The sequence below is a fragment of the Hydractinia symbiolongicarpus genome, chromosome 12 (assembly GCF_029227915.1).
Source record: "Hydractinia symbiolongicarpus strain clone_291-10 chromosome 12, HSymV2.1, whole genome shotgun sequence".
Taxonomy (NCBI): Eukaryota; Metazoa; Cnidaria; class Hydrozoa; order Anthoathecata; family Hydractiniidae; genus Hydractinia; species Hydractinia symbiolongicarpus.
This window is the reverse complement of record NC_079886.1, coordinates 15,156,517-15,215,340: the sequence shown is the minus strand read 5'-3', so window position 1 is coordinate 15,215,340 and position 58,824 is coordinate 15,156,517. Positions and strand designations below refer to the sequence as shown.

Here is a 58,824-nt window from a genome sequence, read left to right as displayed (position 1 = left end):
ATACATATATGATGACTACGTGATGCATGAATGATATATATGGTTGTGCCAATGATATGTTTGATATGGAATGATATAGTAGTACAGTATATATGATATATACACAAGCTAATACAACCTCATATATATCAACAGTTCATTCTGATGTATACCCACACTTGCTTTGCTGCTTTTAAAATATGGTCAATGGAATAATAACATATTATCAACGAAATTGTCAAATCATTTAAGCGAATCTGGTCTTTGTTTTACAGGCATTCCCCCCAAAGTTAACTGCTTCAGAACACGCACACACCTAGTCAGGAATCCCGACACTAAATGTTTTCGACATCGATATCTGGGAAATAAATATCCCTCTGCAAATATTGATTATAAATGTCAGACTAAAATTGTGAGTCTATGAAGAAAGAAAAAGAGAGGTAGACCTGCCAAAGGCACACACTGCTGGTATTTTAGAGCCTTCATTTTTTTGCCGTATCCTTTTTGTAAAAAAATTTTGAATACAGAGTGTGTAGTTGTACAGGATAACTGTATTGCTCTTTTTTTAGTTGTTCACTGCCTTTTCTACGAAATATACTCTTAGTGAGGGCTTTATGATTCCGTGCGATTGCTCTGTTAAAAGCACTTTCATAATTATTAGTATATAAAAATGCAAAGAAACCATGTTTGCATTTTTTGGAATCATGTAGCTGTATTTTACAGACCAAATCGCAAAATATATATTTTTTACATATTTTATTTAAAAAATGCCTTACTTATTGACATTTAACTCGTATAAAGCTGTTATTGATACTTGATGGTATATTAAGGATGGATAAATAATAATTAAGTCCAATATTCGGACTAAAATTTCACCATTTTTTCGAATAGAAGTTTAAATAAAGGTCTTACAAACTGTCTTTGGTAAATGTTAACATCTCGGAAAAGAATATGGAACGTCTTAACTGCCATAAGTGATTGGTTACCAAACATAAGCAGTTTTCTTATTATACGAGGCTCTTCTGTTGATATACGCGGTCCATATGATGTTATACTCGGTTTATCACATTATACGTGGTGTTATCGCAGAAAAGAGAGACAGGAATAACCACCGTAGGAATGCAACTGCTACTTTCTGATTGGCTAATTTTTGCAGGGTAGTTGCGCAACAATTTTGTTGACCCGTGGCCGTATGAACTAAACTAATCAAGGAAGCCACACCCTTATAATTATATTTTCGTGAGGCTGAAGTTCAATATTATGCATTTAATTTATTTTATTGAACATGGCGACTGTTTCGGATGTTATAAAATTCATCCCGAACATTTTAGTTCAACTTTCATTTTCGATTAAACCTAAACAATTACAAGATGTGGCAAATATTATAAATGGAGTCGATACCTTGTGTATTAAAAGTTTAATCTACCAACATCTACCACGTGTGTATTTGGAGTTATGTGTACATGTGCGCTCCATGTGGTTTCTGAAATTTAGCGCACAAACTTTAATGGTATTAGGCTACTCACTCGCGGTGCTAAAACCACAGATGTGTATGATAACCGATGAGTGTCAAACAAAAAAAACAGAAAAACAAAACAAATATATAACAAGAAGCCCTGCGGCTTAAAGATTTCCCCAATTAGCAATAATCTGAAAAAGATAAAAATTGTCACGATTTGATAGCTATAATACATTATCTTTCACCAAAAATATTCAGCCTCAACAGTTCCACTTTAAATTAAAATTCATGAATAATTAATTAGTTCTGCTGAATATAGCTTTAGTTTACGTGCTTGCAAAATTGTACAGAGGGAAATGACGTAATTATTAAAAGGAAACGTTAATAACAACAAAGATGCGCATTATAAGACGATCTTCATTATGCTACACTTTAGATAGCATATAAACTTTAAAAAAGTATTGTTCATTGGATAATAAAACAATTTGTTGCACTGTTAGGATTCTTATTGGCTTAAAACTCATTTTAGCCTCCTTCTCAGAAAAAAATCTGGGGCTCTGAACTGTCTCTATCTACCTATCCGTCTCTCTATCTCCCCAGGCGATTTTAAAGATTCCGCCTTCGCCGGCGGAAATCAATAACCGATCACTTCTGGCAGTCAAGGCGTTCCCATTAATAAATACAAAATATGCAGTACATTCAATAATATTTTTATTTTCAGGCTTCATAAATATCATCATCAGTACCACTGTCAATATCGGTGTTAAAATCACTGTCATTATCACAGTAGATCGCTATCTACGTCATCACTACCATCGTTTAAACATTCCCGCGATATGGGTGTAGCTACAACTTGAAGCAATTAATAACCAAGTTTGGCCATGCAATCGGGTAGTAATCTCACTTCAACAAAGTGACCACAGCAAACTGTCTTGCTTTCCCGGGGTCGCATTTTCTTTTTTGTGGTGAAATCATTTTTAAAGTTGTTACATTATTTGACGTCGGCGTTATTTCGCAACATCTCTTACGTCAGTTGGTCTATAGGTGACGTCAAATTATGCCTACGATATCAACCATTTTTCACTTACAAGGGTGAAAATGGAGTTCCTTCCTGAGAGATTGTATTTCATTTTGGAGTCCAATTACGATGATATGAAACAACCTGACGATACAGTTCTAAATTTAGACGATTTTTATCAACATGTGCGTGTTCGCAAGCATTTCGGACCTCCATCATTAAAAGTGATATGGAAGCATTGTGACGAAGTTGATTCAAGATTAAAACATTGTAGCCGACTAGTTGTTATTACAAATGAGCAGTAAGTGAAAGACAATCTTGTCTAGCTCTATTTCTTTTCCGAGTCCGTCGTGACACAATTAAAAATGTCCTGGGAAAAAAGTAGTTCTAGTATATATTATAAGTTTTTACTATGTTAGGCGTTTATAAAAAAAAATTTTGGGCAAGATTAAAGAGTGCAAATTTATCCTTGTTTAAAATTTAGCTTTATTGAAGTAGTGAAAGTATGTAAGTCTGTAACGCGGCGTAAAGGTTGTTAACTTCGGATGGTATGTTGATTAATGTTGATTTTGAATCTGATAAGGGATAAATTTAAGTACTAAGAAACGTTATTAATAATAATAATAATAATAATAATAATAATAATAATAAATATTTAAAGTGGCTAGCCCAGAAAATCACAAAAACCTATGGTTAGTGGATTCTTTCCACTGGGGGCCACTAGAACAAAAAAGAAACAAAAAATGATAAACCTTAGACTGCCTCAGCTCAATCAAACATAGTAACATTTATAATCTGTGAAAATTAAAAAGAAAAAGAATAAAAAACAAAAATTAAAAAGTTAAAAAGTGATCTCCATTAGAATTTGCCAAATACATTAGAGATGGAAGTCTTAAACGAAAGCAGACTTCCATCACAGTTCACTTGGCTGGAAGATTATTCCACACTTTTGCAGCTCTAAATGGGAAGGCTTTTTTGCCAAATTCCGTGTTGACCAAGGGAAGTGTGAACCTGTTTTTTGAAGCTCCTCTTGTTTGATGATTATGACAGTTTTTTGTCAAAAGGAATTTTGAGCGCATGTTATCAGGAGCAATGTGATTCATGGCTTTGAAAACTAATATGGCATCGTTTTTGATGAGTAAATTATTCATTGAATATTCCCTCTCCTTCCCAAGAAAGGTACGGACACATTTTAATCGTTTTTCTAGTTTTCCCAATCTACCTTGGGTGGCACAAGCCCATGCCGAGGAGCAGTAGTTGAAATATGGCATGACAAGTGCATTAATTAAAAGGTTTTTTGTGTGAGGTGTTAAACAGGATGCAATGGTTCTAATTTTAGAATATTTAATTAGTATTTTTCTATTTATGTCATTAATGTGCTTTTCCCATTGCATTTTTTGATCAAATGTTACCCCAAGGTATATAACTTTTTCGCTCCTCTTCAAAGGAATACCCATATAGTTGATAGTTTTGTTCTCAACTTTTTTTAACTGGCTGTGGTTGCCGAAAAAGATTGCTTCAGTTTTGTCCGTATTAATAGTCATTTTGTTATTATTCAGCCAGAGGTCGACTTGCGAAAGTTCTAACTCGACCTGGGAGACAAGGGTATCCAAGTTTTTATGAGACGAAATAATTATTGTATCATCTGCATATAGATGGTGGTAGTTTGAATTGATGACAGATTTTAAGTCATCAATATACAAAAGAAAGAGCAGGGGCCCCAACACAGATCCCTGCGTCACCCCAAAAGCGTCTTCATGAAGCAGATCTGATCCTGTGTCGTTTACAAGAGTCAGCTGCATTCGGCCCGTTAACCCTATTCGGTCCGGGGGGGGCGGATTCCGCCTCCCCCCCTGACGGTTTTTTTTTAATAACTCCTGATTGCTTTGTTATATGGCTATGATACTTACTGAGTTTCAACATTTATCTATTAGACACCTGCATGCTAATTTTTTAGGTCCCATACCTTTCAGAGGCTTTGATATTGGCCATTACTCAAAACTACCCCTAAAAATCTCTATGAAATCCTTATAATGGGGAAAATATAATAACTCCTGTTACGATTATCCTTAGAACTTGAAACTTGCAACACAACTTTGTTTCATCAAGAAGAATCATTTTGAATAATTTGAACACGTGACTAATCCGATTTCCCGATTTTGTCGGATTGTACCCGAAAATCGGAAAAAAAACGGATTTTCGGGCAATTTTTGGCAATTTTTCATCCGATCCATGTAAAAACCGGAAGATATGTTAAATAACTTTTATTTAGCTTTCAGAAACTTCAAACAGAATGTAAAAATTCGCTCTAGAACAAAAGTAATTATATTTTAAGCAGATAGTGGCATTTTTAACAATTTTCAAGCTTTTGATGACGTCACAGAAAATGTGCTGAGGCAAGCAAATTTTTTTTGGCGCCATTTTGTTCCTTTTATGACGTACTATAAGTGTGCCAAGTTTGATTCAATTTGAACAACCCTATGAAAAGTTATTGAGGGGGGGCGGAATCCGCCCCCCCCCCCCCCCCCCGGTCATAGTATGTTCGAAAAACCCCGGACCGAATAGGGTTAAGTAGGACTCGAACCAGTCAAAGGCAGCATCTCTGATGCCAAAACACCATAGTTTTTTTAACAAAATTTTATGATCAACAGTGTCAAAAGCTTTTTTAAGGTCAATGAGCACAGCACAAACAAACTTATGTTGGTCGAGCTCAGTAAGAATAAAATCAGAGACATCGACTACTGCAGTTTCTGTGGAAAAGAGTTTTCGAAATCCGAACTGTCTGTCATTCAGGAAGTTGTGCTCAGAAATAAAATGAGACATTTACTCATGCACTAACTTTTCAAAAATTTTCATAGGAATTGGCAAAATGGAGATAGGCCGATAATTAGTAGGATCTGTTTTATTGCCACTTTTAAAAATAAACCAATTCCGTCCAAGCCTGTAGCTTTTTTAAATTTTAGTGAACTAATTACTTTTTCGACACTTTTGGTCTCAATACGAGCCCACCGAAAATCGTGTCCGCTAACAGGTGGATTAACATTAGTAGTGTCAGAAGAAAATTTAGAGGCTAGTTTGGCACCAACACTGACAAAAAATGAATTGAATGTGTTGGAAATTTCTTTTGGGTGAGAAGTTTCTGTACCATCGTTTTGGACTACTCGTTTTATCGAGATAGTATTGCCTGACTTATCAGGAACCAGTTTTTTTAGGGTTTTCCAAAGTTGTTTTGGCCGTTTTTGAAAGTCCTGCAAAACGTCATTATAGTATTGGATTGGAGACAGGCGTTAAATAGAGACATCATTTTCGATAACTTGATGCTTGGTTTACAATAAAATCCGAAATTGTTGTGCAGCAGTGCAACTAAAACTGTTGTAGAGATAGGAAAAGTTTTCTATAGCACTGTCTTTATAGGCTTGGTTTCCAAAAAAGTCTTTCATCTGTGTACAATATTTGCAATGCGACTATTGCTAAGCAATTCTTATTTTATTGGATACTAAGCAACCTGGAGCCCAGGGCCTGAAGCGTTTTTTGATATGAAGATGAAACGCGTACGAGGCCTTGGTACAACAGACTTATTTTCGCCCAAAATTAAGCATGCAGAGAAAAGTAATGTATGCGTGAAGTTTTCGATGTGTTTTACTGGATTTTTGTATACTAGCTAGCTAACTAGAAGCTACCTATAGCTAGCTAGACCTTTAAATGCCAAATATCGTTGGAGTGCTCCCTAAAGAATATGGAAAATCATTACATTGTCTACTATTAGCTAGCTAGCTAGATAGCTAGCTAACCAGATGTCATCAGAAACAAAAAAGACGAAAAATGTTTGATACACGAGTTTACAGTTTCAGTAACCAGTGTTGAAATAAATCTCTCTTTTGCTACAACGCTCTTAATGAGAAGTAAAAAATAGAAGTAAACTGTTATAAATTAAGAAGACTCTGACATCATGAACAGAAGTGAAATAATTTTTTGGTGGAATATTTTTCATAGAAAAGTTACTTAACATATGTTTTAAGTAGGGTTGCTGGCAATAACATACTAAATTTTCACGCCGTGAGACTAATTATTCTTTATAGAAAATGAGAAATATTCATAAAGGTCAAACCCTTATTAAATTCACTCTGTTTACTTCCTTTTTTCAATCCAGGAAATAAGCGACAACTTAAACTGCAAAGAGGTGTACATTTTACGTAATTAAAAATTTGACGAGAATGCTGTACAGATGTTGTTTGAGGATCTCTGTTTAACCAATAAAATACAAGATATCTTGCCATTATTTGATTGGATGGTCATTGTGACTTCAAATTTTTCCATCCAGAGGCAATTTTGAGTGAGAGAGAAAGAAATTAAATGAAAATGGAAATCAAAAAATGTCAAGGCTTGTGTTATTAATTAGACTTCATCACCTGGTTTGTACTTTATTGATATAGCTAAATGACCAATACTTTGAAAAGTAAAATATTATTTATGTATGTATATATAAGAATAATTCTCTGATAATGTAATGTTAACTTTTTCCAAGTAACCTGGTAAATTTGATGAAATATTTGCTTTGTTCACAATTACAGTGTCTTTTATTGACGTTTTGTTCAGGTTGAATTATTTTTTTATTGTAGGAATTTAAAATGATGCGTTGTTGGGCATGCAACTATAACTCACTTTGACATTGTTTGGGTTGAATAGTTTTCTGCACTTATTGTTTTGAGGAAAATGTTTAAAAATCAAATTTAGAACTGACTTTGCTATTTTTGAATAACATACGTCAGGTTGAACCAGATGATTTCGTTGATAAACAAACTCATGATTATATCTTGATTTTGCCAAAGCTTGTTTAGAAGATAGGTTTGAAAGTCTTTGATTCAATTGATAGAGGTAATTGCTTGATAATGTTATGCAGGTCATTGGACTCTTTGTTTATATATATAGAGGATTTCATCATCAGGTTTACAATACAGTCAGTATGTCGAATCATTAAGGTTTAAAGTAACGTCTAAATAATTTACTATTTTGATATTACACTGTATGACAATTTCTAAACCATGTTTTTTAAATATACTTTGTATGTGTTTCTTGATTTTTAGATTGTGGTCCACTTTTATTTCTAAAAACAGCCAAACCGACATCCATAAAAATTCCAATATCATTATTGTTATATTATTGTGAAATCTGGTAGAGTAAAAAAACAATGCTCTTCACACTTGTATTTTTTGTAAGTTGTTTTGAGGTTCCAACAATTTCGAAAAGTTGACTAAACGGTTTTAAGTTGTTTCAGCATACATTCTACATGCTTTAACACACCCACGATAAACTTTATGTTGTGTGATATTTTCTTTCTCATTGCCTCAAAACAAAAATATATTTAGTTGTGATTTTTTGTATATATATATTTTTATTTATACAGTTAGCTATACTTTATTTCCTAATTTATTTCCATTTATTTTATTTATTCTAGCTAGTATTTTTGTCCCAAAAGTTTGTTAAAAGGTAACACGTGTCGATTTTTAAAAAAATTACTAGTCTTTGTTGTAATTGTTTGTGCAACTTCAATCGACGGCATCTAGCCATCAGTTAGTCAGCATACATACAGTTGCTTATGTACCAAGTCAAATATAACGTGAATTAATAAATCTGCGTAATGCTCATTGCCATATTTGTTGTTAATAAAAAAATGCTGTGCTTGCAAAAAATACTTCTGCATTTATTATCGTACACGCATTCTCATTGGTTGAGTACGGAAGCCCATTAGTGCCATTTAATTTGCTTCAAAAATGTGACCATAAGTGGAGCAAAGAAATATTTAAAATTTGACATACCCCACTTATGAAGACATAACACAAGCAGCGAAAATTTTAAATTGCTGACCCAGTTATGAAGTCATAACACAGTCAGCAAGTAAACCAACGTCTACCAAATACAAACGGTTGTTTGTAAGACCACACATCTTTAAAAAAACATTTTCTTGGTCTCAGTACAAGTTAACTGAAGTGAAAAAAACTTCTAAACAATTTGCTTACGAACACTAGCCACTACGTTCAAAATACTTTCCCCTCGTATGGATTAATTTCAATTTTCATAGGCATTATTAGTCTTACTTGTTGAAAACAAAACTGTTTGGACCATCTTGTTGCTTACATTTAACTTAACCAGCTTTTGACGGAAATGCCACAAAATAACCGTACAAAGTATTTCAAATTTTTAGTCCTTATCTTTTGTGTGTCCTTTGACATTACTATAGCATGTCACAAATGTAACTGTGACAATGGTTTACACATTTTGTAGATCGGATAGAGTAGAAGTGTGCACAAAGTAATGGTTTAAAAGATTTGTGGCCATAAAAATAGCCGTTTTTGTTGAGCAATGACAACGTTTAACCTCTGAATTCGTAAAGAGTTCTTCTTTTACGTTTCAAGGCATAAACAACATTTATTGCGGTAACGGTCTTGCGTTTAGCGTGCTCTGTGTATTTACATCAAATCTGGTTCATCTTTTAATTAACAGTCATGAAAAACTACATGTGGCTTTTACAACAATAATGGTAGCAATGCTGCAGTCTAAGTGGGACAGCGAAAATGCGTTTTTGCGATGCTTCTGTTATGATTTCAAAAGTGAAGCATGCGTTAAAATTTTCGCTGCTTCTGTTATGATTTCATAAGTGAAGCATGCGTTAAAATTTTCGCTGCTCCTGTTATGAATTTATAAGTAAAGCATGGGTTGAAATTTTTCTGCTCTTGTTAGGTATTATTAAGTAAGGCACAGAAACATTTTTATTTCATTGCTCGTGTTATGTTCTAGGTGAGGCATAAAAAAAAATTTTTAAATATTTCTCTGCTCCATTTAGGGTGACATATGTGAAGCAACATTAATGGCACTACTGGGCTTCTTTTGAGTAAGTCTGCTGTACCAGGGCCTCGTACGCGTTCATCTTCATATAAAAAGAACGCTACAGGTCCTGGGTTCGAGGTTGGATACCAAGCTTCACAGCCAACAGAACGTGGCCTGTCCAAATTATTAAAAACACACCTAAGGTATAGATAACTATACACTATAAACCAGCTAATGTTTTTATGTATTTTTTGTTTAGAAATGATAATCTCCATATTGAGCAGCGTACCCTCTCCTGCTTCTTGATGGCTGCATATGCTGTGCTAAGATTAAACTGGGGTGTACAAAAGACCAACAGCGCCCTTCTTGAAAACATATTTGCTCGTTTGGCGTTTTTTCGTGATTACCATGGTGATAGCTCGTATAAATTGAACATTTTGGATTGCTTGAGAGGTCTGGAAACCGGCTGCAAAATAAATAATTGGTTTACGTCATACGCTGCCACTAAGTTTCCACAAGCAACAAATTCGCGTTTGGACATGGATTGGATTGTGCCTCGTCAATTTTTAGCTTTAAAGGATCCAACTATTAAACGAGAGAGGGAAAGCAGAGGAGTGTCAAGATCTTTTTTAAAAGAACTTCGACGGTGTGGAATTAAAGTGATTGTTCGTCTTAACGGGAATGATCATATGACTAATATGGAATATTACGGGCATTCCTACAACGCTATTGATATTAAACAGGCGCATTTCTACCATTACGATATTCCTTTTAAGGATGTTAGCATACCAACCAATGTTCAAGCCAATCAATTTGTTACCCTGTGTGAAAGATTTGGCGGGAAAATTGCAGTGCATTGTCATGCAGGATTGGGCCGTACAGCGACAATGATTGGCTGTTATTTAATAAAGCACCATGGCTTTAATTCTCGATCTGTTTGTGGATGGTTAAAAATTTGTCGTCGCGGTTCTGTTATGGGTCCGCAACATTTTTACTTAGATAAATATGAGAAATATCTCCATAATGTCAGCAGGTCTTATGAAGAAACAAAGTCCATATTTTCAAAGGTAGATAGCTCTACAAATACGGCACAAACCTTGTTGAAGCCGCAAATTTGTCGAGCACCGAAAAAAAACAATACCATCCACATCGTGCCGTCTAAGCCACGTGTAGCACGCACGAAGGAGTGCAATCCCATGTCGAAAAATAAAGCTGAATCTTGCAACAACTCAGAACTTTACAAAACAGCTGTTTTATCAAAACTAAAAGCTTCAATACAGTCGACATTGAAGAACGCGGACATAAAACACGCCTCTCAAAATAGATCGATGACACATCCCACAGTTGTTATAACGCGTCCAAAGTCAAACCATACCCAATCAAACGTTTCAAGGAAAGTATCACCCAGAGCGAAAAAGTCACGCAAACGAATTATAAAGTCATGTCCCATTCGACCATGTTACATCAATTTAACAGATATAAACCCAATCAAATCAACAGGTCGTGCGAAGAATCATCCAATGAATAAACGAATCACAATGTCACATGAAACAATTCGACCAACCGTGTGTTCCATCGAAGCCGGACAAGTATTGGAATCTCGTAGTTGGGGAGACTGGGGAGGAAAAATGATAGATTCGCTTTTTTTACAAAGTAAAACAAAAATATATGGATTAATAAACAATATATATTTAAAGCAAGACAATTCATGTTAGAAATGTAGTTTGGTTTTGAAATCTTGTCCGTTAACATTACTGTGCCACGCGCATGCGGTTTTTATGTTTCTATTTTGTAACCTCTGGAGCTAATTAGTATCTTATATACAAAAGAGCGGAAAAAACTTCATGGTTTTTTTAAATTACTAGTTACAAAATTATATGATACGACTCAGCAATCTTCCATCCAGATGTTTTATTTTTGAAATCTAACCACGAAATAAACATACCCTGCGTTGAAGGGTCGTGTTGGAATAGCCTAACAATCTCCTTCGCGGTGAGGTATTTGTCGTACATAAAAAATTGTGAAATCTTTCCTTTGTACATCCGAATGTCACGCGGAGGGACTACAACATCTACATATCGCCCTAAGTAGAACTTCCCTTTGGTTTTTAGCATACCTTCTGTGAAGTGATGATCCATGAGTCGTTCCTGCTTATATATATGTCCGTTGACATACAATTCAATTTGGCCATTCGACTTCCAATTAGTGCAAAAATGCATATAGTAATGTTCCGGGATGATTTCAATTTTGATAGGAATAGCTTTGTCGAATCTCTGCAATTCTAATTTCTGTTCGTCGTTGTTAACAGACAACATTAAACTGTCTTTACGGTTATCAGCAATGTAGGAGAAGATGGGTAGCCATTTCGAACCGCCGTGCGACATTTCCAACCACATGCAAAAACCAAACGTGTTTGTTTTCGGAAAATTGACGTCGATCGTTGGACAGGATGTTGCATTTTCGCGAAATTCGATAGCGAATGAGATATCTAAAGGGTAGATGCTTAAAATACATGGATGCATGCTGAACAAACGGGGAAATCTTTGTCTAAAGCTAAGGCGGCACGAGAGACATTTTCATGCGCGTGCTATGTAACATTGCTGCGTTGCACGCGCATGACAAAAATTGCTCGTGTCCCATACCTTCCTTTATACTGCAATGGAGCAAAAAAATACTGCATGGAGCAAAAATTTTGCTCCACAACTTCGAGGACAAAATAGATCTGAATCTATTTTGTGCCTGTGCTCCGGGGACAAAATTTGATGAATATTTTGTTGCATCGCTAATGTTTCTCGTGTCGCCACCTTCTGCAACATGTCCCGGGACAAAATTATTGTTGTGGCACATTTGTGCCTCGTCTCTCCATATCACGCAATAAATATCTTGCAAAACCATTTGAGGCATAGGGTAATTAACCAATAAAAATGCAAGAAACTGTAAACATAGCTTTTCTTGAGAAATCAAACATCAACAAGTGGAGAAAGAAAATAGGAGAAAACGCAAAAATGTCGGACGAAAAGAAAACGCTATCTGATAAGGAAAAGACAATTTCAATCGACTTTTATAAAACAGATTCTGCGTTATGGGATAGTAGTGATGTATATTACAAAAATAAAAGCAAAAAAGAAGTCATAAAGCAAGATCTGGTTAGTAAATTCAACGGTGCATACAGCTCTGATAACTTCTAAAAAACTTTCCACTCCCTCCTCATCCATGCTCCGGGAAGTAGGAACATTTAAATCAAAGTTTTTCATATGACCATTCTGCAAATGAGAAGTGGCGTCACAAGAAACATTTTCATGCGCATTCTGTGGAACATTTTTGCATAGCGCGCGTCTAAAAATGTCCCTCGTGTCCCCTTACCTTAAATGTTTAGGTTTTTTACAATATAAAACTTTTTTACTTTAACAAAAACATGACTTGAAAGTATTAAAGTAAATGAAATTTGGCCAGCTTAAAAAATTTAAAATGACAGGTAAATTAAACTCTACGAAGCCAACCACACTTCCTAGGCATTTTAGGCTTTTTATATTTGAACGGATCCATTTAAATATCAAGACTAACAAGCCCTGAGGACGAGGTTGCCAAGAGACATAAAATAAGTGAGACAGGAAGAACTCCTTGTATGAAATCATGTTAACACTTTAATAAAAACACATACACAAATCTATATCAAAATTGTTACCTTCGCAGTGACTGACACCATCACCTATATATCCATGACGACAGTAACATTGATACGTAGTGCTAAACATGTTGCTGCAGTAACTGTGCTCATGACAATTGTTGCAGATGCCATATTTTTCAGAGAGGTAATCTAGAAAATTGATTCTTATCTCATAAAAGTCTTACATAAAATGAATCAGTGGAATTTTGTATTTTAATCACTTTAGGCATTATTACTCTAGATTAATTCTATCAATGTATCCAGAAGTCCTCAATACCAGTACATTGTGCTATTTTTACAGACGAGTAGAAGTTACGCGAGCCGCGATTTTTGCCTCTTTTCGCGAATTTTTATGCTTTAGAACATTCCAAATCAAAAATGGCTTTTTTACTCGCGAAAATATCGATATTCTATTTCGATAATTTATAAAAAAACATGGTCTCGCGAAAGTTTATGCCCAAAATTTTGCGTTTTGTTTCCTCTCTAAACTTTTTCTTGCGAAAGTTTTTGCCCTAAAAATCTTGCTATTAAAAATAAAACCTTGTGTATTTATAAATAGTGCCCTTAAATATGGTTGGTTTTTTGTAGCAAAATTCAGGTAAAAAATCGGGATTCAGGTTCAGCTATCCCTATTCAGGTTTAGTCTTTTTTATTAGGGAAGGTTTTATATTCAGGTTCAGGGTTTTTATATTCAGGTTCAGGGTTTTTATATTCAGGTTCAGGGTTTTTATATTCAGGTTCAGGGTTTATATATTCAGGTTCAGGGTTTTTATATTCAGGTTCAGGGTTTTTATATTCAGGTTCAGGGTTTTTATATTCAGGTTCAGGGTTTTTATATTCAGGTTCAGGGTTTTTATATTCAGATTCAGTATTTCTTTATTCACCCATATGGAATGCTGTTCAAGTTCGGTAGTCAGTCCTGCATGGCGCGGAAAGGCAGTCAGCAAATTTAGATGCTGGTCTGCAATATGTACGGTGTTTGTGCAAACGCAGAAGGGAATAGACCAATAAACATGGAGTCGATGTGTTGTAAAGTGTAAAGTAAATGTCGTGTCTGTTTCAAACTGCATTTTTTATTCTTGTTGCATAAGTTTGTTAAAAAGTGAAAGTTCGTTTTAATTTTACTTTTGGTCAAAGCATCAGATGCTGTAGCTAAGAGTATGGGTTGTGCAGCCTAATTGGATTTGTTTTGGCTAGGGCATTACCGCGATTATCACCTCGTACTTCTTCCATGAACTGCCATACAAGTATGTTTTCCCCATATCAATCCTAACCCGTTCAGTGGCAACATCAAAAATCTTCCGCACGGTGATAACTCTATTATTATTTGCACATCGTAATAATACTTTCAATCGCGCGAAAATCCATCGATACCGACATGCATGACAAAGCCCCACTGAACCAAACTGTGGTGTTCATCCATATGCCAGAGACTGTTGGGAGAAGCTACCGAATAATTAAGACGGGATAAAACCATTGCCCATCGTAGTCTGAAATTTTCTGGATGGATGTCGGATTTGAATTTTTCGAATAAGGCGTTGTTGGACTTCACGACTAAGCAACGTTTAATGGCCGAAAATTATAGAGAATCTAAAAAAATTACCATGATCCAATAAAAATTTAATATGATATCACGCAATTCATCATCCGAAATATCAGAAATCTACCTATTTCCTCTAAGTCATATTCTTTCATCCTTCTGTAAATTTTTCCTGTAGAAACTAGGAGCATATTTGCAATTGCTGACCAGGTATGTCCGATATTGGGGAGGTTGGTCGACATAAACCAAGCTATATCAAACTTTGATCCACCAAGAGAACAAGTAGAAAGTGCAGGGTTTTTTTTGTTAACAAGGCAACTGTGAATGGAGAAATATAATCAGATCAGATCATGGTGAATGTATGCTGAACCTGAAAAGTAATGGCTGGACCAGAACCCAAATTTTTGACCTGGATATAGCTACAAAAAAAACAACCATACTTAGAAGGAGTAGACTAAGATTGTTTGCGAATCAACGAAAATGTCAGGAAGTTTGTTTTGCTCATCCAATGATAAATATGACCAACTACTTGTCAAAATAAAACAAAACAGTATCACATACTCGTAAACAATCAATCAAAAAGGAAAATAGAAAAAAAAAATTTTCTGAAAGCAAACATACACAAAACCCATATTCGTTTTTGTTCGTTAATACATGATCCTCCTGTCTCCCCTCAGAGCGTACGTACTTTTACAAATCTCCCGAAATGGGTTTTTAATAATACTTTCGTCCAATTTGTCGCAAATTTAGCTAACATTCGCGAAAATTAAACACACTAATGTCCACCTTATTTTCTCACCTCTTCGGTCGGCTATTTCTTTGTAACTTGCGAAACACTGGCTGTAAAGAAAAGCAAAAATGACACATAACGCCATAAACAAAGCAAATAAAGTGGCAAAGATGGATTTTTTATAATCCATAAACCTTTCTCTTCCAAGTTCATCGACCAAATCTTCTCGCTTGCACTGTCGAAAATGCATTTTAATGGCTGTGATGATGATGTGAAGGTGAAAATTTTTTACGTGGGTTTTTAGTACATATGTAATAAGTTCTATTGAAATTATAAATATTTCATAGGTCTCTATTCTCTTTTAAATTCTTCACATAAAACCATATGCTTCGACATATTCCTGCAGTGAATTTGTCAATAAAATAATTTTGTTGAAGTGAAAATCATTATTTATTCTCCGTCTGTACTACATTTTATGTTTACATAAATTGAACCTACTTAAAATTCACACAAAAAATTCACACCTTATTTCATATCACTGTTGGTAGACTTTAGCTTAAATGTCAGGAAATATATAAATGTTTCTCAAAAAGGTTGTAGTGATGTCAGACCTTTCTAGAACATGTTTTAATATTTGTGACGTTTTAGTGTGAGGAAACTATTTTCCCCCTTGAATAGATTTTTCCCGGACAATGTTCTCATATCATTCCCGCCCGTAACCTTCAATTCTCAAAAGTTCACTAGATTGTAATTTTTAAACCTCCTTGGACAAACCGTATTATGGTGTGTTTTAGACTTTTTTGTAATTCCATCATCAACTAACTCCATTTTTCATGTTAGCCTAAGTTGCTAAGGTCTAAATTTCGATTACAACCTAAAAGTTGCTAGAAGGTGTCAACCTTGTGTCGTCAGGGCTCTTCTACGCCTATGATATTCTGACGAAAAGGCTCCGTAATAGCCCTGGCTCAGGCTGATAAAAATCACCCTTATTTTGGGTGATTTTCAATCATATCCCAAGAAATTTTGATCAAAGAGGGAAATTAAGACTCAAAGCAAAAAGATTATGTTACTCTCGCAGTTCATTCAGCCATCTTTAGAACTTTCGAACGCGTCGTGTTGACATTCAAATGTTTTGTTGACAGTCGTTGTAAATGGTACGCGAGACGCATGCATTTATACATCAAATCAAAGATGGCGAAAAAAAGCAGGAGCCACTTCAGTCTCCAAGAAATTGAAGATTACGTGCGCAATAAAAAGTATCCTGACAGCATAGAGATAGAGAAAGTTTTTAATAAAAAATTTCTCATCTTTTCAAAAATAACAATCTCGTGATAAAATATCGTTCTCGACAACTTGAAAGCGTACGTGATGTCCACCAAGGTATCGGAGATTCAGAACGTGCGAAAGCATCATCGTACAATAGAGGCAAGAATTCAGCGTATGAGAAAATATCGGTAAAAGTTCTTTTGGTACAACATCACAGCCGATGTCACAGATTTTATCCGAACATGCGAACAATGCCAAAAACAAGGTGATTTATAATCTCCTAAAGCAGAGCTCAAACCCACAACAGTGCCATCTGAAGTAATGAAAGAAAGTAAGGCGGCGATATTTGCAACTTACCCGACGTCGATGGGTATCACCACGTCATTGTTTTAATCGATTATTTCTCGAAGTGATCGGAGGTTAAGACCATATCAAGGATCGAAAAGCTGCAACTGCTGCTCAATTCTTATACGAAGTGATGTTTCGCCATAGTTGCTGCCAAGTGCAAATCAATGATCAGGGTAGAGAATCCGTAAATGGCGTTTCTTTAGAGCTTCATAGGTTGACGGGTGAGGAGCAAATATCATCTCAGTCTATGACTAATCAAGCTAATGGCTTAGTGGAGCGTCAAAATCGAGCAATCAAAAACGCTATGGTGAAAGTCTTAGAAGATAACGTTAATATGTGTCCCAGCATTATCAAAGGTGTTCTTTTCGCTCATCGTGTTAGTCGACACTCCTTGACGAACTATTCACCGTTCATGTTGCTTTACAACCGCGAGCCAATTTTGCCAATTGATGTAAAACACAACCTTGTGAAGGAAAATGAAAATGGACTGGACGAATAATTTGACACTGAAGTTTTTGATGCTCTTCTAAGGTCAGTAGCAGATACACGAAGTTCGATAGCTGACGACGCTTCCAAAAACATTAAAAGTGCACAAAAGAAGCAAAAACGTGACTACGATAATATACATACATCAAAAACAGAAATTTTGGTGGACGACTTAGTTCTTTTGAGAATTAAAAAGCGAAACGATAGAAAGGGTGGGAAATTCACACAGAAATGGATTGGTCCCTATACAGTTATGAACATCTCAGAAAAAGGAGCTGTAACCTTAAGAAATGCATCAAGAACCATCCTAAAAAGACAAAGTACAATATTAGTCAACTCAAAAGTTATTATAACTCGGAGAAAGCAGAGAAAGAGATGACATTGTCAACAAGCAAAGTTTTTGAGAAATTGCGCCAGATGAGATTGTGGAGATGATTTTGGTTATGGCTATAAAGCAATCTCCTTATTCGTTTCCAGGCCATTAATGCAAAACAATTGCCAATACCAGACAAACTTTTCGAGGGTTGACTCGTATTCTTGAATCAAAAGAAACACAAAAAGCCCTTCCAAGAATAGCAATGATATTTACCGGACAGAGAATTACTAGAATCATCCGATGGTCTCCTCAAAGATCAACTTATGGACGCTGATCAAAACTTTATCTGCAATGCACTTGGAAATCTTGAAGCATATCAAAGTGTTTTAAATTGTCAAAAACAGGAGCAAGCACCGTACTTTCCAGTGTCAGTAGATCACATTCAGTTGCTACACGATGGTGGCTGTCACTGGCTCTTGGCATTCAGTTTTGGCAGTCTCTTAGATCCTAATTTACCGGGAAATTAAAACCCGAAAAGTTTTTATTTCACGGGAAATTATAACTTAAAAGTCTTAATTTCACGGGTCTAAATCTTCCGCGGCACCGGTGTGAATTTTGGTGTTGGCGGCAAAAAACATATTTTCGTTCAAGTTATTTTGGATTGGCTTATAATGAAATAGACCTAAAAATAATTTAATTTGTAATTGTAGTTCCTGATTTCCTGAGTTTCTGAATTTTGTTTTCTTTGAAGACGCTGATAAGCTATTTTTGAGAGCATGTCAATTTTGACAAAGTTACATATGAGTAGAAAACATAAAAAGCAATTCTCATGCTTAAAGTACATCAGATAGGTCTAATTGAAACTTGTTTTAGGTTTGGGATGGAATACTTTATCCAGTTCAGAGAAATTGCACATACATTAATTATGCCAGTAAAAACAGTGTTAAATATGCTCCGAGGGACTTATTCAGTCATTTACAGTAACCGAAAGATGTCGTAATATTCGAGAGATTTTAATGACCAACAACGCAATTTTATTGAATAATATATTTCGAGTTTTGGTAACTCATCATCAGATTTATTCTCTATAAAACAAATAAATAACAGTTTAAAAACAGTTTAATTAAAAAATATATTATGCACAGCTTAAAAACAAATACTAACGAATATAAAAGTCATACATTAGTTATTAAAATATAATGATGAACGACGTCTTCAGGGATGTTGGCAATTGTTTATTATAATTATTGTTTAAAATCTGATTTAGATGTGTTATAACATTGCCTATAGAGACATAATATCTTATCAATTGCAACAGATACTAAAAATAGACCAATTTCAGTAAAAGCTATGTAGCAATTTTGCATTGGTATAAAACGTTATAAAGGTGGTAAATATAAACTAAAAAAAATAAAACATTCGTTTTAGATGTTTCAAAGGCTACAGACATGAAGAACTTTATTACATTGCCTGGTCACATTTTAAAATTCCTGTTAAAACAACAACATTTCTTGGTGGTTATCAAGGTGAAGCAGTTGAAAATTTGGTGTAAATGTTGAACATTTTGCAACAAAAGCTAAAGAAAAAGAAGTCATCCCAACTTTACCTGTACTATCCAAAAAGATATTCGTACCTTCTGTTTTCAAATCTTTCTTGAGGAGATTATATTGATAAATGAAAATGACTGATTCTTTGACGAGGACAGAAACATTTTGATGCAAATTCAGAAGGAAATTACACTGAACACATTCCTCTTAGTAGCCTGTCACAGAGATTAGCTTGTATGGATGTAATCATACTTATGAAAAACGCTCCTTTTTATTAAACTTTATGTCTTATTTACATTTGCAATGCAAATCCTCCTGTCTCCCCTCAGAGCGTACGTACTTTTACAAATCTCCCGAAATGGGTTTTTAATAATACTTTCGTCCAATTTGTCGCAAATTTAGCTAACATTCGCGAAAATTAAACACACTAATGTCCACCTTATTTTCTCACCTCTTCGGTCGGCTATTTCTTTGTAACTTGCGAAACACTGGCTGTAAAGAAAAGCAAAAATGACACATAACGCCATAAACAAAGCAAATAAAGTGGCAAAGATGGATTTTTTATAATCCATAAACCTTTCTCTTCCAAGTTCATCGACCAAATCTTCTCGCTTGCACTGTCGAAAATGCATTTTAATGGCTGTGATGATGATGTGAAGGTGAAAATTTTTTACGTGGGTTTTTAGTACATATGTAATAAGTTCTATTGAAATTATAAATATTTCATAGGTCTCTATTCTCTTTTAAATTCTTCACATAAAACCATATGCTTCGACATATTCCTGCAGTGAATTTGTCAATAAAATAATTTTGTTGAAGTGAAAATCATTATTTATTCTCCGTCTGTACTACATTTTATGTTTACATAAATTGAACCTACTTAAAATTCACACAAAAAATTCACACCTTATTTCATATCACTGTTGGTAGACTTTAGCTTAAATGTCAGGAAATATATAAATGTTTCTCAAAAAGGTTGTAGTGATGTCAGACCTTTCTAGAACATGTTTTAATATTTGTGACGTTTTAGTGTGAGGAAACTATTTTCCCCCTTGAATAGATTTTTCCCGGACAATGTTCTCATATCATTCCCGCCCGTAACCTTCAATTCTCAAAAGTTCACTAGATTGTAATTTTTAAACCTCCTTGGACAAACCGTATTATGGTGTGTTTTAGACTTTTTTGTAATTCCATCATCAACTAACTCCATTTTTCATGTTAGCCTAAGTTGCTAAGGTCTAAATTTCGATTACAACCTAAAAGTTGCTAGAAGGTGTCAACCTTGTGTCGTCAGGGCTCTTCTACGCCTATGATATTCTGACGAAAAGGCTCCGTAATAGCCCTGGCTCAGGCTGATAAAAATCACCCTTATTTTGGGTGATTTTCAATCATATCCCAAGAAATTTTGATCAAAGAGGGAAATTAAGACTCAAAGCAAAAAGATTATGTTACTCTCGCAGTTCATTCAGCCATCTTTAGAACTTTCGAACGCGTCGTGTTGACATTCAAATGTTTTGTTGACAGTCGTTGTAAATGGTACGCGAGACGCATGCATTTATACATCAAATCAAAGATGGCGAAAAAAAGCAGGAGCCACTTCAGTCTCCAAGAAATTGAAGATTACGTGCGCAATAAAAAGTATCCTGACAGCATAGAGATAGAGAAAGTTTTTAATAAAAAATTTCTCATCTTTTCAAAAATAACAATCTCGTGATAAAATATCGTTCTCGACAACTTGAAAGCGTACGTGATGTCCACCAAGGTATCGGAGATTCAGAACGTGCGAAAGCATCATCGTACAATAGAGGCAAGAATTCAGCGTATGAGAAAATATCGGTAAAAGTTCTTTTGGTACAACATCACAGCCGATGTCACAGATTTTATCCGAACATGCGAACAATGCCAAAAACAAGGTGATTTATAATCTCCTAAAGCAGAGCTCAAACCCACAACAGTGCCATCTGAAGTAATGAAAGAAAGTAAGGCGGCGATATTTGCAACTTACCCGACGTCGATGGGTATCACCACGTCATTGTTTTAATCGATTATTTCTCGAAGTGATCGGAGGTTAAGACCATATCAAGGATCGAAAAGCTGCAACTGCTGCTCAATTCTTATACGAAGTGATGTTTCGCCATAGTTGCTGCCAAGTGCAAATCAATGATCAGGGTAGAGAATCCGTAAATGGCGTTTCTTTAGAGCTTCATAGGTTGACGGGTGAGGAGCAAATATCATCTCAGTCTATGACTAATCAAGCTAATGGCTTAGTGGAGCGTCAAAATCGAGCAATCAAAAACGCTATGGTGAAAGTCTTAGAAGATAACGTTAATATGTGTCCCAGCATTATCAAAGGTGTTCTTTTCGCTCATCGTGTTAGTCGACACTCCTTGACGAACTATTCACCGTTCATGTTGCTTTACAACCGCGAGCCAATTTTGCCAATTGATGTAAAACACAACCTTGTGAAGGAAAATGAAAATGGACTGGACGAATAATTTGACACTGAAGTTTTTGATGCTCTTCTAAGGTCAGTAGCAGATACACGAAGTTCGATAGCTGACGACGCTTCCAAAAACATTAAAAGTGCACAAAAGAAGCAAAAACGTGACTACGATAATATACATACATCAAAAACAGAAATTTTGGTGGACGACTTAGTTCTTTTGAGAATTAAAAAGCGAAACGATAGAAAGGGTGGGAAATTCACACAGAAATGGATTGGTCCCTATACAGTTATGAACATCTCAGAAAAAGGAGCTGTAACCTTAAGAAATGCATCAAGAACCATCCTAAAAAGACAAAGTACAATATTAGTCAACTCAAAAGTTATTATAACTCGGAGAAAGCAGAGAAAGAGATGACATTGTCAACAAGCAAAGTTTTTGAGAAATTGCGCCAGATGAGATTGTGGAGATGATTTTGGTTATGGCTATAAAGCAATCTCCTTATTCGTTTCCAGGCCATTAATGCAAAACAATTGCCAATACCAGACAAACTTTTCGAGGGTTGACTCGTATTCTTGAATCAAAAGAAACACAAAAAGCCCTTCCAAGAATAGCAATGATATTTACCGGACAGAGAATTACTAGAATCATCCGATGGTCTCCTCAAAGATCAACTTATGGACGCTGATCAAAACTTTATCTGCAATGCACTTGGAAATCTTGAAGCATATCAAAGTGTTTTAAATTGTCAAAAACAGGAGCAAGCACCGTACTTTCCAGTGTCAGTAGATCACATTCAGTTGCTACACGATGGTGGCTGTCACTGGCTCTTGGCATTCAGTTTTGGCAGTCTCTTAGATCCTAATTTACCGGGAAATTAAAACCCGAAAAGTTTTTATTTCACGGGAAATTATAACTTAAAAGTCTTAATTTCACGGGTCTAAATCTTCCGCGGCACCGGTGTGAATTTTGGTGTTGGCGGCAAAAAACATATTTTCGTTCAAGTTATTTTGGATTGGCTTATAATGAAATAGACCTAAAAATAATTTAATTTGTAATTGTAGTTCCTGATTTCCTGAGTTTCTGAATTTTGTTTTCTTTGAAGACGCTGATAAGCTATTTTTGAGAGCATGTCAATTTTGACAAAGTTACATATGAGTAGAAAACATAAAAAGCAATTCTCATGCTTAAAGTACATCAGATAGGTCTAATTGAAACTTGTTTTAGGTTTGGGATGGAATACTTTATCCAGTTCAGAGAAATTGCACATACATTAATTATGCCAGTAAAAACAGTGTTAAATATGCTCCGAGGGACTTATTCAGTCATTTACAGTAACCGAAAGATGTCGTAATATTCGAGAGATTTTAATGACCAACAACGCAATTTTATTGAATAATATATTTCGAGTTTTGGTAACTCATCATCAGATTTATTCTCTATAAAACAAATAAATAACAGTTTAAAAACAGTTTAATTAAAAAATATATTATGCACAGCTTAAAAACAAATACTAACGAATATAAAAGTCATACATTAGTTATTAAAATATAATGATGAACGACGTCTTCAGGGATGTTGGCAATTGTTTATTATAATTATTGTTTAAAATCTGATTTAGATGTGTTATAACATTGCCTATAGAGACATAATATCTTATCAATTGCAACAGATACTAAAAATAGACCAATTTCAGTAAAAGCTATGTAGCAATTTTGCATTGGTATAAAACGTTATAAAGGTGGTAAATATAAACTAAAAAAAATAAAACATTCGTTTTAGATGTTTCAAAGGCTACAGACATGAAGAACTTTATTACATTGCCTGGTCACATTTTAAAATTCCTGTTAAAACAACAACATTTCTTGGTGGTTATCAAGGTGAAGCAGTTGAAAATTTGGTGTAAATGTTGAACATTTTGCAACAAAAGCTAAAGAAAAAGAAGTCATCCCAACTTTACCTGTACTATCCAAAAAGATATTCGTACCTTCTGTTTTCAAATCTTTCTTGAGGAGATTATATTGATAAATGAAAATGACTGATTCTTTGACGAGGACAGAAACATTTTGATGCAAATTCAGAAGGAAATTACACTGAACACATTCCTCTTAGTAGCCTGTCACAGAGATTAGCTTGTATGGATGTAATCATACTTATGAAAAACGCTCCTTTTTATTAAACTTTATGTCTTATTTACATTTGCAATGCATATATTTTTGTTTTGTTTTATTTATATTCTGCTCAATACGAAATGTTCAAAAAGAGTCTAAAAAGCTAATAGGAAGTTTGATAATGAACGACGAAAATTTACGGAAATAATTAAAAAATAATTACAAGAAATAATTTACGTCCTTACACCCGTTACTTTTATACCCGAGTAAAATTCTCATCCGTTATTAGATGTCTAGCCATTTAGCCATAAGCCAAAATATTTAATATTCGTTGATTCGCGTTAGTTACCAACCTCATCCTCAGGGTCTTGTGGCCCCCGAGCCGTTGTTATTACGGAAAGAGACACAACGTTAAAGAAACTTTTTAAGATTTCGGATTACATCCAAGATCTTATTAAAACGGGCGGTATTTTTCTTCTTCTTCTTCTTCGACCGATTTGTTAACCGAATTATAAATATTTCATAGGTCTCTATTCTCTTTTAAATTCTTCACATAAAACCATATGCTTCGACATATTCCTGCAGTGAATTTGTCAATAAAATAATTTTGTTGAAGTGAAAATCATTATTTATTCTCCGTCTGTACTACATTTTATGTTTACATAAATTGAACCTACTTAAAATTCACACAAAAAATTCACACCTTATTTCATATCACTGTTGGTAGACTTTAGCTTAAATGTCAGGAAATATATAAATGTTTCTCAAAAAGGTTGTAGTGATGTCAGACCTTTCTAGAACATGTTTTAATATTTGTGACGTTTTAGTGTGAGGAAACTATTTTCCCCCTTGAATAGATTTTTCCCGGACAATGTTCTCATATCATTCCCGCCCGTAACCTTCAATTCTCAAAAGTTCACTAGATTGTAATTTTTAAACCTCCTTGGACAAACCGTATTATGGTGTGTTTTAGACTTTTTTGTAATTCCATCATCAACTAACTCCATTTTTCATGTTAGCCTAAGTTGCTAAGGTCTAAATTTCGATTACAACCTAAAAGTTGCTAGAAGGTGTCAACCTTGTGTCGTCAGGGCTCTTCTACGCCTATGATATTCTGACGAAAAGGCTCCGTAATAGCCCTGGCTCAGGCTGATAAAAATCACCCTTATTTTGGGTGATTTTCAATCATATCCCAAGAAATTTTGATCAAAGAGGGAAATTAAGACTCAAAGCAAAAAGATTATGTTACTCTCGCAGTTCATTCAGCCATCTTTAGAACTTTCGAACGCGTCGTGTTGACATTCAAATGTTTTGTTGACAGTCGTTGTAAATGGTACGCGAGACGCATGCATTTATACATCAAATCAAAGATGGCGAAAAAAAGCAGGAGCCACTTCAGTCTCCAAGAAATTGAAGATTACGTGCGCAATAAAAAGTATCCTGACAGCATAGAGATAGAGAAAGTTTTTAATAAAAAATTTCTCATCTTTTCAAAAATAACAATCTCGTGATAAAATATCGTTCTCGACAACTTGAAAGCGTACGTGATGTCCACCAAGGTATCGGAGATTCAGAACGTGCGAAAGCATCATCGTACAATAGAGGCAAGAATTCAGCGTATGAGAAAATATCGGTAAAAGTTCTTTTGGTACAACATCACAGCCGATGTCACAGATTTTATCCGAACATGCGAACAATGCCAAAAACAAGGTGATTTATAATCTCCTAAAGCAGAGCTCAAACCCACAACAGTGCCATCTGAAGTAATGAAAGAAAGTAAGGCGGCGATATTTGCAACTTACCCGACGTCGATGGGTATCACCACGTCATTGTTTTAATCGATTATTTCTCGAAGTGATCGGAGGTTAAGACCATATCAAGGATCGAAAAGCTGCAACTGCTGCTCAATTCTTATACGAAGTGATGTTTCGCCATAGTTGCTGCCAAGTGCAAATCAATGATCAGGGTAGAGAATCCGTAAATGGCGTTTCTTTAGAGCTTCATAGGTTGACGGGTGAGGAGCAAATATCATCTCAGTCTATGACTAATCAAGCTAATGGCTTAGTGGAGCGTCAAAATCGAGCAATCAAAAACGCTATGGTGAAAGTCTTAGAAGATAACGTTAATATGTGTCCCAGCATTATCAAAGGTGTTCTTTTCGCTCATCGTGTTAGTCGACACTCCTTGACGAACTATTCACCGTTCATGTTGCTTTACAACCGCGAGCCAATTTTGCCAATTGATGTAAAACACAACCTTGTGAAGGAAAATGAAAATGGACTGGACGAATAATTTGACACTGAAGTTTTTGATGCTCTTCTAAGGTCAGTAGCAGATACACGAAGTTCGATAGCTGACGACGCTTCCAAAAACATTAAAAGTGCACAAAAGAAGCAAAAACGTGACTACGATAATATACATACATCAAAAACAGAAATTTTGGTGGACGACTTAGTTCTTTTGAGAATTAAAAAGCGAAACGATAGAAAGGGTGGGAAATTCACACAGAAATGGATTGGTCCCTATACAGTTATGAACATCTCAGAAAAAGGAGCTGTAACCTTAAGAAATGCATCAAGAACCATCCTAAAAAGACAAAGTACAATATTAGTCAACTCAAAAGTTATTATAACTCGGAGAAAGCAGAGAAAGAGATGACATTGTCAACAAGCAAAGTTTTTGAGAAATTGCGCCAGATGAGATTGTGGAGATGATTTTGGTTATGGCTATAAAGCAATCTCCTTATTCGTTTCCAGGCCATTAATGCAAAACAATTGCCAATACCAGACAAACTTTTCGAGGGTTGACTCGTATTCTTGAATCAAAAGAAACACAAAAAGCCCTTCCAAGAATAGCAATGATATTTACCGGACAGAGAATTACTAGAATCATCCGATGGTCTCCTCAAAGATCAACTTATGGACGCTGATCAAAACTTTATCTGCAATGCACTTGGAAATCTTGAAGCATATCAAAGTGTTTTAAATTGTCAAAAACAGGAGCAAGCACCGTACTTTCCAGTGTCAGTAGATCACATTCAGTTGCTACACGATGGTGGCTGTCACTGGCTCTTGGCATTCAGTTTTGGCAGTCTCTTAGATCCTAATTTACCGGGAAATTAAAACCCGAAAAGTTTTTATTTCACGGGAAATTATAACTTAAAAGTCTTAATTTCACGGGTCTAAATCTTCCGCGGCACCGGTGTGAATTTTGGTGTTGGCGGCAAAAAACATATTTTCGTTCAAGTTATTTTGGATTGGCTTATAATGAAATAGACCTAAAAATAATTTAATTTGTAATTGTAGTTCCTGATTTCCTGAGTTTCTGAATTTTGTTTTCTTTGAAGACGCTGATAAGCTATTTTTGAGAGCATGTCAATTTTGACAAAGTTACATATGAGTAGAAAACATAAAAAGCAATTCTCATGCTTAAAGTACATCAGATAGGTCTAATTGAAACTTGTTTTAGGTTTGGGATGGAATACTTTATCCAGTTCAGAGAAATTGCACATACATTAATTATGCCAGTAAAAACAGTGTTAAATATGCTCCGAGGGACTTATTCAGTCATTTACAGTAACCGAAAGATGTCGTAATATTCGAGAGATTTTAATGACCAACAACGCAATTTTATTGAATAATATATTTCGAGTTTTGGTAACTCATCATCAGATTTATTCTCTATAAAACAAATAAATAACAGTTTAAAAACAGTTTAATTAAAAAATATATTATGCACAGCTTAAAAACAAATACTAACGAATATAAAAGTCATACATTAGTTATTAAAATATAATGATGAACGACGTCTTCAGGGATGTTGGCAATTGTTTATTATAATTATTGTTTAAAATCTGATTTAGATGTGTTATAACATTGCCTATAGAGACATAATATCTTATCAATTGCAACAGATACTAAAAATAGACCAATTTCAGTAAAAGCTATGTAGCAATTTTGCATTGGTATAAAACGTTATAAAGGTGGTAAATATAAACTAAAAAAAATAAAACATTCGTTTTAGATGTTTCAAAGGCTACAGACATGAAGAACTTTATTACATTGCCTGGTCACATTTTAAAATTCCTGTTAAAACAACAACATTTCTTGGTGGTTATCAAGGTGAAGCAGTTGAAAATTTGGTGTAAATGTTGAACATTTTGCAACAAAAGCTAAAGAAAAAGAAGTCATCCCAACTTTACCTGTACTATCCAAAAAGATATTCGTACCTTCTGTTTTCAAATCTTTCTTGAGGAGATTATATTGATAAATGAAAATGACTGATTCTTTGACGAGGACAGAAACATTTTGATGCAAATTCAGAAGGAAATTACACTGAACACATTCCTCTTAGTAGCCTGTCACAGAGATTAGCTTGTATGGATGTAATCATACTTATGAAAAACGCTCCTTTTTATTAAACTTTATGTCTTATTTACATTTGCAATGCATATATTTTTGTTTTGTTTTATTTATATTCTGCTCAATACGAAATGTTCAAAAAGAGTCTAAAAAGCTAATAGGAAGTTTGATAATGAACGACGAAAATTTACGGAAATAATTAAAAAATAATTACAAGAAATAATTTACGTCCTTACACCCGTTACTTTTATACCCGAGTAAAATTCTCATCCGTTATTAGATGTCTAGCCATTTAGCCATAAGCCAAAATATTTAATATTCGTTGATTCGCGTTAGTTACCAACCTCATCCTCAGGGTCTTGTGGCCCCCGAGCCGTTGTTATTACGGAAAGAGACACAACGTTAAAGAAACTTTTTAAGATTTCGGATTACATCCAAGATCTTATTAAAACGGGCGGTATTTTTCTTCTTCTTCTTCTTCGACCGATTTGTTAACCGAATTATAAATATTTCATAGGTCTCTATTCTCTTTTAAATTCTTCACATAAAACCATATGCTTCGACATATTCCTGCAGTGAATTTGTCAATAAAATAATTTTGTTGAAGTGAAAATCATTATTTATTCTCCGTCTGTACTACATTTTATGTTTACATAAATTGAACCTACTTAAAATTCACACAAAAAATTCACACCTTATTTCATATCACTGTTGGTAGACTTTAGCTTAAATGTCAGGAAATATATAAATGTTTCTCAAAAAGGTTGTAGTGATGTCAGACCTTTCTAGAACATGTTTTAATATTTGTGACGTTTTAGTGTGAGGAAACTATTTTCCCCCTTGAATAGATTTTTCCCGGACAATGTTCTCATATCATTCCCGCCCGTAACCTTCAATTCTCAAAAGTTCACTAGATTGTAATTTTTAAACCTCCTTGGACAAACCGTATTATGGTGTGTTTTAGACTTTTTTGTAATTCCATCATCAACTAACTCCATTTTTCATGTTAGCCTAAGTTGCTAAGGTCTAAATTTCGATTACAACCTAAAAGTTGCTAGAAGGTGTCAACCTTGTGTCGTCAGGGCTCTTCTACGCCTATGATATTCTGACGAAAAGGCTCCGTAATAGCCCTGGCTCAGGCTGATAAAAATCACCCTTATTTTGGGTGATTTTCAATCATATCCCAAGAAATTTTGATCAAAGAGGGAAATTAAGACTCAAAGCAAAAAGATTATGTTACTCTCGCAGTTCATTCAGCCATCTTTAGAACTTTCGAACGCGTCGTGTTGACATTCAAATGTTTTGTTGACAGTCGTTGTAAATGGTACGCGAGACGCATGCATTTATACATCAAATCAAAGATGGCGAAAAAAAGCAGGAGCCACTTCAGTCTCCAAGAAATTGAAGATTACGTGCGCAATAAAAAGTATCCTGACAGCATAGAGATAGAGAAAGTTTTTAATAAAAAATTTCTCATCTTTTCAAAAATAACAATCTCGTGATAAAATATCGTTCTCGACAACTTGAAAGCGTACGTGATGTCCACCAAGGTATCGGAGATTCAGAACGTGCGAAAGCATCATCGTACAATAGAGGCAAGAATTCAGCGTATGAGAAAATATCGGTAAAAGTTCTTTTGGTACAACATCACAGCCGATGTCACAGATTTTATCCGAACATGCGAACAATGCCAAAAACAAGGTGATTTATAATCTCCTAAAGCAGAGCTCAAACCCACAACAGTGCCATCTGAAGTAATGAAAGAAAGTAAGGCGGCGATATTTGCAACTTACCCGACGTCGATGGGTATCACCACGTCATTGTTTTAATCGATTATTTCTCGAAGTGATCGGAGGTTAAGACCATATCAAGGATCGAAAAGCTGCAACTGCTGCTCAATTCTTATACGAAGTGATGTTTCGCCATAGTTGCTGCCAAGTGCAAATCAATGATCAGGGTAGAGAATCCGTAAATGGCGTTTCTTTAGAGCTTCATAGGTTGACGGGTGAGGAGCAAATATCATCTCAGTCTATGACTAATCAAGCTAATGGCTTAGTGGAGCGTCAAAATCGAGCAATCAAAAACGCTATGGTGAAAGTCTTAGAAGATAACGTTAATATGTGTCCCAGCATTATCAAAGGTGTTCTTTTCGCTCATCGTGTTAGTCGACACTCCTTGACGAACTATTCACCGTTCATGTTGCTTTACAACCGCGAGCCAATTTTGCCAATTGATGTAAAACACAACCTTGTGAAGGAAAATGAAAATGGACTGGACGAATAATTTGACACTGAAGTTTTTGATGCTCTTCTAAGGTCAGTAGCAGATACACGAAGTTCGATAGCTGACGACGCTTCCAAAAACATTAAAAGTGCACAAAAGAAGCAAAAACGTGACTACGATAATATACATACATCAAAAACAGAAATTTTGGTGGACGACTTAGTTCTTTTGAGAATTAAAAAGCGAAACGATAGAAAGGGTGGGAAATTCACACAGAAATGGATTGGTCCCTATACAGTTATGAACATCTCAGAAAAAGGAGCTGTAACCTTAAGAAATGCATCAAGAACCATCCTAAAAAGACAAAGTACAATATTAGTCAACTCAAAAGTTATTATAACTCGGAGAAAGCAGAGAAAGAGATGACATTGTCAACAAGCAAAGTTTTTGAGAAATTGCGCCAGATGAGATTGTGGAGATGATTTTGGTTATGGCTATAAAGCAATCTCCTTATTCGTTTCCAGGCCATTAATGCAAAACAATTGCCAATACCAGACAAACTTTTCGAGGGTTGACTCGTATTCTTGAATCAAAAGAAACACAAAAAGCCCTTCCAAGAATAGCAATGATATTTACCGGACAGAGAATTACTAGAATCATCCGATGGTCTCCTCAAAGATCAACTTATGGACGCTGATCAAAACTTTATCTGCAATGCACTTGGAAATCTTGAAGCATATCAAAGTGTTTTAAATTGTCAAAAACAGGAGCAAGCACCGTACTTTCCAGTGTCAGTAGATCACATTCAGTTGCTACACGATGGTGGCTGTCACTGGCTCTTGGCATTCAGTTTTGGCAGTCTCTTAGATCCTAATTTACCGGGAAATTAAAACCCGAAAAGTTTTTATTTCACGGGAAATTATAACTTAAAAGTCTTAATTTCACGGGTCTAAATCTTCCGCGGCACCGGTGTGAATTTTGGTGTTGGCGGCAAAAAACATATTTTCGTTCAAGTTATTTTGGATTGGCTTATAATGAAATAGACCTAAAAATAATTTAATTTGTAATTGTAGTTCCTGATTTCCTGAGTTTCTGAATTTTGTTTTCTTTGAAGACGCTGATAAGCTATTTTTGAGAGCATGTCAATTTTGACAAAGTTACATATGAGTAGAAAACATAAAAAGCAATTCTCATGCTTAAAGTACATCAGATAGGTCTAATTGAAACTTGTTTTAGGTTTGGGATGGAATACTTTATCCAGTTCAGAGAAATTGCACATACATTAATTATGCCAGTAAAAACAGTGTTAAATATGCTCCGAGGGACTTATTCAGTCATTTACAGTAACCGAAAGATGTCGTAATATTCGAGAGATTTTAATGACCAACAACGCAATTTTATTGAATAATATATTTCGAGTTTTGGTAACTCATCATCAGATTTATTCTCTATAAAACAAATAAATAACAGTTTAAAAACAGTTTAATTAAAAAATATATTATGCACAGCTTAAAAACAAATACTAACGAATATAAAAGTCATACATTAGTTATTAAAATATAATGATGAACGACGTCTTCAGGGATGTTGGCAATTGTTTATTATAATTATTGTTTAAAATCTGATTTAGATGTGTTATAACATTGCCTATAGAGACATAATATCTTATCAATTGCAACAGATACTAAAAATAGACCAATTTCAGTAAAAGCTATGTAGCAATTTTGCATTGGTATAAAACGTTATAAAGGTGGTAAATATAAACTAAAAAAAATAAAACATTCGTTTTAGATGTTTCAAAGGCTACAGACATGAAGAACTTTATTACATTGCCTGGTCACATTTTAAAATTCCTGTTAAAACAACAACATTTCTTGGTGGTTATCAAGGTGAAGCAGTTGAAAATTTGGTGTAAATGTTGAACATTTTGCAACAAAAGCTAAAGAAAAAGAAGTCATCCCAACTTTACCTGTACTATCCAAAAAGATATTCGTACCTTCTGTTTTCAAATCTTTCTTGAGGAGATTATATTGATAAATGAAAATGACTGATTCTTTGACGAGGACAGAAACATTTTGATGCAAATTCAGAAGGAAATTACACTGAACACATTCCTCTTAGTAGCCTGTCACAGAGATTAGCTTGTATGGATGTAATCATACTTATGAAAAACGCTCCTTTTTATTAAACTTTATGTCTTATTTACATTTGCAATGCATATATTTTTGTTTTGTTTTATTTATATTCTGCTCAATACGAAATGTTCAAAAAGAGTCTAAAAAGCTAATAGGAAGTTTGATAATGAACGACGAAAATTTACGGAAATAATTAAAAAATAATTACAAGAAATAATTTACGTCCTTACACCCGTTACTTTTATACCCGAGTAAAATTCTCATCCGTTATTAGATGTCTAGCCATTTAGCCATAAGCCAAAATATTTAATATTCGTTGATTCGCGTTAGTTACCAACCTCATCCTCAGGGTCTTGTGGCCCCCGAGCCGTTGTTATTACGGAAAGAGACACAACGTTAAAGAAACTTTTTAAGATTTCGGATTACATCCAAGATCTTATTAAAACGGGCGGTATTTTTCTTCTTCTTCTTCTTCGACCGATTTGTTAACCGAATTATAAATATTTCATAGGTCTCTATTCTCTTTTAAATTCTTCACATAAAACCATATGCTTCGACATATTCCTGCAGTGAATTTGTCAATAAAATAATTTTGTTGAAGTGAAAATCATTATTTATTCTCCGTCTGTACTACATTTTATGTTTACATAAATTGAACCTACTTAAAATTCACACAAAAAATTCACACCTTATTTCATATCACTGTTGGTAGACTTTAGCTTAAATGTCAGGAAATATATAAATGTTTCTCAAAAAGGTTGTAGTGATGTCAGACCTTTCTAGAACATGTTTTAATATTTGTGACGTTTTAGTGTGAGGAAACTATTTTCCCCCTTGAATAGATTTTTCCCGGACAATGTTCTCATATCATTCCCGCCCGTAACCTTCGATTATTTCTCGAAGTGATCGGAGGTTAAGACCATATCAAGGATCGAAAAGCTGCAACTGCTGCTCAATTCTTATACGAAGTGATGTTTCGCCATAGTTGCTGCCAAGTGCAAATCAATGATCAGGGTAGAGAATCCGTAAATGGCGTTTCTTTAGAGCTTCATAGGTTGACGGGTGAGGAGCAAATATCATCTCAGTCTATGACTAATCAAGCTAATGGCTTAGTGGAGCGTCAAAATCGAGCAATCAAAAACGCTATGGTGAAAGTCTTAGAAGATAACGTTAATATGTGTCCCAGCATTATCAAAGGTGTTCTTTTCGCTCATCGTGTTAGTCGACACTCCTTGACGAACTATTCACCGTTCATGTTGCTTTACAACCGCGAGCCAATTTTGCCAATTGATGTAAAACACAACCTTGTGAAGGAAAATGAAAATGGACTGGACGAATAATTTGACACTGAAGTTTTTGATGCTCTTCTAAGGTCAGTAGCAGATACACGAAGTTCGATAGCTGACGACGCTTCCAAAAACATTAAAAGTGCACAAAAGAAGCAAAAACGTGACTACGATAATATACATACATCAAAAACAGAAATTTTGGTGGACGACTTAGTTCTTTTGAGAATTAAAAAGCGAAACGATAGAAAGGGTGGGAAATTCACACAGAAATGGATTGGTCCCTATACAGTTATGAACATCTCAGAAAAAGGAGCTGTAACCTTAAGAAATGCATCAAGAACCATCCTAAAAAGACAAAGTACAATATTAGTCAACTCAAAAGTTATTATAACTCGGAGAAAGCAGAGAAAGAGATGACATTGTCAACAAGCAAAGTTTTTGAGAAATTGCGCCAGATGAGATTGTGGAGATGATTTTGGTTATGGCTATAAAGCAATCTCCTTATTCGTTTCCAGGCCATTAATGCAAAACAATTGCCAATACCAGACAAACTTTTCGAGGGTTGACTCGTATTCTTGAATCAAAAGAAACACAAAAAGCCCTTCCAAGAATAGCAATGATATTTACCGGACAGAGAATTACTAGAATCATCCGATGGTCTCCTCAAAGATCAACTTATGGACGCTGATCAAAACTTTATCTGCAATGCACTTGGAAATCTTGAAGCATATCAAAGTGTTTTAAATTGTCAAAAACAGGAGCAAGCACCGTACTTTCCAGTGTCAGTAGATCACATTCAGTTGCTACACGATGGTGGCTGTCACTGGCTCTTGGCATTCAGTTTTGGCAGTCTCTTAGATCCTAATTTACCGGGAAATTAAAACCCGAAAAGTTTTTATTTCACGGGAAATTATAACTTAAAAGTCTTAATTTCACGGGTCTAAATCTTCCGCGGCACCGGTGTGAATTTTGGTGTTGGCGGCAAAAAACATATTTTCGTTCAAGTTATTTTGGATTGGCTTATAATGAAATAGACCTAAAAATAATTTAATTTGTAATTGTAGTTCCTGATTTCCTGAGTTTCTGAATTTTGTTTTCTTTGAAGACGCTGATAAGCTATTTTTGAGAGCATGTCAATTTTGACAAAGTTACATATGAGTAGAAAACATAAAAAGCAATTCTCATGCTTAAAGTACATCAGATAGGTCTAATTGAAACTTGTTTTAGGTTTGGGATGGAATACTTTATCCAGTTCAGAGAAATTGCACATACATTAATTATGCCAGTAAAAACAGTGTTAAATATGCTCCGAGGGACTTATTCAGTCATTTACAGTAACCGAAAGATGTCGTAATATTCGAGAGATTTTAATGACCAACAACGCAATTTTATTGAATAATATATTTCGAGTTTTGGTAACTCATCATCAGATTTATTCTCTATAAAACAAATAAATAACAGTTTAAAAACAGTTTAATTAAAAAATATATTATGCACAGCTTAAAAACAAATACTAACGAATATAAAAGTCATACATTAGTTATTAAAATATAATGATGAACGACGTCTTCAGGGATGTTGGCAATTGTTTATTATAATTATTGTTTAAAATCTGATTTAGATGTGTTATAACATTGCCTATAGAGACATAATATCTTATCAATTGCAACAGATACTAAAAATAGACCAATTTCAGTAAAAGCTATGTAGCAATTTTGCATTGGTATAAAACGTTATAAAGGTGGTAAATATAAACTAAAAAAAATAAAACATTCGTTTTAGATGTTTCAAAGGCTACAGACATGAAGAACTTTATTACATTGCCTGGTCACATTTTAAAATTCCTGTTAAAACAACAACATTTCTTGGTGGTTATCAAGGTGAAGCAGTTGAAAATTTGGTGTAAATGTTGAACATTTTGCAACAAAAGCTAAAGAAAAAGAAGTCATCCCAACTTTACCTGTACTATCCAAAAAGATATTCGTACCTTCTGTTTTCAAATCTTTCTTGAGGAGATTATATTGATAAATGAAAATGACTGATTCTTTGACGAGGACAGAAACATTTTGATGCAAATTCAGAAGGAAATTACACTGAACACATTCCTCTTAGTAGCCTGTCACAGAGATTAGCTTGTATGGATGTAATCATACTTATGAAAAACGCTCCTTTTTATTAAACTTTATGTCTTATTTACATTTGCAATGCATATATTTTTGTTTTGTTTTATTTATATTCTGCTCAATACGAAATGTTCAAAAAGAGTCTAAAAAGGTAATAGGAAGTTTGATAATGAACGACGAAAATTTACGGAAATAATTAAAAAATAATTACAAGAAATAATTTACGTCCTTACACCCGTTACTTTTATACCCGAGTAAAATTCTCATCCGTTATTAGATGTCTAGCCATTTAGCCATAAGCCAAAATATTTAATATTCGTTGATTCGCGTTAGTTACCAACCTCATCCTCAGGGTCTTGTGGCCCCCGAGCCGTTGTTATTACGGAAAGAGACACAACGTTAAAGAAACTTTTTAAGATTTCGGATTACATCCAAGATCTTATTAAAACGGGCGGTATTTTTCTTCTTCTTCTTCTTCGACCGATTTGTTAACCGAATTATAAATATTTCATAGGTCTCTATTCTCTTTTAAATTCTTCACATAAAACCATATGCTTCGACATATTCCTGCAGTGAATTTGTCAATAAAATAATTTTGTTGAAGTGAAAATCATTATTTATTCTCCGTCTGTACTACATTTTATGTTTACATAAATTGAACCTACTTAAAATTCACACAAAAAATTCACACCTTATTTCATATCACTGTTGGTAGACTTTAGCTTAAATGTCAGGAAATATATAAATGTTTCTCAAAAAGGTTGTAGTGATGTCAGACCTTTCTAGAACATGCTTTAATATTTGTGACGTTTTAGTGTGAGGAAACTATTTTCCCCCTTGAATAGATTTTTCCCGGACAATGTTCTCATATCATTCCCGCCCGTAACCTTCGATTATTTCTCGAAGTGATCGGAGGTTAAGACCATATCAAGGATCGAAAAGCTGCAACTGCTGCTCAATTGTTATACGAAGTGATGTTTCGCCATAGTTGCTGCCAAGTGCAAATCAATGATCAGGGTAGAGAATCCGTAAATGGCGTTTCTTTAGAGCTTCATAGGTTGACGGGTGAGGAGCAAATATCATCTCAGTCTATGACTAATCAAGCTAATGGCTTAGTGGAGCGTCAAAATCGAGCAATCAAAAACGCTATGGTGAAAGTCTTAGAAGATAACGTTAATATGTGTCCCAGCATTATCAAAGGTGTTCTTTTCGCTCATCGTGTTAGTCGACACTCCTTGACGAACTATTCACCGTTCATGTTGCTTTACAACCGCGAGCCAATTTTGCCAATTGATGTAAAACACAACCTTGTGAAGGAAAATGAAAATGGACTGGACGAATAATTTGACACTGAAGTTTTTGATGCTCTTCTAAGGTCAGTAGCAGATACACGAAGTTCGATAGCTGACGACGCTTCCAAAAACATTAAAAGTGCACAAAAGAAGCAAAAACGTGACTACGATAATATACATACATCAAAAACAGAAATTTTGGTGGACGACTTAGTTCTTTTGAGAATTAAAAAGCGAAACGATAGAAAGGGTGGGAAATTCACACAGAAATGGATTGGTCCCTATACAGTTATGAACATCTCAGAAAAAGGAGCTGTAACCTTAAGAAATGCATCAAGAACCATCCTAAAAAGACAAAGTACAATATTAGTCAACTCAAAAGTTATTATAACTCGGAGAAAGCAGAGAAAGAGATGACATTGTCAACAAGCAAAGTTTTTGAGAAATTGCGCCAGATGAGATTGTGGAGATGATTTTGGTTATGGCTATAAAGCAATCTCCTTATTCGTTTCCAGGCCATTAATGCAAAACAATTGCCAATACCAGACAAACTTTTCGAGGGTTGACTCGTATTCTTGAATCAAAAGAAACACAAAAAGCCCTTCCAAGAATAGCAATGATATTTACCGGACAGAGAATTACTAGAATCATCCGATGGTCTCCTCAAAGATCAACTTATGGACGCTGATCAAAACTTTATCTGCAATGCACTTGGAAATCTTGAAGCATATCAAAGTGTTTTAAATTGTCAAAAACAGGAGCAAGCACCGTACTTTCCAGTGTCAGTAGATCACATTCAGTTGCTACACGATGGTGGCTGTCACTGGCTCTTGGCATTCAGTTTTGGCAGTCTCTTAGATCCTAATTTACCGGGAAATTAAAACCCGAAAAGTTTTTATTTCACGGGAAATTATAACTTAAAAGTCTTAATTTCACGGGTCTAAATCTTCCGCGGCACCGGTGTGAATTTTGGTGTTGGCGGCAAAAAACATATTTTCGTTCAAGTTATTTTGGATTGGCTTATAATGAAATAGACCTAAAAATAATTTAATTTGTAATTGTAGTTCCTGATTTCCTGAGTTTCTGAATTTTGTTTTCTTTGAAGACGCTGATAAGCTATTTTTGAGAGCATGTCAATTTTGACAAAGTTACATATGAGTAGAAAACATAAAAAGCAATTCTCATGCTTAAAGTACATCAGATAGGTCTAATTGAAACTTGTTTTAGGTTTGGGATGGAATACTTTATCCAGTTCAGAGAAATTGCACATACATTAATTATGCCAGTAAAAACAGTGTTAAATATGCTCCGAGGGACTTATTCAGTCATTTACAGTAACCGAAAGATGTCGTAATATTCGAGAGATTTTAATGACCAACAACGCAATTTTATTGAATAATATATTTCGAGTTTTGGTAACTCATCATCAGATTTATTCTCTATAAAACAAATAAATAACAGTTTAAAAACAGTTTAATTAAAAAATATATTATGCACAGCTTAAAAACAAATACTAACGAATATAAAAGTCATACATTAGTTATTAAAATATAATGATGAACGACGTCTTCAGGGATGTTGGCAATTGTTTATTATAATTATTGTTTAAAATCTGATTTAGATGTGTTATAACATTGCCTATAGAGACATAATATCTTATCAATTGCAACAGATACTAAAAATAGACCAATTTCAGTAAAAGCTATGTAGCAATTTTGCATTGGTATAAAACGTTATAAAGGTGGTAAATATAAACTAAAAAAAATAAAACATTCGTTTTAGATGTTTCAAAGGCTACAGACATGAAGAACTTTATTACATTGCCTGGTCACATTTTAAAATTCCTGTTAAAACAACAACATTTCTTGGTGGTTATCAAGGTGAAGCAGTTGAAAATTTGGTGTAAATGTTGAACATTTTGCAACAAAAGCTAAAGAAAAAGAAGTCATCCCAACTTTACCTGTACTATCCAAAAAGATATTCGTACCTTCTGTTTTCAAATCTTTCTTGAGGAGATTATATTGATAAATGAAAATGACTGATTCTTTGACGAGGACAGAAACATTTTGATGCAAATTCAGAAGGAAATTACACTGAACACATTCCTCTTAGTAGCCTGTCACAGAGATTAGCTTGTATGGATGTAATCATACTTATGAAAAACGCTCCTTTTTATTAAACTTTATGTCTTATTTACATTTGCAATGCATATATTTTTGTTTTGTTTTATTTATATTCTGCTCAATACGAAATGTTCAAAAAGAGTCTAAAAAGGTAATAGGAAGTTTGATAATGAACGACGAAAATTTACGGAAATAATTAAAAAATAATTACAAGAAATAATTTACGTCCTTACACCCGTTACTTTTATACCCGAGTAAAATTCTCATCCGTTATTAGATGTCTAGCCATTTAGCCATAAGCCAAAATATTTAATATTCGTTGATTCGCGTTAGTTACCAACCTCATCCTCAGGGTCTTGTGGCCCCCGAGCCGTTGTTATTACGGAAAGAGACACAACGTTAAAGAAACTTTTTAAGATTTCGGATTACATCCAAGATCTTATTAAAACGGGCGGTATTTTTCTTCTTCTTCTTCTTCGACCGATTTGTTAACCGAATTATAAATATTTCATAGGTCTCTATTCTCTTTTAAATTCTTCACATAAAACCATATGCTTCGACATATTCCTGCAGTGAATTTGTCAATAAAATAATTTTGTTGAAGTGAAAATCATTATTTATTCTCCGTCTGTACTACATTTTATGTTTACATAAATTGAACCTACTTAAAATTCACACAAAAAATTCACACCTTATTTCATATCACTGTTGGTAGACTTTAGCTTAAATGTCAGGAAATATATAAATGTTTCTCAAAAAGGTTGTAGTGATGTCAGACCTTTCTAGAACATGTTTTAATATTTGTGACGTTTTAGTGTGAGGAAACTATTTTCCCCCTTGAATAGATTTTTCCCGGACAATGTTCTCATATCATTCCCGCCCGTAACCTTCGATTATTTCTCGAAGTGATCGGAGGTTAAGACCATATCAAGGATCGAAAAGCTGCAACTGCTGCTCAATTGTTATACGAAGTGATGTTTCGCCATAGTTGCTGCCAAGTGCAAATCAATGATCAGGGTAGAGAATCCGTAAATGGCGTTTCTTTAGAGCTTCATAGGTTGACGGGTGAGGAGCAAATATCATCTCAGTCTATGACTAATCAAGCTAATGGCTTAGTGGAGCGTCAAAATCGAGCAATCAAAAACGCTATGGTGAAAGTCTTAGAAGATAACGTTAATATGTGTCCCAGCATTATCAAAGGTGTTCTTTTCGCTCATCGTGTTAGTCGACACTCCTTGACGAACTATTCACCGTTCATGTTGCTTTACAACCGCGAGCCAATTTTGCCAATTGATGTAAAACACAACCTTGTGAAGGAAAATGAAAATGGACTGGACGAATAATTTGACACTGAAGTTTTTGATGCTCTTCTAAGGTCAGTAGCAGATACACGAAGTTCGATAGCTGACGACGCTTCCAAAAACATTAAAAGTGCACAAAAGAAGCAAAAACGTGACTACGATAATATACATACATCAAAAACAGAAATTTTGGTGGACGACTTAGTTCTTTTGAGAATTAAAAAGCGAAACGATAGAAAGGGTGGGAAATTCACACAGAAATGGATTGGTCCCTATACAGTTATGAACATCTCAGAAAAAGGAGCTGTAACCTTAAGAAATGCATCAAGAACCATCCTAAAAAGACAAAGTACAATATTAGTCAACTCAAAAGTTATTATAACTCGGAGAAAGCAGAGAAAGAGATGACATTGTCAACAAGCAAAGTTTTTGAGAAATTGCGCCAGATGAGATTGTGGAGATGATTTTGGTTATGGCTATAAAGCAATCTCCTTATTCGTTTCCAGGCCATTAATGCAAAACAATTGCCAATACCAGACAAACTTTTCGAGGGTTGACTCGTATTCTTGAATCAAAAGAAACACAAAAAGCCCTTCCAAGAATAGCAATGATATTTACCGGACAGAGAATTACTAGAATCATCCGATGGTCTCCTCAAAGATCAACTTATGGACGCTGATCAAAACTTTATCTGCAATGCACTTGGAAATCTTGAAGCATATCAAAGTGTTTTAAATTGTCAAAAACAGGAGCAAGCACCGTACTTTCCAGTGTCAGTAGATCACATTCAGTTGCTACACGATGGTGGCTGTCACTGGCTCTTGGCATTCAGTTTTGGCAGTCTCTTAGATCCTAATTTACCGGGAAATTAAAACCCGAAAAGTTTTTATTTCACGGGAAATTATAACTTAAAAGTCTTAATTTCACGGGTCTAAATCTTCCGCGGCACCGGTGTGAATTTTGGTGTTGGCGGCAAAAAACATATTTTCGTTCAAGTTATTTTGGATTGGCTTATAATGAAATAGACCTAAAAATAATTTAATTTGTAATTGTAGTTCCTGATTTCCTGAGTTTCTGAATTTTGTTTTCTTTGAAGACGCTGATAAGCTATTTTTGAGAGCATGTCAATTTTGACAAAGTTACATATGAGTAGAAAACATAAAAAGCAATTCTCATGCTTAAAGTACATCAGATAGGTCTAATTGAAACTTGTTTTAGGTTTGGGATGGAATACTTTATCCAGTTCAGAGAAATTGCACATACATTAATTATGCCAGTAAAAACAGTGTTAAATATGCTCCGAGGGACTTATTCAGTCATTTACAGTAACCGAAAGATGTCGTAATATTCGAGAGATTTTAATGACCAACAACGCAATTTTATTGAATAATATATTTCGAGTTTTGGTAACTCATCATCAGATTTATTCTCTATAAAACAAATAAATAACAGTTTAAAAACAGTTTAATTAAAAAATATATTATGCACAGCTTAAAAACAAATACTAACGAATATAAAAGTCATACATTAGTTATTAAAATATAATGATGAACGACGTCTTCAGGGATGTTGGCAATTGTTTATTATAATTATTGTTTAAAATCTGATTTAGATGTGTTATAACATTGCCTATAGAGACATAATATCTTATCAATTGCAACAGATACTAAAAATAGACCAATTTCAGTAAAAGCTATGTAGCAATTTTGCATTGGTATAAAACGTTATAAAGGTGGTAAATATAAACTAAAAAAAATAAAACATTCGTTTTAGATGTTTCAAAGGCTACAGACATGAAGAACTTTATTACATTGCCTGGTCACATTTTAAAATTCCTGTTAAAACAACAACATTTCTTGGTGGTTATCAAGGTGAAGCAGTTGAAAATTTGGTGTAAATGTTGAACATTTTGCAACAAAAGCTAAAGAAAAAGAAGTCATCCCAACTTTACCTGTACTATCCAAAAAGATATTCGTACCTTCTGTTTTCAAATCTTTCTTGAGGAGATTATATTGATAAATGAAAATGACTGATTCTTTGACGAGGACAGAAACATTTTGATGCAAATTCAGAAGGAAATTACACTGAACACATTCCTCTTAGTAGCCTGTCACAGAGATTAGCTTGTATGGATGTAATCATACTTATGAAAAACGCTCCTTTTTATTAAACTTTATGTCTTATTTACATTTGCAATGCATATATTTTTGTTTTGTTTTATTTATATTCTGCTCAATACGAAATGTTCAAAAAGAGTCTAAAAAGCTAATAGGAAGTTTGATAATGAACGACGAAAATTTACGGAAATAATTAAAAAATAATTACAAGAAATAATTTACGTCCTTACACCCGTTACTTTTATACCCGAGTAAAATTCTCATCCGTTATTAGATGTCTAGCCATTTAGCCATAAGCCAAAATATTTAATATTCGTTGATTCGCGTTAGTTACCAACCTCATCCTCAGGGTCTTGTGGCCCCCGAGCCGTTGTTATTACGGAAAGAGACACAACGTTAAAGAAACTTTTTAAGATTTCGGATTACATCCAAGATCTTATTAAAACGGGCGGTATTTTTCTTCTTCTTCTTCTTCGACCGATTTGTTAACCGATTGCCGTAACGTCACGGCTTTTAAAGTCCGACCTGACCCCGCGACTTAGCGCTACGCCGGCTTTGTGCGTATCTTGATAATCGTAAAGAATGAAGACTGCGCTACGCATTTGATCACAAATATTGTTGTAAACTGTTATTTTAATATTATTTGATAGGCTATGCTAGATACTCCTTTAAATTTTCGTTTCCAGATGTTTTTAACGAGGCGGATTTTGTTCAACTAAACGGAGCTCTAGGGGTTAAGGTACGAGTCGTTCCTTTCGAGGGACCGAGTTCAAGCAAAGCGAAGTTTTTTACAGCGAAGTAAACAGGAAGCCTGTCTCTCTCTTCTGCTCTCGCTCTTCGATGTCTGTCCTGATTTTTCAACCCTGCTTTTTTTAGCGCGCTCTTTTTTTCTCTTCTCTATCAAAAATATCAAAGAGAGAAAAATGATGAGTTTAGTTTACTAGACTAGAAGCGAAAAGAAATATTTGGTTGGGTTAGTATAATTATTTAACTGCCTAAATTTCAGTTCTATGAACGTTTAAGACATTCTCTTTATTGTGTTTATGTTTTCACATATTAAGATGAAAATATCATCACGTTTTCTAGCCATGTGTATATCTGAAACAAATCAATTTTAAGATTTTAGCTAGCTACAAATGTAGATTTCAAGGCAGCATCCTGCTTAAGCTGTACCTAGCCTTATTTATTCTTATTCTTTTAAAGTTTAGTATATTATTATTGCGCCCCGCCGAAGGAGCGCATATTTGGTGGACCGCGGGTATATAGTGTTTGTGCTGTGTATGGCAGATTTTTTTTCCACTTTCTACTTCGCGGGGAACATCTGCTCGATCTTCCAACCCGGCTCTAATATAACACAACCTATGTGTTTGGTGCCACCAAGACAAAAAAAACACTCATCGAGCAAAACTTTTTTTGTCTCGGTGTCCTTGTTGTCTCTAAAGATTTGAATGCGATAAAAAATGTTAATCGAGATTCTTTTGTTATGCTAATATGGAGCTTTGTAATATGAAGCTTCGTTTGCCTCGTTTAATGTGCTTGTGCTTAAATGTGGCTGCAGCCCATGTGAATTTATCTTCAAGAATAGATTTGTTTTTGTCTGAACCACGTTGTTTCCAAACCTATTAACAGTAAGTAAGTAGAAGGATTACTTGTCTATTTGAAATTAAACTTAGAACGGTTCCTGGCGTTTATCCAAAGACCGCAATTTATGAATGCATCTAAATTTATAACTGGGACGTTTCTTGTGCCGTTGATACATTTTTTGAACTTTTTATTAATGCTGTACACGTCACTACTTGCCTTCTTGTAAAAAAGGATGTTATATGTTAAGGTTGTTATCTGATGTTAAGGTACATTATGACGTCAATTATGTCTAAAGATTTGACTGCAATAAAAAAAGTCAATTAAGAACAGAACATTTCGTGTATATACATATACGGCCATGACTAAAACTGCTTACATTTTGTTGGTCTTGCCTTCCTGATCTGGCTTGTCGTAGTAGTTTTACTGATGTAGCTAGGGAGCTAAATACTATTTTTAAGTTCTCCTAAAATTACTTTTACTAGCTAATATAGCTAGCTATCTACACAAAATAGTGCTTTAATTACCTTTAAAAAACCTTTGTCCTGCTTTGCATAATTTTATCAACAAGGGTGTTGATAAGCCGCATACGCCGTTAAAAGTTAGGGTGAGTCTGGCGTTCTGAAAAAATTCGTTTTGTCTCGAAAAAACTCGCATAACCCAAAAGATGCCTGAAAGGAATTGCATTTCAGAATTGCTCCTGGTGAGTTAGGGAGAGTTCGGGAAAGTGCGTGCTGTTTCAGAGGACAGCCGTTGCAGTATAACTATACGCTACCCACAGTATAATTGTTGTTACAGGCTTCTTTGTGTTCTTTACGTTTTCATGTTTTTTCTTGAAATCAGAATAGTGTCTTGTTAAATAATATGACATACTGCTACAGTAACACTATTATCTTCTTGGCACAATCGTTTCTTGTCCCTATTTTTGGTTTTAATTGTAGCACAACTTTATGTGGATTTATATAAATATAGATGGCTATGGGGAGATTGAAGAAATGTGTGGAAATTTAAGTCAAAAAAATTTATATCGTATAAGCTGTATGAGCGGCTAATTATACTGTACGCAGCGCCCTATATATAATTATTCAGCATCGGCTAACCAGTCTGTTACTGGCTAATTATCAGTTTTCCTTGAGTGCCTAATAGCCAGATATTTTGTTAAAAAAATGAACCCTAATTTGCTTGAAAAACTTTCTTGATCTTTCTTGATCTTACCTAACAACCTCACAATATACTTTTCTAAGGTTTGATTTTAAAAATCTCATGAAAAGACCACCAATTTAATAATTTTGACAAATTTATTAATTGTGTATTTACCCTCTTTTTGTTTGAACTTGTTGAATTCAATTCGAAATTTCAAAAGTTAGATATGCTTTTTAAATTTGTCAAACAAAACAATGACCAATAAATTTCCTCAAAATCAAGATCAAATTTGTTCAATTCAATAAATCGATTTCGATAAAATAAATCCTGTATTGTCCACAGGTTTGAAAATCATGTATCGCCTGGTTAATATGTTACTTGTTTAACAATGATACTAAAGCCAGCTTGGCTATATTTATATACATATAGTTTGTGCATCACTTGGCATTGATTTGTATCTTTTTAGTAAAGTCTCACTTCAAATCAAAGAGGGAGACAATAGTTACACAACCTGATATTAAGTCAGTTCCTAGTATAATTGTATTCTTGTTTCTTATTTTTAAATGTACTTCTTTTTCAGATCAACTGTTATCAAACCATGCACCATCAGCATTTTCGAAGAATCTTCAACGAGAGAGTAAATTATTGATAGTCCAGGAGCTCATAACAGAACTTTAGGTCCCATTTTCTACAAAAGGTTTGACCCTCTAAATAGGTTGGTAGTATCACGGACAATAAAAATCACATGGTCAGCTGACCCAATTTGGGGGCGTTTGGGTCCCAGGCCCCTAAAATTACCCTAATTCGAGACTCCTATTTGGTCCCATAATTCTCAAAGCTTAAAAGTTAGTAACGTGTGTCATTATATGAGAGAATCTGAAAAATGATAAAGCTTACCGAAAAATTGGGTCTTAAGACTGGGTCAGACCCCCCTCAAAGACCATATTTAGGACCTTAATTTGTCCCCATAAGCTACAAACTCCAAATTTTGCACAAACATTCTCTAACATAGTGTAATGTCAGTGGTCATAAAGCTGACCAAAAATTTGGGTCTCTTGGCCTAGTCAGACCAAGTCTCGCCCCAAATCCCTATTTTAAACAACTTTTAGAGGGTAAAAAAAACCAATGACTACAAAGCCCAAACTCAATATTTGTGTTCTATACTAACTATGTAATACATAAATGGTCGAGCTTACCAAAAAATGCGGTCCTATCAGCAGGTCAGACAAAGATCTGAACAGGGACTCAAATTAGACCTCATAAGGTACAAACTTAAAATTTTGTAAGACTATTGTGATTTGGCAAAAAGCAAACCAAAAATTACGGTCTCTTGATCAGGTCAGACAATAGTTAGCGATATCAAATTAAAAAAGAAATGCTCTGATAGCATTTAATAAAATATAAATATGTACAATAGGTTATAGCAGCATGATTGATATTGTTCTGCATCAGCATCTAAAGATGAGAAATGTCATTCAGTCATAAGATCTAGTTTAAACTACAATACAACATTAAAAAATATTAAAAAGGTTACTCAGTTCTAGAATATATGACATTGAATCCTATTCTGTAAATTTTTTGTCATATCCCACAAAAAAAATCTAACCTTAAATTATCATTACACGTCTTCGTCACTAGTTTCGTCATCACTGTCTGAATCGTCATCACTTGACAGTTCATCAAACCCTTCAAAATCTTAAGGAGAATGAAATACTTTTAATATTTAAAATAGCGGCGGCAGTAGCGGAAATAAAGAATTGCTTCCGAGTAATAATTAAAAAACTAAGTGACTAGATTGTAAAACTTAATATCCAAAATTTTACCTTCTACTTCTCTGGAGAATCCATAATAATTTTCATTGCTGGTGACATCTACTGCTTTTGGAGACATTTCGCCTTCGTACCACTTAATGATATAGCTGCCATCTTTCAGCAGCCAACCCATGTCTTCAGGAAGGTGATTTGGAGGCTCGGACGTTATTGATGACATCCATAACTGTGCAACATACTTTGTTCGATAAATCTTTTGACGCAACACTCGTAAACAAGGTGGTAGAGAACTTCCATCAAACTTTTTAACACAGGAAATTGCTTCATTTTCTCCTTTTGGTTTATACTTTTCCAAAAACATTACCAACCTAGCTTCATCTACAGATGATAGATTCCTTTTTCCATACATGCTGCATACAAATTTTTCCAACGTTGCAAAAGCGTCATCTGTGACATCAAGATTTGTTCCTAGCTGTTTAAATACATCTTGCACACTTTCATTTTTTTCTAGTAGTTTGAAAGGTCGAATTTTTCCTTTCCTACTAAACGATGCTGTATAGTCACATCCAGTGAAAGCATGGTATGCTGGCAAGGCCATGCAAATATTTTTGCCCAATTTCTGGTATATTTGATTAATACTTATGTACCTTAATGTATTTTTAGTGTAAACACCGGTTTCCATCCAAATATTCAAGCTGTTAGGTAACTTACTAAGGCAGCCAAGAGCAATTATCAGCACGTCAGTATCTATGGTTCTTATCACAACGTTTGCTGGTGTTTGAATCGAAGATAGGTGGTACAAAATTCTGGAATCAGCTTCTTCATGAGTTGAAAACAATTTAACGATCTCGGTTTTGACCACGATCTCTCCTTCAACTCTAAACATGTAGCAGGTATCATTGCGATTCATTATGACTGTTTTGTTTCCAAGTACTGTTGAATGCATGTTGTTTTCCCAAAAGAAGGCTAAGAACTCCACCAATGCTGCTTTGAAGTGATCATTTCTCAATGCATTCAACCAGTTTGAAGGTCTTTTTTGCTCAGGTCCAGTTATCTGATAAGCTCCATGTCTCTCAGTACATCGCAAATCCCTTTCACAATCCTTGATACTCGGGTGTACCATTTTGTCTAGAACAAAATGTATGATGTTTCCCTTGCTAGCACAAACGCGTTTCAAAATGAATGTTGCCAGAGCTCCAAATGTTGCTGGAAGGTCAACAAAAAGATGTAGGAAAAACATTCCATCAATTATGTTAACATCGACGCGATTTGGATCGTCAGTTTTTACTTTTGCTTCTAACTCGTTCAATAATTTGACTTTAGGGGTCTTTTGCATTTTGCCATCAACATGTCCAAGAGATAAAGGGACAGGTGTTAGAGGATACTTCAGTACCTCTGCCATATCAATTTTCCTTTGTAGCGAATGGTACAAGATGCTACCAAACAAATCTCTCATCATCGTTACAGCAACCACTTTGTTGTCAGCAGCTTTAATATTATACTTCGTTCCCCCAGTTGCAAATGTGTGTAATGTTTGTCTTCGTATAGGTTTTTCGAATCTTGCTGGATCTTTAGAACATTCGTCAATAAATTTATCACGTGCTTTGCTTCCAACACTAACGATGTTGAGCAAAAACTTTGTTGTGTCTGGTGAGGCTGCTTTTCCTGATGCTATATTAAAAAGATATTGTTTTTCAATAGCATCGTTAAATGGATTCATGGTTTCCTTGACCATGTTTATAACTTGATGTAAATCTTTAGAATTTTGTCGCATTCTGCTGGCCTTTAAATCTTGAGACACGTCTTCCTGTTTTGTCATCCCCAAATTTTCAAACACGTATGACACAATACTTGTTCGAATAGAATGACTTTGTGCCCATCGTTGACGAGCAGAAATAGAATTTGTTAAAGCTGATATACCTTTTCGCTGACATGCAGCATCTGCATTTATCGTTTGCTCTAATGTCAAGTCGATTGGTAATCTTGAGAATGACTTTTGGGTTCTTCGCAGCGAAAATAATCCCCTTTGAAATTCAGTGTAAACCTCGGGATGAGAGTCCTTTAGTTTGAGAAGATTATCATGATAACGGACAATCCAACGAGCGTAATTTGGATGGTTCATGCTAAAGAAATAGTTTGCGACTTTAGGCAAGCAGCACACATACAGATCAAAGTTTCCATCCCTCAAGCTTCTACTAAAATCATGGTAAAGTCGAATCATCTCGACGTACCCCATCCAATATTGTGCTGTTGCACCATGATTTCCTTTCTCTGTATCTTGCCTGAATTGACTGTATTCACGCAAGACATTGTTGACTTCTTTGGATACTTCATGTCCTTCATGCAAGTTCAAGGGTTCTTGGGATTTTATGAACTTGATTTCTTCTTGGATATCTTCTTTTAATTGAATTTCCTCTCTTTCTTGAAGAAAATATTGAAAATGAAGAATCTCCATTGCAAGTGCAAGTATTTGGTGACATCTTTTACTTCTCTTGTAACACTTTCCCAGTAAAAATGACTTGAGAGAACCTTTTTCAATCACACCAGCTTCATTTAGGATATGCGGACCACCAGATTCAGCGATGTACTTGCCAAATGCGCTAAACATGGCCATCTCTACATGGAATGCACCTAGAGCGACAAATATATTGTCAAACTTTGGAGATTCTTCTGCTTGAAGTTGCATAGCCACTTTGGCAATCGCAAGATCATATGTTACTGAAATGTTTTTTTTACCACATTCATTCGCAATCACCTGTGCACGCCTCAATGTTTCTGCTACTACAGCTATAGAAGTTGGAGACTGATTAATTTGTGGCAGGTACCAAACTTTTTGCAGATTGTTGGTATTTTGAAAAATTATAGAATTCCAGCCAACCCACATTGGTGTAGTGTCGGGTGAAAAATAAAAATCCATCATCCACAAGGTATCGTACATGCGTGCTTTGATATATGAAAGGGGTTCTGACGCCCTTCTCTGGTCATCTAGTGGAAGCATTATTCTTGTTAACATCTTAGGTTTTTTTCTGTACGGCTCTATGTCTAATCCTACAGCCAGAAATGATCTACGTTTTTTCTTTCCAGATAGCTGAGAATTGCCAAGGGTAGAATCGTCATCTTCTTCCAATGATTTGTCATTATTTTGTGACACAACTTGGTACGCTATCCCAACAGTATCATGCAAGGTATCCTTTCCACTTAAAGTTTCAACAAATCTGTCAAAGTTGTCGAATGCAACGCCTGTTCCAAGACTTGACATTAGTTTCATACCATGTGGTGTGGCATTCCCGGCCTTTGTTGATGTAAAAGTTAATTCTGTTTCTAGTTCTTCGATAATGCTATAGCTAACAGAGTGTCCAAGTCTATTTAACATTTCGATCACTTTTTTGCTTCCTGTAATGCTTTTCACTGCCAGTCCAAGCTGCAAATGTTTTGCAGGTTTTTTTTTTCCTGATGTTGCAGCAAATATGACATCGTCAGCAATACTTTTTATGCGCCTCTGCTTCTGATTTGACTTTACTATGCGTTGGTCAGGACCACCAATAAGGTAACTGAAAAATTCAATTAATTCATTTGGTGCCTCAACTTCACCTTTTTTTATATCTGCAAATGTCACTTCATCGGGTATAGGGCATTTTTCAATTTCCATTATGGCAGACCTTAATGCAAACGCTACATCTCTAATCTTCGCTTTCAATTTTGTCTTCATCGAGTACTCTTTCCTGAAAGCTTCTTCTTCGGAAATGGTGCTGCAGAATATCAAGTTTCCACGTCTTGTTTTCCCCTTCATGATTTGTATACTTTCTTTGTAATGCTTTAATAATTTTTGCTCAAGTTTTGCTGAAGACGATTCAATATCTTCGAATGCTTCATTCCCGATTTCTGCTAGTAACATGTGATATTGATTTTTTATCTCGCTGAGTAAGATAACATCTTTTTCTTTTAGGATGTGATCATCAATATAAGCACAAACACCTTCAAAAGCCTTGCAGTGAATCCCTCTCGCAGTATGCCAGGATGTTTCAAGTTTTTGTCTTTCCATCCCTTTTTCATTCCTCTCTTGTATTGCCAATGGTGTTTTTTCGGCCTTGCTTTGATAACTGACCCTGCACATTCCATGGTAGTATATTTCTTTGCTTACAAAATCTTCATTTCCGATTCGCACTAACATAGGCTTATCTTCCAACCAACGTGCATACTTTTTTATATTTTCTTGAAAATTCTCTGTAGATGCTGCATTTAATTTTTGCTTTAAATTTTTGTGCTTCTTTTCCTTTCGCATGCAGAAAATACATATCTTTGAAAACACTCCTGTTGAAGATGATTGCACTGTTATGGAAATTTTTGAACGGGTTAAAGGGACAGCTTTAGATACTTTCTTATCGTTGGGGAGATTTTTTCTCTGTGTTTCAGACAATGCTATAAATCTTTTGTAACAATTTAAATGAAATCCTTGAATTTTATTCACAAAGCCAGGAAGTTGCGTATCCTTGTACTTTAGATTTCCATTTTTACGTGTAACTAAGATAGATTTGCACTTTCCCAGGGTTTCCGTATTGAAGAGATTTATTTTGCCAACTTTGTATCCATCACCAACATGCAGCACACAGCATCGTTCTAAAAGTTACAAAATTGACAAAAACGGTTTTAATTGTGGTGAAAAGAAGGTTTTACGGAAATTTAGGTGTTCCGATTAAGCAGTGATTTCAAAAACATTAAATATATTGTATAAATACAATACGCCATGTCACTTAAATATAATATACAAAACAACAAAACGTTAATATGAAGATATATTGTAATTCTTCTGTAAATAGCGTAAAAAATCAGTTAATATAATTAGAACGTAAAAATGTACAAAGGAATTAATATTTACAAGGCTTCAACATAATCTAACAAGTATGTAAATCAAAGAAGGTCTCATTTACATTAAAGCATCTTCAACTTACCATCACTGTCAGTATTTCCATTTGCATTTAAATTGTCATCTACAGTAGCTACAACATCTGCAAAATATCACAATAATAACTTGTTATTGGTTATCTTAAATTAATGTATTCTAATTAATTATGTTTTCCTCTTACCATCGCTTTCATTGATCTTATTGAATATTTCTTTGTTCGAAAATTCTACGAAATGAGAAATTCAATCAATGAAGTAAAAATTGACAAAATATATGTTTAAAAAATTCAGTTCAACAACAGACTATTAAAACTTTTTTTGACTTATCATCCGAAACTGACTACAACATGCAGTAACTAAAAACTTGATATAATTACATATATCTTTACCTGTCATATCTTCTATCTATCACATTTTATCTAAAGTTTCTAATTTTCTATATTTGATAGTCTAATATGCAAATATCCCGGTAATTTGTTCACGTTTTTACTTCACTTGCTTCAAAATAACTGCTTCTCTTAACTTTTTTCTTTCACTGTCTGGTTTGTTATGTCGGTTTCCTGTTGTATTTGGACGAAAACGTTCTATTCTATTTAAAAAAATTCTAAAAATAAGTTAAGGCCCTGAACACATTGGAAATAAGACAAATGTTTTTCTATTGCTTCTCCTCCGCATTAAAAATAGAGATATGGGGCGAGACGCGGTCTGACTAGGCCAAGAGACCCAAATTTTTGGTCAGCTTTATGACCACTGACATTACACTATGTTAGAGAATGTTTGTGCAAAATTTGGAGTTTGTAGCTTATGGGGACAAATTAAGGTCCTAAATATGGTCTTTGAGGGGGGTCTGACCCAGTCTTAAGACCCAATTTTTCGGTAAGCTTTATCATTTTTCAGATTCTCTCATATAATGACACACGTTACTAACTTTTAAGCTTTGAGAATTATGGGACCAAATAGGAGTCTCGAATTAGGGTAATTTTAGGGGCCTGGGACCCAAACGCCCCCAAATTGGGTCAGCTGACCATGTGATTTTTATTGTCCGTGATACTACCAACCTATTTAGAGGGTCAAACCTTTTGTAGAAAATGGGACCTAAAGTTCTGTTATGAGCTCCTGGACTATGACTTGTTCCGAAGTTATTATATTCGAATCGTCAAGTTTATACATAACAATCTGTATCCTAGAATTTCAAGAATTTTTCAGATCAGTTATAAAAATATCCAGTTAAAGTTTTTAAAATATATATATACTATATATATGTAAAAAAGTTATTTCTTATTTTTTATTTATTACGTTGTATTTTAGGTTAGTGACAATAGTAGTTAAGAATTAGGATACTTATGATTTGTTTACCCATTTTTCTCCGTTTTCAAAGTCTATGCTTAAAATTTCAGAATCTTCTAGGCTAATGACGGAAATCTTAAAGCCGCAGGGCTTCTTATTTATAATTTTTCCCCTGGGCAATAAGCATATCGACAAGTCCCTATTCGATTCCGTTCTGCATTTCTGTTATCATACCCGTTACACGCAGTTACATGAAACATCCACTATTTTCCATTTTAAATTTCGATCCCGTTCTAAATTCGTATTTTTTAAATCGCCATTAGCAATTCGGGGTGCATTAGTGGTAACTATGGCTAGTTTATTTTTATGTTGGGATTGTGGCTAGCTAGCTCCTTAGCTACCTGGATGAAGAGTAAAAGTAGCCAAATGCAGTTTGGCTTGCTAGCTAGCTAGCTAGCTACAACAAAATTTTTAATCAATATTTCTTATACTAAATGCAGTTTAGGTAACAACACCTTTATAAAAACTTACTCAACAAAATAAAATTGCTGGAGGATCTTTTTAGCTAGAGGGCGAAGTTGCAATAAATTTTTTATTTGGATAAGGGTATTACGGCTAAACAAATGTGCAATACTGTTTACCTGTACTAAGCGCACAGTCCATTGTTAGAAACAGATTATTTCCTGTTGTTTTGTTTAAATTGAAGCCGTGATAGGTTTTTGTGATAGTTTTTTTTGAGGGGTTTGACGCCTATATGGATATGCAACACGGTTTACCTGTATTAGCCAACTGTTAACAGTGTGTATCTTGTGTTATTACGTAAACCGAAGTTACATCAAAGTTTTTTTGAAAAGGGTTTTATGCCAAAACGCATCGACGACACAGTTTACCTGTACTAACCGCTCAGTCCAATGTTAATGATGGCTGTTTCCTGTGTTTCTGTTTACCGAAGTTACAAAGTTTTTGTAAAAAAAATGGTATTATACCTATGCGACATTGTTTGCCTACACTAATCACTCAGCCCATAGTAATATTTATTTTCAGGCCAATCTCTAGGCAAAATTTACTAATATAGTATAAGTGTATACCGCTCTTAATAATACATACGCGGTATATTTACGAACATGTTAATTAATACACATACGGTATATTTATTACATATATAACCCAATAATACTGATATGGTATAATTTGTGTCTTAGCAGAAGAGGCATTTCTAGGCAGCTTGAGATATAAGGACCTTTAGTGGTAAAACTAACCTATTATTTTTTAATCCACTTGCTCTTTTCCACTTATCTTTGTCTGTATTATTTGCCAGGTAGTCACGTTGACTTTATTTGACTAGCTAAGCTAATCAGTGCTAGGTAAAGCTTCACATGGGTGCTAGCTAGAGCTACACATCAGTGCTGGCTAGCTACATTTCAGTGCTAGCTAGCTTCACATGCAGTGTGGTAGCTACCTACATATCAGTGCTAACTAGTCAAACATCAATGCTAGCTAGCTACACACATCAGTGTTGGCTAGCTACTAGTTTTAGTTAGTCAAGCAAGGTGCACAATGTACAGTATTAGTTGCTATGGTCGTGAAGCTACAACAAAAATAAAAACATGTATATATATACATATAACAACTATGTATATATAGCTAGAAGTATATTTCTCTTGTTTCATGTTAACTACACTTGAGAGGATGTTATGTAGGTTTGGTATACCAAACAATATCGAGGAGCCCCAAACCAGATGTGTGTGTGTTTCCAATCTAACCCTTAAGATGTATCTTGTGGAAATGACTGCGTCTCTCGTGGAAATGCTAACTCACCTGGGTGTCCCTTGTGGAAACACCTACGTCTCTTATTAGAACGCAACCCCTCAGTGAATCTGGTGGAAACGCTTACACGCAGCAAATCTCGTGGAAATGCCTACATCTCAGCAACTCTCGTGGAATTGCCTACATCTCAGCGAATCTTGTTGGAAAAGTCTACATCTCAGCATATCTCGTGGGGAAGGGGAGACAATGTCAGGTTCAGTATCGTTGAGCCTCAAACCAGGTGCGTGTGTTTCCAACCTTACCATCATTAAATTTAAGCATATCACCAATGATACAGTAATGTTGCTGATTGGTTGGAACTTTATATTTAATCACATGATACTGATGTAAACAAAGTCTGTTGCACCTTTGCTTCTTGTTTTCTCAAAATAAGAATTCTCGGCATGCTTCCACAGCATCCATTATCCGTTTACAGTTCTTATTGTACTTCTTAGATGTAGTGTGCACACTCATGGCTGCAAGAAATGTCTAATGAACCTCCACATTTTTTTTTTCAACATGCTTTGGACATTTTTTCATGCAATTTGAACTTTCGCGAAACAAATGTATATGACTGTGTCAATTCTTCCGTTCACTAATCAGGTCATTTCACTGGATCATTGTGCATAAGCTGAAATTGTTTATATGTTTTAACATATTATTAAAGTTTGTTCGGTCAAAACTGAACAAACTTTATTAAATATATATAAAAGAAGTTTCTTAAAAGCTATTCGCAGATTCTCTTTGTTAACTCATTGTACCTCCAAACTTTCCTATCTCATTTGTTGAAACGAATGCTCATGTTGATCTCACATGTTTTTTGTCACGTTTGCCACATTCTATTTTACCAGTATTTTTAGGTGTGACTATATCTATCAGGGGCATATTATCTAGTGATTGTGTTGTAATGTTGTTATGAAATCAATCAAAGTTTTTGCACAGCTGTAATTTTTTATGCAAACAACACTGATCAACCAGGTTGGATCAAGTTAAAACTGCAATATAATAACATGTTATTTTTATATTTAGTAACAATGATAGCAATAAAAATCTGTGCTGGTTGGAATTCTGGGCGAAATCAGTATGGATATTTTCTTTAAAATAAAACTTGCTGGATAACATCGCATGGTCTGTAAGATTGAAATATAATAGCAAAAACCAACCATTGTACAATGTTTACTAACTTTCATGCGTGATAAAAAATTGTTTAGAAGCTTATCAGAGCTAATTGAAACCATGACTTGTAATAGATATTAAAACAGAGCTTACACATTGGGAAAAAATTATTATTTGGATTTGGTGGATTATGGTTTTACATTTTATTTATGCGGAATTCTTTTTATTGTAATATGTTTCCTTAAATAATTATTTTTTAACCATATATATGTTAGTTATTACAGTTACACGGTTATGTACTTTACACCGTCAAATTTTAACTGTTTCTATTATTTAAAAGACAATGTTTTGTACATTTTTGTTCTGTTAAACCACGAAAAACAGTATTTTGATATAAACCTATTGTTTTTGTTTTTTTAAAATATTATTTTTGATTTTATAAGATTTCAGCAGTTACCTAAAATGGCATTTGGCCAAAAAGGTTGCAGCAAAAAAGGTATAGTTGATAGATTTCGTTTTTTAGAATGTACAAGATCATTAGTGTCACTATGTAATTTATATTATTCAAATGTTTCTAGAGGTGTCAGGAATGTGGAGAGGAGAATGCTCCTGCTAAGAAAAAGTGTCATAAATGTCAACATATTTTTACTTTAAAGGGTGATAAACCCAGTGGCAATAAATCCTGCAACCTTTTTCGTGCCAAAAATAAAATAAAATTTGTCGTGAGTGTAGTCTGAAGACCTTTTTTATTTTTATATTAGCAATCGGTAATTGTATGTTTTTTTATTCTTATTCCCCCAATATTAATGGTATGTCAACACTGCTGTATAGAGTCTATTTTAATCAGCTGACATGGCTCGCATTCTGAACTACGATGTTCTTAACATTTTTGCATCAAAAAAAAATGGACGTACGTATGTCGACATGCAGCCATGCGGAAAATTTAAGGCAATATTGTTGGACCCAAACACAAACAAGGTGAACGCTCATGGGAAAGCCTTGCTAGATTTCTTGAAAGGAATTTATTCCCAGCATAGGGAGTATACCAAGCGTCCAGAAACTTAAGAGAAAACTTTTCATAAGCAAAACCAGTGAACGATGGCAATTTCCTAAATGCTTTCGAGCTGGTGGCAGCAAGCGTAACAGTGGCTCTTAACATTAAAACTACAAAGGTTACCGTTTCATTTATGCTGATTTTGGTTGTCAAGGACGTATTGGTGAGGGAGGAGTGTTAAGAATACACAGACACAGAAGCTTTTTACAGCGAAGTGCATAAAGCTGTTTATATGTCACCCGGGGCGCGACGATTACTAGAGTAAGCCAACAAACAGCGTAACTTGCTGCTTCCTTCACCTTTTTAGCAAGACGAAAAATTTTCTGCAAGGATAAGAAGCATCTCATAAATTACTCACAATAAAAACCCCGTCCTGGCAGGACAAAAATCGTACGGGGGAGTCTTTTAAACTTGAAATAATTAAATAAAATAACGTTTGATTAGCCGATGTACCGAATTTCACTTCTCCACAGACCCTTAGTGTCATAATCACAGTGACGGGATTGCTTTACACCTCCAGAAAAACCAAGCCAAAATTGTGAACATTAAACGATTGTTCTTCTACAAAAACTTAGACAACGAACGTATTTGCCAGAAAGATCAGAGTCAGTGTGTTATTCCCTCTCGTTTTCCATATCGTGTGTTGAACAATCCATTTAGTTTTTGAATTGTAATTCGGTTGCAACACAATTTCTAATTCTTTAGCATATTTTTAAACCAATTGTTCTGTTACAAGCAAATATAGTGTTGCAGTAGGCTCTTTGGTTCATTGATAATTTAAAACTAACTGAATAATGAGATCGTCAGTTGATTTCTACCGTCATCGGAGTTTTCAACACCGTCCTAGCACGGACTAATCAAATTGTGAACAATTAATATTACCAAATAATTGTTAAAATTTTTTCTGATAATGTACTATCCATTACGATAAGTGAATTAAGATGAATTGCTTCTATAAACGAGATATAGATTAAGTTTCCTCAAGAAAATTTTTTTTAACTAAAGCGATGATTATAAAATTAAAATAGGAATTAACCATGCCTTTTTTTGTTTGTAATTGAGTACTAGTCGATTTCACCTATTGCATGTTGGAAGTTCTGTATGCAGGCCCTCCTACTAAAGCAGAATGAGGATAATTATTATGTTTTCACAGTTTCTCTGGGTCTAAGAATAACATCGATAGCGGGATAGCGGATTTGAAATAGCTGTACAAATTTAGTTAGCGAGGTTGAAAATGCTGAAATATATTGAATATAAGCCCATCGAAAAAGTCATTTCACGATATATAACAATTATTTCACTAAAAATGAATTTACAAAGAAAAATAAAGTAGAAAAATTTAAAAGCTAAGCAAAATCGAAACTAATTCATCATCTTAGTTTTCCGTATTCCCAGGCTCGTCAAATTCGTTTTCGTCGTCTCCGAAATCTTCTATTTCTTTGTCTGAAACAAATTCATCTTCGGAG

General features: G+C 34.6%; 3 protein-coding genes and 1 long non-coding RNA gene across 5 annotated transcripts; 2 read left to right on the top strand and 2 right to left on the bottom strand.

Annotated features, from left to right (window-relative positions):
* Nucleotides 1–1,420: 1,420 nt before the first annotated feature.
* LOC130621282 (uncharacterized) lies at nucleotides 1,421–11,091 on the top strand. The gene is made up of 9 exons (XM_057436584.1): nucleotides 1,421–2,757; nucleotides 2,941–2,959; nucleotides 7,295–7,331; nucleotides 7,541–7,628; nucleotides 8,326–8,386; nucleotides 8,536–8,568; nucleotides 9,195–9,204; nucleotides 9,364–9,419; nucleotides 9,491–11,091. The coding sequence occupies exons 1-9, from the start codon at nucleotides 2,537–2,539 to the stop codon at nucleotides 10,994–10,996; spliced, it is 2,031 nt and encodes a 676-aa protein (XP_057292567.1). The 5' UTR covers nucleotides 1,421–2,536; the 3' UTR covers nucleotides 10,997–11,091.
* LOC130622242 (neuronal pentraxin-2-like) lies at nucleotides 10,957–16,264 on the bottom strand. Its single transcript, XM_057437685.1, has 3 exons — nucleotides 15,288–16,264; nucleotides 12,967–13,098; nucleotides 10,957–11,769 (listed from the first exon to the last, which is right to left on the bottom strand). The coding sequence occupies exons 1-3, from the start codon at nucleotides 15,466–15,468 to the stop codon at nucleotides 11,147–11,149; spliced, it is 936 nt and encodes a 311-aa protein (XP_057293668.1). The 5' UTR covers nucleotides 15,469–16,264; the 3' UTR covers nucleotides 10,957–11,146.
* A 29,698-nt stretch (nucleotides 16,265–45,962) lies between these two features.
* LOC130622234 (uncharacterized) lies at nucleotides 45,963–53,214 on the bottom strand. Of its 2 annotated transcripts, XM_057437675.1 has the most exons (5): nucleotides 52,278–53,214; nucleotides 52,143–52,199; nucleotides 47,248–51,810; nucleotides 47,031–47,119; nucleotides 45,963–46,879 (listed from the first exon to the last, which is right to left on the bottom strand). In XM_057437675.1, the coding sequence occupies exons 3-4, from the start codon at nucleotides 51,473–51,475 to the stop codon at nucleotides 47,043–47,045; spliced, it is 4,305 nt and encodes a 1,434-aa protein (XP_057293658.1). In that variant the 5' UTR covers nucleotides 51,476–51,810; nucleotides 52,143–52,199; nucleotides 52,278–53,214; the 3' UTR covers nucleotides 45,963–46,879; nucleotides 47,031–47,042. The 2 variants fall into 2 exon arrangements, with proteins under 2 accessions (XP_057293658.1, XP_057293657.1); XM_057437674.1 differs by having other exon boundaries at nucleotides 52,143–53,214.
* Nucleotides 53,215–53,428: 214 nt separating this feature from the next.
* On the top strand, nucleotides 53,429–57,132 carry LOC130622244 (uncharacterized). The gene is made up of 2 exons (XR_008981028.1): nucleotides 53,429–55,429; nucleotides 56,218–57,132. It is a non-coding gene; the product is annotated as an uncharacterized LOC130622244 (long non-coding RNA).
* Nucleotides 57,133–58,824: the final 1,692 nt, after the last annotated feature.

Bases quoted from the DNA above. Each gene is read 5' to 3' on its own strand.
- LOC130622242 (XM_057437685.1), bottom strand. From the start codon at position 15,468: ATGCATTTTCGACAGTGCAAGCGAGAAGATTTGGTCGATGAACTTGGA. The intron at 13,099-15,287 runs GTGAGAAAATAA...TCAATTTTCTAG, and splicing joins AGAAATAGCCGACCGAAGAG to ATTACCTCTCTGAAAAATAT. The intron at 11,770-12,966 runs GTAACAATTTTG...TCTACCCTTTAG, and splicing joins TGGTGTCAGTCACTGCGAAG to ATATCTCATTCGCTATCGAA.
- LOC130621282 (XM_057436584.1), top strand. From the start codon at position 2,537: ATGGAGTTCCTTCCTGAGAGATTGTATTTCATTTTGGAGTCCAATTAC. The intron at 7,332-7,540 runs GTAATTGCTTGA...CTTGATTTTTAG, and splicing joins CTTTGATTCAATTGATAGAG to ATTGTGGTCCACTTTTATTT. The intron at 9,420-9,490 runs GTTGGATACCAA...CCTAAGGTATAG, and splicing joins CTACAGGTCCTGGGTTCGAG to ATAACTATACACTATAAACC.
- LOC130622234 (XM_057437674.1), bottom strand. From the start codon at position 51,475: ATGCGAAAGGAAAAGAAGCACAAAAATTTAAAGCAAAAATTAAATGCA. The intron at 47,120-47,247 runs GTAAAATTTTGG...ATTCTCCTTAAG, and splicing joins ATTCTCCAGAGAAGTAGAAG to ATTTTGAAGGGTTTGATGAA.